Source organism: Triticum aestivum, chromosome 3D (assembly GCF_018294505.1).
Source record: "Triticum aestivum cultivar Chinese Spring chromosome 3D, IWGSC CS RefSeq v2.1, whole genome shotgun sequence".
Lineage (NCBI taxonomy): Eukaryota > Viridiplantae > Streptophyta > Magnoliopsida > Poales > Poaceae > Triticum > Triticum aestivum.
The window spans coordinates 143,081,214-143,153,302 of NC_057802.1; positions in this window are offsets into that span (position 1 = coordinate 143,081,214).

The following is a 72,089-nucleotide window of genomic DNA, read 5'->3' on the forward strand; positions in this document are numbered from 1 at the left end:
GCCGCCTCTAACCAATTTGTGATTAATTTAGGTCCCAGGAGCAGAAATCTTGACCAAGACATAATTGTAAAGCTGAAAGCTGTCTATACTCTTGTTGAACAGCAGTACACTTGAACTCAACATGCCCTGGCCAAAATTTCTCCAACTAAACAAGCTCCAAGCCTTTTGATAGATGTCTTAAAAAAGCTCTCTGCGCTGCCTGCCAGGATCGATGAGATGAAACGATCATCTGCAAGAGCCGGCGCCGTGACAGCTTTGAGTCGGGCTAAAGCATGGGTACTAGAATTAGAGCCGGCTGATGTAGCCACGGGATACCCAAGTTTAAAAGAGTATGGTACTCGTTTTGACCAAAATGACTTTGCAGCCTGTGTGAAGGAAATTCGTCGAATGGCCACCCAGATTACCAATGATTCAGATATTTCAAAGTACCATCCGGCTTATGACAAGCAAAATCAGAAGATGCCTACACTGTCTTACAGAGTGATGGATCTAATCCCTCCAATCCATAAGCATACTTTTGCCCCTGAAGTTGAACCGTCCGATCTTATATATGACGAAGCTAAATTTCAAGCTTTATCCGGCATCGATTGGTCATCACCAAATTTCAGCCAGCAGAACAGGACGAAGAACCGGCAAGGGATGACGCGGAAGCCTCCAGTCAGCAAGACCAGGAAGATTGAACCGCCCGGCGGATTAGATACTTGATATTTTTGAAAAACACTTGATGTCATTCGGCTCATGGAGCCATGTAATAGGGTAGTAAAAACTTGAATCTGCCGTGCCATCATGCATGTTCCTGCCTCTTGCTTTAATATTGATGATTCGCCAGTTTGGAAAACCATTATGGGTATGATAGTCTTTGATTTATGCAGATCTGAATGATATTTATCCCGCACACAAGAAAATACAATGCCCTGGCGGCTTACCGTCGGGCGGGTCATGATACCCAATTGAAGTTGTTGGGGACAAATAGTCCATAACCAGGGCCAGTCTGACCGTAATGTTTAACATAAAATATCATACCTGTGGCCGTATGCTTAGACTACTGGTTGAGCAACCTTATGCAGTGAGAGGCGGTAGAGCCATAATTGTAAACATAAAAGTATGATACTCTGGCGACTTATAGTCTGCTAGCCTGGCGGGTTATAGAGACCCGGAAGATGCTTCAAATATGAGCCATCAATGGGGCAGCTGGGCCCGATTTGTAAGAAAAAACCACAAGTCAAAGAAGAAATCTTCGAATGAAAAAATCAAAAGAAATTCGAGGCTTTTGTGGGCTGCCAAGCCAAAGTGTCTTCTTCAATGAAACTAGCCGGAGCCATGGATTGTTCGTGCGTTCCGTGAGCCTGACTCACAGTGTGCCCAATCGACATTTGAACCCTAGATAAAGTCTGGTCTTGCTCAAAGACTTATCAGGAGTACGCGGGGCTAGAGTAACAGCATACATCACGGGCCGATTTATCCAAGTTTCAAGGAAGGCGGCTTATGAAGCCTGGATCTATCCTGACTATCTGTAAACCGTGCTCTCGCATGACAAGCCGCCGTTTGAACCTTAACGAGCTCAGATCTTGGTCGAATACGCCATAAGATTGATCGTGTAAGAGTTCGACGGGTCAATCGGGATTACCCGATGGAGTTGAAGCAGCTGGCTACAGGTAGGATGACCCGGAAAGGTTATGTCCTCTTTGGTCGAATACGCCTATGTTTGGACAAACCTGGCCAAGAGGGTAGTAACGCTATGTTCTCTTTGGTCGAATACGCCTATGTTTGAACAAGAAGCCCCTAAATGACATACTGACAAGTGTGGCGTTGAGCCGATCAAAAGGGTACCGACAGATATGTTCTCTTTGGTGAATACACCTATGTTTGAACAGGAAGCCCCCAAGTGACCATATAAGTTTTGGCATTGCGCCGATCAAGACGGTACCGACAGCTATGCTCGATGAGCAGGAAGCCCCCAAGTTACCATATTAAAATACACCGTACTCGTCATAGACCTATGTTTGAGTTGTGCCATGCATCCAACCCTCTTTTGTCCCTGAAGTTGGGCATCAAACTTATTAAATGAATACGTAAGATGATGATAAAGACTCAACTTCGAGGAAGTGAAACGGCAGAGGCCCTGAATTATCAGGGACGCCGGCTTTATTATACTGCTTATAATATATACATCATCGAACTATGTACATCATGAGAACCGGTGGCTCAAGTATAGTAGGGCCAAAGATGAGCAATAATCCACGGCTGATGGGTCTCCTCCTCCAACTTACGTGAATCCTTGTGTTCTCGAACATCGGTAAGATAATATGACCCATTATGCAGATTCTTGCTGATCACAAAAGGTCATTCCAAACGCGGCGAAAGCTTATGCATGTCTGTTTGATCCTGGATGAGCCGGAGCACTAAGTCGCCTTCCTGAAAGGTTCTGGTTTTGACCCGGCGGCTGTGGTAACGACGTAGGTCTTGCTGATAAATTGCCGAATGAGCTGCCGCGAGATCACGCTCCTCATCCAACAAGTCAAGCGCATCTTGACGTGCCTTTTCATTGTCAGCTTCCACGTAAGCCGCCACCCGGGGTGAATCGTGACGGATGTCACTAGGGAGAACCGCCTCTGCTCCATAAACCATGAAAAAGGGGGTATAACCCGTAGATCTGTTGGGGTTCATGTTGATGCTCCATAACACTGAAGGCAACTCCTCCACCCAACAACCCGGCGTCCTTTGCAAAGGGACCATAAGCCGGGGCTTGATACCTCACAAAATCTCTTGATTTGCTCGTTCTGCCTGACCGTTGGACTGAGGGTGAGCCACAGATGAAACGTCAAGCCGGATATGCTCTCGTTGACAGAATTCTCTCATAGCACCTTTAGAAAGATTAGTGCCATTATCTGTTATAATGTTGTGTGGAAAGCCAAAATGGAAGATCACCTTCTTCATGAATTGAACCGTCGTTGCTGCATCACACTTACTAACCGGCTCTGCCTCCACCCACTTATTGAACTTGTCAACCGCCACCAAAAGGTGGGTCTTCTTATCCTTGGACCTTTTAAAAGGCCCAACCATGTCAAGCCCCCAAGTCGCAAACGGCCAAGTGATTGGAATCATCCTTAACTCCTGAGCCGGAACGTGAGCTCGTCGTGAAAACTTCTGACAACCGTCACATTTACTGACCAAGTCCTCGGCATCAGCATGAGCCGTCAACCAATAGAAACCGTGACGAAAACCCTTGGCTACAAAAGATTTAGAATCGGCGTGATGACCACAGTATCCTTCATGAATCTCCCGTAGAATCTCACGACCTTCTTCAGGAGAGACGCAACGCTGAAACGCCCCTGTGACACTGCAATGATGCAACTCCCCATTGACAATTGTCATTGACTTAGACCACCAGGTTATTTGTCTGGCCAAGATTTCATCCTCTAGCAACTCACCTCGGGTCATGTAAGCCAAATACGGAACTGTCCAATCTGGAATAGTGTGTAGAGCCGCCACCAACTGCGCTTCCGGGTCAGGGACTGCAAGATCTTCCTCTGTAGGCAATTTGACAGAAGGGTGAAGCAAAATATCCAGGAACGTGTTAGGTGGCACCGGCTTACGCTGAGACCCTAGCCGGCTTAAAGTATCAGCCACCTCGTTCTTCCTACGATCAATATGCTCAACTTGATAACCCTTGAAATGACCCGCAATAGCATCAACCTCGTGACGATAAGCCGCCATGAGCGGATCTTTAGAATCCCAAGTACCAGAAACTTGCTGAGCCACCAGATCTGAATCGCCAAAGCACCTCACCCGGCTTAAGTTCATCTCCTTAGCCATCTGAAGACCATGGAGCAAGGCCTCATACTCTGATGCGTTGTTAGTATAGGGGAACATTAACCGGAGAACATAAGAAAATTTGTCACCTCGTGGGGAAGTCAAAACAACTCCAGCCCCCGAGCCCTCAAAATGAATAGTCCAATATGTGTTATCTGGCTTCTCCTTAGGTGCCTGTAACTCTGTCCAATCATTGATGAAATCCACAAGTGCTTGGGACTTGATGGCCGTACGTGGCACATATTTTAAGCCGTGAGGTCCAAGCTCAATGGCCCATTTGGTATCTCGGCCTGTGGCTTCCCTGTTGGATGATGTCTCCTAAAGGAGCAGAACTAACCACGGTGATGGGATGACCTGAAAGTATTGCTTAAGCTTCCGGCTTGCCATGAAAACCCCATACACAAGGTTCTGCCTGTGTGGATACCTCTGTTTAGACTCGATAAGCACCTCATTGATGTAGTAAACCGGTCGTTGAACCGAGTGCTCCTTGCCTGCCTCTTTCCTTTCCACCATGATGGCTACACTGACAGCCCGGCTATTAGCAGCCACATATAACAACAGAGGCTCGTTATCAACAGGGCAGCAAGCACGGGCAGCTCAGCCAATTGTTTCTTCAGATCCTCAAACGCCTGGTTAGCAGCATTGCTCCAAACAAAGTGATCTTCCTTCTTCATCATTTGATAAAGAGGAATAGCCTTCTCACCTAGGCGGCTTATGAACCAGCTTAAAGCCGCAATACGACCCGCCAGACGCTGAACATCATTAACACACGCCGGCTTAGCCAACGAAGTGATGGCCTTGATCTTCTCCGGGTTAGCTTCAATCCCTCTGTCGGAAACCAGAAATCCCAAGAGCTTGCCTGCTGGCACACCAAAGACACACTTAGCCGGGTTAAGCATCATCTTGTAGACCCGAAGGTTGTCAAACGTCTCCTTTAAATCATCAATCAGGGTCTCCTTCTCTCTTGATTTCACCACAATGTCATTTACATAAGCATGAACATTGCGCCCAATCTGATTGTGAAGGCAATTTTGCACACACCGCTGATAAGTCGCCTGGGCACTCTTGAGCCCAAAAGGCATAGACACATAGCAAAAGGCTCCAAACGGAGTAATGAAAGCTGTCTTCTCCTAGTCCTTAACTGCCATCTTGATCTGATGATAACCAGAACACGCATCCAAAAAACTCAAATGCTCACAACCCGCCGTAGCATCAATGATTTGATCAATATGAGGGAGAGCGAACGGATCAGTCGGACAAGCTTTGTTCAAGTCCGTGTAATCCACACACATCCGCCATGTGCCATTCTTGTTGAGTACCAGCACCGGGTTAGCCAACCACTCAGGATGGAAAACTTCCACGATAAACCCGGACGCCAAAAGCCGGGCCACTTCCTCACCTATGGCTTTCCGCCTCTCCTCATTAAATCATCGAAGAAATTGCTTGACCGGCTTAAATTTCGGATCAATATTAAGAGTGTGCTCAACGAGTTCCCTCGGTACAGTCGGCCTGTCGGAAGGCTTCCATGCAAAGATGTCCCGGTTCTCACGGATGAACTCGATGAGCACGCTTTCCTATTTCAGATCCAGATTAGCGCTGATGCTGAACTGCTTAGATGAGTCGCCAGGGATGAAGTCAACCAATTTAGTCTCATCTGCCGACTTAAACTTTAACAATGGATCATGCTCTGTGGTTGGCTTTTTCAAGGATGTCATGCCTGCCGGGTCAACATTTTCCTTGTAAAATTGCAGCTCCTCCGTTGCACAAACTGATTCAGCATAAGCCGCATCACCTTCCTCGCATTCCAAGGCCACCTTGCGACTCCCATATACAGTGATGGTGCCCTTATAACCCGACATCTTAAGCTGCAAGTACACATAGCAAGGCCTCGCCATGAACTTAGCATAAGCCGGCCGCCCAAACAGAGCATGATAAGGGCTCTTGATCTTGACCACTTCAAAGGTTAAAGTTTCAGACCTGGAGTCATGCTCATCTCCAAAGGCAACTTCCAAAGATATCTTACCCACCGGGTAGACCGACTTACCCGGCACCACACCATGGAAGATAGTGTTTGACGGCTTAAGATTCTTATCTGTCAGTCCCATGCGATGGAAGGTCTCATAATAAAGGATGTTAATGCTGCTACCTCCATCCATGAGTACCTTAGTAAACTTATAGGCCCCAACCTGAGGTGCTACCACCAGAGCCAAGTGACCCGGATTATCAACCCGGGGCGGATGATCCTCACGACTCCATACAATAGGCTGCTCGGACCACCGCAAATAACACGGCACCGCCGGATCAACCGCATTCACTTCCCTCTTATGAAGCTTCTAATCCCGCTTACATAAACTAGTGGTGAAGACATGATACTACCCACTATTCAACTGCTTCGGGTTGCTCTGATAACCAGACTGCTGCTGCTGCTGTTGATTCCCCTGATTACTCTGCTGATTATAACCACCCTGGTTGTCATGGCCCTGAAACCAGGAATTTGAACCGCCGCCGCCATGACCCGGACCTTGAGAACCGGACCCTGATCCGCCGTTCAGGCCATGGTGGCATTGGATGGACTCCCGAAAGCTTCTCATTATGCTGCAATCTTTCCATGAATGAGTAGCCGGCTTCTGATCCGTCCCGTGTTTCGGACACGGCTGATTCAACATTGCCTCAAGGTCAAAGCCTATCCTTGGAGCCGACTGTCCCTTACGACGCTGGTTATAAGTGCGCGCACCGGTGTTAGCCACGAAATCATCAGCCTTGCGCTTACCATTTCCTCCCTGATTGGTAGGATTGTACTGCTGCCCCTTCATGCCGCTACTCTTCTTTCCCTTTCCCGATCTTTCATCCTCAGAGTCGGGGTCCTTTATACCATCAGAGTCGGCATACTTAACAAGAGTTGCCATTAGAGTACCCATGTCGTTGCAATGACGCTTGAGCCATCCAAACTTCTGCTTGAGCGGAATAAAACGGCAATTTTTTTCTCCAACATCAGAATCGCTGAACCGACGTTCATGTTATCTGAAGAGTGCATGATGGTCGAGACTCAGCGTACCCAACTGGTGGTTGACTCGCCCTCAGCTTGAACACAAGAAGCCAAATCCACAATCGACATGGGCTGCTTGCATGTATCTCTGAAATTTTGGATGAACCGGGCCTTTAGTTCTGCCCATGACCCGATGGAATTAGCCGGCAACCCCTTCAACCAGGTATGAGCCGTCCCCTCCAGCATCATGGTGAAGTATTTGGCATATGCAGGCTCACTAACATCCAGCATCTCCATAGCCATCTCATAACTCTCAACCCAGGCCTCAGGAAGATGATCTGTTGTATAATTGGGCACCTTACGAGGGCCTTTGAAATCCTTGGGAAAGCACTCGTTCCGTGGAGCCACCGTTAGAAACCGCACACCAAAAGTTTTAGAGACGTGCTCTGTCCTGGTTCACCAAATCCTGTGCACCGGCACCGTTGCACGCCGGGTCATGGCCATGAGGTTGATGACGACGTCGCTCAGTACTCGAAACTGCTGGCGAGTCAATATGCCGACTGTAGCTCCGGCTCGGACGAGGGGTTGAATGAATCCGGTCACGTCTATAGGAATAAGCCTGCTGCTGCACCCAAGCCGTTTGAAGAAGTTCCCTAGCTCTTCTGGTTTCAATCACCGCCGGGGTCTCGCCCTCGACCGGTAAAGCCGCCAATCGCGTAGCTGCAGCAATCATGTTATCTAGAGGGGTGGAATAATGACCCGACGGCATCACTACGCGCTGAGGTGGGGTATTGTCCATGTGTGGAGAACCGGCCACGCACGGCTGACCCAGTACTCCGCCCCCTGGCGCCTCAATCGTCTGGTTTATCACCGGCGGATTACTAGCCCTCGCTCCGGGTGTGTTGAAGAGGTCCCTGGACTCATGAACTGAGGGCAGACGACTCCGATGCTTCCTCCTCAAGACTTCGTTTGAAGCGTTCTGGTCCACCAAAAGCCGGCATGAATCTTCTTGAATCGGCTGTGCTTGGGAGTTCAAAACGGTCTGCTCCGCAACCATCCTGGAGTTTTCCGCTGCCAAATCCGCCTTAGCTTGCGCGATCCCATCATGCAATTTAGCCACTTCCGTCTTATGCTGCTCCTGGTTGTCTGGGGTCACATCAACCTCCATCAGAGTCACCAGAGCGTCTAGTAGATCCGCCAGAACTTGAGCCGACGGGCGTGTTGAACCGCCCGCTCCTGCCGCTGTCACCGCCGCTGCACTGGAAGTCGTGGCCGCGGCGGCTGTCGAACCAAGAACCGGCTGGGTGCCATCCATGAAGATCGCCACCCTGTTTGGCGGCTCATGGGGATCCGGAATACTGTCGCCATCGGAATAGCCCCCAAGCCGTCCGTCTTGCAACTGATACATTGAGTTGGTTTCGCCTGTGGACGACTCACCATCAGAGTAGATGGCCGTCTCACCGCCAGACATAGAGCCTTCCAACTCAGCCCCATGGATAAATCCAACAAAGGCATGCTTCACGGTGGGTTGAACCCTGGCGGGTCATGCACGCTGAGCCGTCTCGATGATGCCGGTGCAGATGTCCGGCTTAGGGCCCGATTCACCGATATTGCCGATGAAAACGTGGATTCCGCTGAAGGGGACCCGGTACCCGTACTCAATTGAGCTGGCCTCGGGGCCCCAGCCTACGTCGTTGATGTAGAGCTTGCCGCGACGACTCTTGGTCATCCGGCCCACGGCGTATGCCTTGATCCCTTCAAAGCTGCCCTTTAAGAACTCAAAACCACCATGTGCTGGCCCCACGGTGGGCGCCAACTATCGTGGAAATGTCACGGCAGATGTCCTCATGAAGGACTTAGTTGTGGAGCCATTGCGACGAGGTTAGCTTAAAGGGGTTAAACAGGACAAAGGGCATGAGGAGTTTATACTGGTTCGGCCCCTTGCGGTGAAGGTAAAAGCCTAATCCAGCTTGAGGTGGAATTGCTAGGGTTTCGATGACCAGGGAGCAAATACGCTTTGCCTGGCTCTCGATCTGATGTTTCTTGCCCTAAGCCACTGCCTGGTCGTCCCCTTATATACACGGGTTGACGCCCTGTGGCCTACAGAGTCCCGGCCGGCTCATACAATGTGTCCAGCCAGGTGACTGATCTTACATGCCTTACAATACAAGTTTACATATACATGGCGGTTTATACTTGCGGGCCTTAAGCCGTCTTCGGGTTTGGGCCCTCTAACAAGCCTGTGTATGAACCGCCACTTTAATATACTCTTGGGCTTCATTGAGATGAACCGCCATAGGTCTGACCCGGCCCCTCCTGGGCGGGTCATATCTAATAGTCATATCCCCAACACATAGAGATGTGATCGGCAAGTTAGCCTACCGATTGAAATTCTCGTCATCAATGATGGCCACAACAATGGCGTTGAATTGATATATGGGTCTTGTATCACCCAAAATCAATTATGAGAGATATTGATTAGAGTGGGAGCGCACTTTAGAATTAATTTTTTAATTATTACTGCAATTAATTATGAACCTAGTCTTAGTGTAAATTGCATTATAGTTGTAGAATATTGGTTCACGTTTCCACCTTCCCTGTTGAAATTGAATAGTTGTAAAGTATCTGGTTAAACATTTACGATTGGTAACATAATGAGAGGATTGTCCTCAGGAGTGCCGAGAAGGACTTTGTCCTATATATTTTATACTTTCGGTATTCTCCGGCTGATGCTTTGGATGTTGTGACTCTCGTCCTTCGATCCAAAAGCTAGAATTTTGTTACGGTCAAGTGCAATATGTTTGCTTCCATGAGACCCGAACTTTGAGAGTTTGGGATAGTTATATGATATTCATGGAAGTAAAAATTAGTTTCAGATAGAAACAAAGGATAAAAGATATGGGATATCCAAAGAAAATGTTTGTTTGCAAGTATTAGTGAAGTGTTTAGTATGCATTAGACTAATAAGATGGGATCCAAAAGAACGGCTGTCATGTGATGATGGTAAATAAAACAAGAACTTAAAGAAAAAGGACAAGTCCAAAGGGTGTTACTGAGACTTACATGCCTAGGAAACCCAGGGCTAACTCCACTCTTAAAAGTTGGGTGCTTCTTCCATGTGTAGAAGAAATACTGGAAGTAGAATTATTAGAAGTGTGAATGGAAAAAGAAATAAGACTGGAAGGTCCAGCTCAGGTATGAATGTCGTAAACGTTATAGATGAATAAGAGGCTGGTCAAAAAAAGTATTTCTTGGGAATTATGATTAAACTGTCAGTCATTGATTCTAGGGAATTATGAGTAAAGGTTAATCACAAGTACACCCATTCCATTGCATTTTGTTGCAACTCGATGCAAGAACTACTACAACTTAACAGACTAGCCAGTAATGAGGTTGAGATATGTGTTGGAACCTTGTAAAATTTACTACACTTTCCATTGGTGTATTACTTATTCAATTAGTTTCTAAAGTTCATTTTAGAGTTTCATACACTCTAGCCCATTGCATAAATGTTAATGCAAGAAAGTTGTTCATAAAAGAACAATAGTTGTTCAGTCTTATGAATAAAAATAAGGGCCATGCTTCCATCATGAATGTGATGTATGTTATGAATATTAGTGTTAATAGAAAACATCCATAACAATGATGCTAAATGTTGCAAGACTAAAGGAATACCACATATGTGTGGCACTGCATTTTGGACATATTGGAGAAACCCGCATGGAGAAATTCATAGTGATGCATTTTGAAGTCATTTGATTTTGGATCATCTGACACTAGCAAATTTCATCCAAAATTAATGAAAGCAAAATACAGTTCACATGCCATAAGGAACGAGCAACGAACTTACTGGTAATCATACATTTTGATGTGTGTAGTCCTATAAGTGTTGTTGCTAGCAGTGAATTTATCTATCTTCAGTAATACTCAAGTAGATATGTGAATATTTGCTTAATGAGACATAAGTATGGATCCTTTGAAATAGTTCAAAAGGTTTTCCGAACGAAGATGGAATTATTGTAACAAGAAAATTATGTTTCTATAGTTAGATTACAGAAAGGAATATCCAAGTTACAAAAGTTTAGATAATGTCTGATGAGTTGTGAGAAAGGTTTTAACTTACACCTCCTAGAACACCACTATGAGTGGAATGTCCGAGAAGATCTAATCAAACATATATGACATGGTAAGAGGAAAATGACATAAATCACTTTGCCATTATCCCTTTTAGAGTAATGGTTTAGAGACTGCGGCTTTTACATTGAAAAGAGTGCCATCAAATATGTTGAACTGACACGATGGTATGGTACACCCAACCATGTTTTGACTTTTCTTAACATTTGGAAAATAAGACATGTGTAAAACATTTACAAACCTATTCCAAATCAGACAAATACTACTTTTTAGGTTATCCAAATTGTTGAGTATTCTTTCATCACTATGCCGAGGCAAAAGGTTTTCCACATAGAGTAGAATGGTTTTTGAAGAAAATTTTCTTGCAACAGAGTGAGTGGGAGAGGGCAGTGCAACTCGATAAGAAACCTTGGAAGTAATTTCAGAGATTCCTACTCCGACTGATAAGGAAGCCTCTACATGAGATGTATGGACTTCGGTCAAACTTGCAGATGAACCACGTAGGCAAAACTCATGCAAACCTCTTAGGTACACAGACGAGATATTATTGTCAGACAATAGTATACCTACAAAACAAAAGGAAGCATTGATAGACCGTGACTCCGAAATTGGCTAAATGGCAAAATAATCCAAGATAGTATCCATATAACTGGTTCAAGATTACATCTTGATAAACCCCCTGGAGTAAAAACATCATATAGGAAATGTTCCAGAACATGTCCAAAATTATTTTAGGCGGTGCCAAAAATGTTCCGAACCTTCGGGAAATTGTCCAAATTAAACGGTCACAGAAAAATCTTGTCCCAGTTTGAGGGGACAAGATCCCACGAATCGTGGAGTGATGCAGGTAACACTATTGCCATGGTTGGTGGCTTTTTGGTAAGCCATCTTTTGATGCTTTGTCCCTAAAGTTGTGGAGCATGTTTTGGGGAGGTGGGGGCCCCATGAGGCAGCCCAAGCCGTCCATGGTGGGGGGCATCCAAGGGACTTGCTTTTTGGTGGGTTTTGGGAGAAAAATATCAAAGGTCTTTTCGGTCTTTTCCCCTTAGCCTCTACCCATTGCTTGCACTATAAATAGAGATGGAGAGAGCTCTCCATTTCATCCCAAGTTATCTCTCAACACATGCCATGCAATGATCTGGCTTTCTATCTCTCTACCCATGAAATAGTTTCGTACACCGAAAGGCTGTCTAGTCTTCGGTAGGGCCTAATTATGGACGGTGAAGCCCTGCTAGATAGTTGAGACTGGATCTGTGCAACCCAATAGAGAGGTCGTAGTTTCGATCTTAGTTGGAGAGACACGTCGAGGTTTTGTCCGAGTTTCTTTCCGAGAGCCTCTCGAAGGGCTGTCCGAGGGACCGCCCGAGGGGCTATCTGAGGGAGAACATCCTTGCGGTTGGGAGGTTGTTAAATCCTAGTTATAGGAATCTGCACTGATGATCTTCGCCAACTCTACCTTTGCACTATGAGTTGGTAACGATCAGATCAAACCTCGTATGCATCTTCATAATGGTCCTAGGCTGGTGTGTAGGTCGGAATTTTTTTTTCTGCTGCATTTACCTGCATGCTCAGGGTAGCAAGATGGCTTTGGACACAAGTTTGACGGTCATTGCGAACCTGGAGGATCCAGTGGAGGTGCTCAAGCTTCATGTTGCTAATTTTGAGGAGACCAACGAGCTTCTTTGCGCGATGATCACCTGCTCCTATGTGCCTGCACTTGTCAAGAATCCCTGTAGCAACAATAAGGTGGATGAATGAATCTCGTTGGCTTAGTGTAGGATCGAAAGTATGTCTAGAGGGGGGAGATTAGACTACTTGACCAAATAAAAATCTAGCCTTTTCCCAATTTTAAGTCTTAGCAGATTTTAGCAACCTTGAACAAGTCATGCAATCAACCTACACATGCAAGTCTATGAGTATAGCAGCGGAATGTAAAACATTGCACATGAAGGTAAAGGGAGGAGTATGGAGGGAGCAAACGCAATGTAGACACGGAGATTTTTGGCGTGGTTCCGATAGGTGGTGCTATCGTACATCCACGTTGATGGAGACTTCAACCCACGAAGGGTAACGGTTGCGCGAGTCCACAGAGGGCTCCACCCACGAAGGGTCCACGAAGACGCAACCTTGTCTGTCCCACCATGGCCATTGCCCATGAAGGACTTGCCTCACTAGGTAAGATCTTCATGAAGTAGGCGATCTCCTTGCCCGTACAAACTCCTTGGTTCGACTCCACAATCTTGACGGAGGCTCCCAAGTGACACCTAACCAATCTAGGAGACACCACTCTCCAAAAGGTAATAGATGGTGTGTTGATGATGAAATCCTTGCTCTCGTGCTTCAAATGATAGTCTACCCAAAACTCAACTCTCTCTCACAGATTTGGATTTGGTGGAAAGATGATTTGAGTGGAAAGCAACTTGGGGAAGGCTAGAGATCAAGATTCTTGTGGTTGGAATGGAATATCTTGGTCTCAACACATGAGTAGGTGGTTCTCTCTCAGAAAATGAATGCTAGAAGTGTAGGTACGTTCTAATGGCGCTCTCCACGAATGAAGAGGGGGTGGAGAGGTATATATAGCCTCCACACAAAATCTAACCGTTACACACAATTTACCAAACTTGGTGGGACCGAATCATGAAACTCGGTCAGACCGATTTAGTTCAAAATGTGAATGTTAGGAATTTCGGTGGGACCGACATGTCAACTTAGTAGGACCGATTTCATTAGGGTTAGGGCATAACATAATCTCGGTGAGACCGATCACATAAACTCGGTAGGAGCGATTTCTGTAATAGGCAAACAGAGAGTTGGTCAGGAAAACTCGGTGGGACCGAATAACTCATTTCGGTGGGACCGAAACATTATGAAAGGGAAACAAAGAGTTTGCATTGCAAACTCGGTGGGACCGATCTCTCATCTCGGTTAGACCGAAATGTTACGAAGGGAAACAGAGAGTTTGCAATCCCATCTCGGTGAGACCGAGATCCCTATCGGTGAGACCGAAAGGACTAGGGTTTCTGGCAGTGGCTATGTCAAGTGAACTCGGTGGCACCAGATAGATCAAATCGGTAGGTCCGAGTTTGACTTTTTGTTTGGGACATATGTGGATATGAGAAAGTGGTTGAGGGCTTTTGGAGCATATCACTAAGAATTTTGACCAAGCAAGCCATTAAGCAACACCTCACCCCCTTTTAATAGTATTGGCTTTTCCTATGGACTGAATGTGATCCTGGATCACTAAAATGAAAATGTAGAGTCTTGAGCTTGAGCCAATGTGTGTCATTAGCATTTTGAGGGGTCCACATTCCTAATCCATGCCATGCCAATCATTGAACTTTCTGAAATGACCATCTTGAAATGGCATTAGTTCAATGAGCTATATGTTGTTAGGAATTACCAAAAACACACAGGGATAGTTGCACTTTCAATCTCCCCCTTTTTGGTAATTGATGGCAACATATAGATCAAAGCTTTGACAAATGATAATAAGATTGAAATACATCGTCGCTTTGAGAAGTATGTGATAAGCAAGAGCTCCCCCCTAAATTTGTGCATTATTTAAAATTTGCTTTTGAATGCAAATGAACAATTGATTAGGATCATGGGTTACTCTTCCATGTCACATACATCTTGGTGGAGCGCTCAAAATGATTGAAAGTAAAAGCATGCACTCATCACCAAGTAAAGTGAATGATCATATATGAGATATAAAAGATAACATCATCCAAGCAAGCATTAAGGTAGAATATGATCAAACACATGATCATACAAGTATCTCACACACAGACATAAAGTATTAAGTAGGCACACAAAAGTATCAACCAAATAGCAAGAGAGACAAAAAGAAGCAAAAACACTCTCTCTCGAAGCCTATGATCTATACATTTCTCCCCCTTTGGCAACAAGTTACCAAAAATTTTGAAAATGCATAGTGTTATGCATCTCTCTAGGCTTGACCTTTGGGAGGTGGTGTTGAGAGGACTCCAAGGACGAAAGCATCTGTAGAAGTTGTTGGAGCTGGTGGAGTGGCAACTGGAGGTGGCACTGAAGCTGTAGCTGCTGGTGCTGATGTAGTTGCTCTAGTGTGTGCCATGGGCACTGTAGCAGATCCCCGACCTCTTGGCACTCTCTGAAAGGCATCTGTGGTAGCCTACCCTTTCCTCTCCTCAGCTTCTTCTAGGAGATCCTCAACAGTTGTCTGCATCTCAGTCACTTTCAAATCAAGATCATAGAACTTTGTCTCAATTATCCTCTCCAAGCTCTCCTGATTTTGAGTCAGGGTGGCCAAGCCCTTCTTAATCCTCAAAGTTGCTTGAATCAGATAAGCAAGCTGATCTTGTTTGCTCTTCAGAAACACTTGAGATGCCTCTTCAACACTTGGCATCTTTGCAGCCTTTTCAGCCTTTGCCTTCTTTATCTTTTCTTGTGCTTCCACAGATGTGGGATCTTCTTCATTCATCACAATAGTGTTGTCCTCAAAATCTGGTCTCAATGGTAGATGCTCCTTGTCCAAAAGATAAGTGCCTGTTCCCATCTTGGGGTTGATGAGCACCTGAATATGTGGAGCATACCCACAAGATCTCTTCTGATCTCCAGCTGTCCTCTTGATTGTTTCCACAATCAGGCTCATGACTTCAAACTTTTGGGGCACATCAAACAGTTGCCGCAAGTTGATAGAATGGCCTCTGATCATCTTGTGATCTCCAGATTTTGGCAATAAAGTATGCCTCAAAATAGTATTGATTGTGGCCAAACCAGACAACAAGTAATGAACAGACCCAAGCTTATGAGTTTCCAAAGCTTTGTCTGGAATCTCTTTGTACAAGTTGACCATAGAGTTGTGGTCTTTCTTCTTCTTGGCATAGACATCCAAGTTATCTTCATGCTCTTCAGGGGCATTGATCAATTTGGCCCACTCATCAACAGTTGATTGGTACGTTGTACCCTCAGACATCCACACAATTCTACCATCTGGATAAAAATGAGCTGTGGAGTAGAATTGCATGATGAGTTCATCATTCCACTTAGTCAGCTTCTGACCCAGAAACTTGTCAACACCACATGCTCTGAAGCTCTCATGTACACCTAGAAAATGGTCTTCATTCTCATCAATGTATTTCCAGTCAGCCCACTTCATATCATAGACTATGGGCTTCTTGTCAAGCAATATGGTTTCATAGAAATCTTGTTGCTCTTTGGTATGGAACCTGTAGTCCACAGCAGTCTTTCTCCTCACAGCACAAGGGTCACTTTGTCTCCAAACTCTGAGACCTGCATCCTTCCTGATGTTCATATCTTCTGCCACTGGATGGCTGTCATCATGATCTGGAATTTTTGTCTTAAGCTTCCTAAGAACTTGGGCTTCAGCATCTTCTTCTTCATCCATCTCAGGCACTGGGGCCTTGTTCTTTTCTGTGGCTGGAATGTTCCTTGTGCTCCTCTTGGGCTTGGGAGCTGGAGCAGAAGCTTTGGGGGCAGTCTTCGGCTTGGAAGGGGCGGCCCCAGACTTGATGGCATCCCCCATCAGCTTTCGAGACTTTGATGCTGGAGCAGCATCCTCTTCTTCTTCTTCTTCTTCAGCTGGATCTTAAACATAGAGGATCTCCCAATGACTTTGGCAATGGTCTTCTTGACCCTCTCTTTTCTCTTCTTGCCCTCACCAGCCTCCTTTGGTTCAAGTGTGAACTCCATGGTTTCCTGAGTGGAGGATCTGGCCTTTGACATAGGAACTCTCTTAGCAGGAGCCTTCTTGTGCATACCAGGTTTTGTTGCAGTAGCAGCTCCATATTCCTTCTTCAGCACTTTCTTTTTGGAGCAGACCTCTTCCTCAACAGCCACATAATCCTCATCCTCTGAGTCTGAGGTTCTCTTCTTCCATGACCTTGTAGCTACTTTGGGCAAATTGCTTGGAGTGCTCCTGCTGCCCTCATCATAGCTGCTAGAGGGACTAGTGCCTCACTCATGTGCACTTGCTCTTCTAACTTGTTCTGGCTATCACTCTGATCAGACATACTGGCAAAGAAAACTGACAGCAGACCCTGTGAATAGATATAGATGAGGTAGAGTGGCTGAGCATCACAAAGTGCAGAGGTTTTTGCAAAACAGATGAGTCAAAAACTTAGTTTTAGTTCTCCACAGAAAGCATTTTGGAGCTACCGATTTGTTAAACTCTGTGACACCGAAGCAACTTTTGGAGTCTAAACTAGTGAACTCGGTCAGACCGAGTCACAGTTCGGTGACTCCGATATTGCTAGGGTTTCACAGAGAGTTGAACTTGGTCGCACCGATTTGCAACTTTCGGTCAGACCGAAAAGTGCAAGTGCAATGGTCTAAGCCAAATTGGTGAGACCGATTTCCACAACTCGGTCGGTCCGAGATGAGTTCGGCGGAAACCTAACCCTAAATTTTCGAATCAAATCTAATCTATGGGATGTTCTGCTGGACAGGATGGTCTCAAATGTGGTAAGAAACATGGCATTGACCTTGTGCTCAGAATCGGAGGTAAAAATAATGCACAAGGGGTCGAACTGATACCCTAGTTCGGCGATGAGCTTGTTACGGCGGCTACGGCGGCGTTGAAATCCGCTGACGGTGACGGAAACCAGCGGCGGGAGGTAGCTGGCGACAAGAGGATGATCCGGAGACCCGAGGCGGCAGAGCAGGACACACGCGGGATGAAATGTTTTGGAGAAATTTCCAAAATTCAACCCGTCGGTATATTTATCCTGACACTGTCAGTGTGACCGAGTGGAATAACTCGGTGGCACCGAGATGCAGAATCGCAAGCGGTTACTGCAACTCGGTGTGACTGAAATGTTCTAGGTTGCACCGAGATTGGAAACCTAGATCAACTCAGCAAACTCGGTGTGACCGAAGTGGATGGATCGGTCAGACCGAAATGCACAGAGAGGTTTTGGAAGTTTAAGTCTATGACGAATTGGGACTCCGAGTGCTCCTCACACAGAGTGGTTCGAATCTGACTTGATCAAACTTTGTGATGTAGCATGAATAGAGTTTGAGACGAGAAAATCATAGATAGCTAGAGGAGGTTCTTAGGCATTCTTGTCCATCCATTTGGCAAAGGAAGAAAAGCCGAACAATCAAAGCAACAAATGGATGTCCTCGAATGAGTAAAATATGCAATCAACATGCTCACACAATAAAAATGGAAAATGAAATATGTGGTAAAGCATGCACAAACACTCTAGCATCTATCAAGCAATTGGCGATGGCTAGGTCATCTATATATGAGTATATTGACTTAGGAGTCGAAGGAGAACATTTGATCATTGGTCATACTCATCGTTTAAGCACAAGTGGGGTTACCACTTTTACATAAAGCATTGTTGTGTTCACACCATTAGAGTTGCTTTAGCTCAGTATTTTGAGTAAAGCTCTCCCTAGATGTGATATCCCCCCTTAAGAGGGATGAACTAACCTTTGGTTTTGTCGATGATGACTTCATGTAGATGTTGAAGATGTGGATGCTCAATGTTGATGTAGATCATTTGGAGCAATCCATTGGAGTGAGTTGCACTTCCAATACCTACACGGGTTAGTCCCACAAGAAACAAACAAGGATATACATAGACATAGAGTGATGTTCACACAAGATGATGTCCATGAAAGCATTAGGTTACCTTGTTCCTTGCCTTACCAACAAGAGGGTTTGTGACTCCTCGAACTAGTGCAAGATGTGCAAGTTGTTTGCACTTGTCTTTGCCAAAATGATATGAGTGAAGTATGTTGGGGGAGTCACCCTCAAGAACTCTCTAGTTCTTCTTCTTCGGGATCCACATCATCTTGATGGGAATCCTTGGAGTTGTAGTCGTACTTGATGAAGTAGAACTTGATGTAGTCTTGGGAACCCACTTGACCAAGGCCTTAGGAGCTTCTTCAAATACATCAATCTCCTCTTAAAGCTTGCCCTTGCCCTTTTGCTTATGATCTTGTGATGGAAGATCATCTTGAGCTTGTGTACCTTGGAAATAAGTAGGATCATACTTCTCTTGTTGAGGAATAAACTTTGTCTTGGGGTATTGATCTTCTTCCCACTCAACTCCATTGGCATTGAACTTTCGTTCAAAACCAACACCTTGATTCTTCCGGTGCCTTCCTTGCTTGCGTACAATTTCCTCAAATTGCTTACTTCCGGCAAGGCTCTTGTAAACACCTTTCTCTATAATTCCCTTCAATAAGCTATTTTGTTGCTCAAGTGTAAATTGGCTAAGAGAATCGTTAGTGGAATCAAGAGAACTACTAGAAGCAACAACATTGGATTTAACATGATTATTGTTACTACGAGAAGAAGAATCTTTCTTACTCTTGTTGCTAGAATTTACTTGTGGCATGTAAGTAGACAAGAGTAAATGATTGGCAATGTAAGAAGAACTTTCCTTGCGAAGATCATCATTGATTGCTTTTAAGAACCCATGCTCTTGCTCAAGGTTGAGCTTTTCAAAGCATAGCTTCTCATGAGTCTTTAAAAGTTCTCGATGATCTTCCAAGGTAGTTTCATGAGCTAACTTAAGAGTGTTTAGTTCTTTAGTTAGACACTCAATCTCCTTCTTATCATTATCATTCGTTTTATCTTGATTAGCATGATTAATAGCAAGTTCATCATAGTTTCCATCACTACAGTTGTCAACAAGTAAATCAGCATCACCTAGCAAGTCATCTTCATCACTATTGAAATCAACATACTCGGGGTGTGATACCTTTGGGCCATTAGCCATGAAGCATCTTCCAATTCCTTCATTTGGTGAGTCAAATATGTCATAGGAGTTGGTTGACACAAGTGCTACACCGGCAACACCGTCATCTTGAGTATATTCACAGTCGGAGTGATAACTTCTTTCGGAGTGATGGTCGGAGTCAGAGCCGGATACCCATTCACCAACATGAGCTTGATGTCTTCGTTTTGTGTAGCTCTTTGATGATTTGTCCTTCCTTTCCGAATCCTTGCTTCTCTGAGAGGTTCTTCGTTCATAACGATCATCTCTACTCCTTCTCTCTCTTGGGGGTGATTCTTCTCTTCTACTTCTCCTTTTGGGTGAACCTTCTCTTCTTTTGTAGGGAATCGTACACTCATTGGAGTAGTGTCCGGGTCTTCCACAATTGTAACAATTACGCTCATGACTCGAAGATCTTTTGTCGTTGTAGGACCTTGACTTGGAACTTCTTTCTTTGCTTCTACTCTTGTAGAACTTGTTGGATTTTTTTACCATTAGGCTCAATTCCTCATTGAAGGTTTGTTTCTCACTTGATGATGTAGGAGCATCACATGAGGCTTTGTAAGCACCACTTGACTTGTTGTGAAGCTCTTCCTTATCCTTGAGTGACATCTCATGAGCAACAATTCTTCCAATGACTTCCGTTGGCTTGAGATCTTTGTAGTTGGGCATCATTTGGATCAATGTGCACACGGTATCATATTTTCCATCCAAGGCTCTTAGGCTCTTCTTGATGATGAATCTATCGGTCATCTCTACACTTCCTAAGCCGGCAATCTTATTTGTGATGAGAGCAAGCCTAGAGTACATTTCAGCGACACCTTCACCATCCTTCATTTTGAACTTGTCAAGTTGACTTTGAAGCACATCCAATTTGGATTTCTTGACGGAGTTGGTACCCTCATGCATATCAATCAAAGTATCCCAAATTTCCTTTGCATTCTCAAGACGGCTGATTTTGTTGAATTCTTCGGGGCACAATCCATTGAAGAAGATATCGCAAGCTTGAGCGTTGTATTGCAGCATCTTCAACTCTTTCACGGTAGCTTCACGGTTCGGTTCTCTCCCATAAAAGAATTCACCTTGCAAGCCAATACACATAGTAGCCCAAACGGTGGGGTTATGTCCAAGAATATGCATTTTCATCTTATGCTTCCAACTAGCAAAATTAGTACCATCAAAGTAAGGACCTCTACGGTGGTAATTTCCCTTGCTAGACGCCATACTCTCCTAGGTTGTGAAACCAAGGCTATGATCACCAAAAGCTATGGAAATCAAGGCAAATGGAGACCAAAGCTCTGATACCACTTGTAGGATCGAAAGTATGTCTAGAGGGGGGTGATTAGACTACTTGACCAAATAAAAATCTAGCTTTTTCCCAATTTTAAGTCTTGGCAGATTTTAGCAACCTTGAACAAGTCAAGCAATCAACCTACAGATGCAAGTCTAAGAGTATAGCAGCGGAATGTAAAACATTGCACATGAAGGTAAAGGGAGGAGTTTGGAGGGAGCAAACGCAATGTAGACACGGAGATTTTTGGCGTGGTTCCGATAGGTGGTGCTATCGTACATCCACGTTGATGGAGACTTCAACCCATGAAGGGTAACGGTTGCGCGAGTCCACGGAGGGCTCTACCCATGAAGGGTCCACGAAGAAGCAACCTTGTCTATCCCACCATGGCCATCGCCCACGAAGGACTTGCCTCACTAGGGTAGATCTTCACAAGGTAGGCGATCTCCTTGCCCGTACAAACTCTTTGGTTCAACTCCACAATCTTGACGAAGGCTCCCAAGTGATACCTAACCAATCTAGGAGACACCACTCTCCAAAAGGTAATAGATATGGTGTGTTGATGATGAACTCCTTGCTCTTGTGCTTCAAATGATAGTCTCCCCAATACTCAACTCTCTCTCACAGATTTGGATTTGGTGAAAAGATGATTTGAGTGGAAAGCAACTTGGGGAAGGCTAGAGATCAAGATTCTTGTGATTGGAATGGAATTTCTTGGTCTCAACACATGAGTAGGTGGTTCTCTCTCAGAAAATGTATGCTGAAAGTGTAGGCACGTTCTGATGGCTCTTTCCATGAATGAAGAGTGGGTGGAGGGGTATATATAACCTCCACACAAAATCTAACCGTTACACACAATTTACCAAAGTTGGTGGGACCGAATCATCAAACCAGTCAGACCGATTTAGTTCAAAATGTGAACGTTAGGAATTTCGGTGGGTCCGACATGTCAACTCGGTAGGACCAATTTCATTAGGGTTAGGGCATAACGTAATCTCGGTGAGACTGATCACATAAACTCGGTAGGACCGATTTCTATAGTAGGCAAACAGAGAGTTGGTCAGGCAAACTCGGTGGGACCGAGACATTACGAAAGGGAAATAGAGAGTTTGCATTGCGAACTCGGTGGGATCGATCGCTCATCTTGGTTAGACTGAAACGTTACGAAGGGAAACAGAGAGTTTGCAGTTCCATCTCGGTGAGACCGAGATCCCTATCGGTGAGACCGAAAGGACTAGGGTTTCTAGCAGTGGCTATGTCAAGTGAACTTGGTGGCGCCGGATAGATCAAATCGGTAGGTCCGAGTTTGACTTTTGGTTTGGGACATATGTGGATATGAGAAAGTGGTTGAGGGCTTTTGGAGCATATCACTAAGCATTTTGAGCAAGCAAGCCATTAAGCAACAGCTCATCCCCTTTTAATAGTATTGACTTTTCCTATGGGCTCAATGTGATCTTGGATCGTACTAAAATGAAAATGTAGAGTCTTGAGCTTGAGCCAATGTGTGTCCTTAGCATTTTGAGGGGTCCACATTCCTAATCCATGCCATGTCAATTATTGAACTTTCTGAAATGATCATCTTGAAATAGCATTAGTTCAATGAGCTATATGTTGTTAGGAATTACCAAAACCACCCAGAGATAGTTGCACTTTCACTTAGAATGTTAATCTTTGGGAGATTTTCAAGCCCTCTGTTTTTATCTGCTTTGCATGGTGATTTCTAGCTAAAGTTTAGTTTGCCTTTTTAAAATAAAGTGGACCATCTAACTCATTTGATCGAGGGAAGACCCTTTTATCCAATGAGTAACAGAGAGTAATAATGAGTAATTTCATTGCATCATTCTGAAAAGTATATTAGATGTATGCTTAGATATGTGTGTCAAACTATTTTCACATCTTGATGATTATAAAATCTCTGGTGTCGATCGGATAGGGAAGGTGAACAACTATATGGGATATATTACTTTTATTTCAATTGTTCTCTTTAAAAGGTTTTGAAAAGAAATTAAAAAGAAGAGTGTGTGACATTAGTCCAATAGTTAAATTAAATAAGAGCAAGTAAAAGTAAGTTGAAACTCCCTAAATAAAATAAGCCTTTTCAAAAATCCCAATCTCACAATAAGTAAGTGTGATTAGCTTGCATGAAATGTGACATGGGCGTGTAAGCATGCCCTTCAGAGAGAAAGGACGAGAACAAAAACTTGGTGGTACGAGAAAGAAAATAAAACAGAGCATGTTGCTACTTGCTCGATTGTAAGATGTGTGACTTATTGCATGGAGTTGTAGTACATTTGCTAAATGATCGAGTAGTAGAGGTGTGGAAGCCTTCATGATCATCTTGACAGTGAGGATTTATTGATACCAGTTGTCACCATGTATCTCATGTGGATTTTGAATTGTGCAATGAAATCATTCACTTACTTTTGTCCGCACCTCATGAACAAGACAATCTTGTTCTTAAAACTCACGCCATTTACTCGAGGAGGAGCAAACATTTTGGCTCGGTGGAGTTGACGAGTCCAAATTTTTCGTCAATTTACACCTCTTATTTCGTTTTGTAGTGTTATGATTCTTTGGATTTACTGCGTACACGCACCTTTTATATCGGTTTTCACCAGGTTGCCACTTGCAGAAGCATATGGACATTTAAGGAAAGAATGCCAAGATATGATGGTAAAATCAAGTCAATTAATGTGATAGAATATTACCATAAAAGGGGAAAACACATGGGAGAAGAGAGAGGTCTCGCAGAAGAGTCTAGAGCGCCTAAGGCGCACGGTATAACTATAAGCATGCATGCTCGTACTGCACGCTGCCGCCACCGCATGGTCCAGTATTTCACCCCGTGCAATCAGACCATGCATGGATGAGACCCCCTCTTGAGGAATACTTTAATATTATATTATTATGAGTGTTCTGTGAATATCTTCCTTGTCTCTTGAGCATACATGTAGTTTGAGAGATAATCATCGATGAACTGCTTTATAAAGGACTGAAAATAAAGATATGCATAAATATGTTTTCTAAATATTAAAAAGAATAAAAAAAACTCAAACAATCGTGACACTTTTTTAAGGAAAACATGACTTAGCGTAATACTCGCGTGAAAAGTTTCACGAAGGAATGACTTCCTTTTTTTTCTTTTGCGGCAAGAAGGAATGACTTCCTTGGTATTCTAGACAAAAAAGCAAAATCGATATTATATAAAAATTACTGTTCACATTTTGGAACTTACAATTTTTTTGCCCAGAACACTAGGAGAGTCATTCTTCGATGAAAATTTTCATACGAGTATTATATTAGGTCGTGTTTATCCAAAAATGTTTCAATTTTTTTACTCCCTTTTATTCTTTTTAAATTATTTTTCCAATTGAGTGCACTGGCCCCATGTTTCAAACATCCGTGTTCATTATCATGTGAACTACTCCCTCCGTTTCTAAATATTTATCTTTCTAGACATTTCAAATGACTACCACATGCGGATGTATGTAGACATATTTTAGAGTGTAGATTCACTCATTTTGCTCCGTATGTAGTCACTTGTTGAAATGTCTAGAAAGACAAATATTTAGGAACGGAGGGAGTAATATATAGTGATTTTCGATCAATCATCAGGCTACCGACCGTGTTATAGCATTATTGTTGACATGCTCATCCGATCGAGCTTCGGCGCTTCGCCTACATGAACACTACGTACGCCTCTGCTACATTTCTGGCGTCTTTCTTAGGACATACGAAAGTTCAATGTCTTTGTGCACCCCAACTCATATGAGTAGTAAATTCGAAAGAAATACTAAAATATTAAAAAACTGAAATTTGCATACATTTAGAAGACATGAGCATCTTCGATGCCTAATTGTAGTAGATTTTGTAGATTTTTTTTAATTTACTGTTCATGCGGGTCGGGTACATATGACCTCAGTTGGAGAAACGTCCAGCAGAGAAGGAACAGTCTTCGGTTAAAAGCGGCCCCGGGCAAGAATAATAATGCAGACCTAAAGTTCCTCTCGTTACCTATAGCCCTTGCTTATGTGAAAGGCGGCGACGGTGAATCTATAGATTCTAGTGCGTGCATGCATATATAAATATCAATTCCTGCGCCACGATCATGAAGCTCTTTTACAAAAGCCTGTTGCATATTGGCGCCGGCATATGGCACGGTACGTACGTCTGCTGCATGGGATTGCAGCTCGGTAGCCGCGGCACTGACACTGCACGTGACGATCGAGCGCACGCCAGCGCTCACTCGGGGTACATTGGCACATGCATGCTTGCACCCTATGCTCTGCACGCACCTAGCTACCAGTACACCTCGCTGCCGATGATTGAGAGTTAAAACTCAAAAGGAACAATAATACACGACTTTTACGGCCAGCTTTGCCACGATCATGTAGCTCTTTTGCAGAAGCCCTGTAGCATATTCCGTACTGCACCCCAGTCATCGAAACAGAGAACTTTCCATGCAAAAAAAACAGAGAACTTAGTTTGCACCAGTCATCATGGTGCACCCCTATCACTCTCGCGCCGACAAAATATAAGGTTGACAAAGTCATCACGAGTGTCTTGTAGTCAATAGAAACATCATTTTTCACTGAAGGAATATCGCAAAAATGTTTAAATAAGCCAAGTCCAGATATATGTAAGGAACACAACTCACCAAGGTCCTTGTTCTAAAACCATGTCCAGCGACATATGATAAATATGATCCCTCAAACGCCCACGGACGTGCCTGGGTGCGTACGCGAGCAGTGACCGGTCACACCACAAATTTACACAACTGCATCCGGACACCTCATACTGAAATTCTTAAATCCATGCAAAAGCATGCAAAAAAACCTATGTACTGCGTAGATCACCTAGGCTACTCCTCGTCGTTGATGTCGATTATCTCCGTGCCCGGCTCCGGGTACATGAGCGGCAGCTGCAGCTCCCGCTCCTCCGGCTGCTCCGCTCCGGCCTCCTCCTCTATCTCCCCGTCGAGTACGGCGAAGAGCGCGTCGGTCGCCACCCGGTCCTGTCGGAGGAACTGCCGTTTGGCCTCCACATAGGCGTCATCCTAGATGGACTCCAGGATGGCATGCTGCTTCGCCATCTCCGTGGCTTGGGCGATGGCGAACTCCGCCTCCTCATCCTCCATGTTGAACCTCGGAGCAGGCTGCTCCGCCTCGTCCTCCTTCGGATCCGCCGCCTCCATCGGCTCTCGCAGCTGCTTTTGTTGGGGAACGTAGTATTTCAAAAAATTTCCTACGATCACGCAAGATCTATCTAGGAGAAGCATACCAACGAGCGGGAAGAGTGTGTCCACGTACCCTCGTAGACCGAAAGCAGAAACGTTTAGTAACGCGGTTGATGTAGTCGAACGTCTTCGCGATCCAACCGATCAAGTACCGAACGCACGGCACCTCCGCGATCTGCACACGTTCAGCTCGGTGACGTCCCTTGAACTCTAGATCCAGCTGAGGCCGAGGGAGAGTTTCGCCAGCACGACGGCGTGGTGACGGTGATGATGAAGTTACTGACGCAGGGCTTCGCCTAAGCACTACGACAATATGATCGAGGTGGAAAACTGTGGAGGGAGGCACCGCACATGGCTAAGAGATCAACTTGTGTGTCTATGGGGTGCCCCCCTCCCCCGTATATAAAGGAGGGGAAGAGGAGGCCGGCCGGCCACAAGGGGCGCGCCAAGGGGGGAGGAATCCTACTCCTAGTAGGAGTAGGTTTCCCCCTTTCCTAGTCCAAGTAGGAGAAGGGGGAAGGAGGAGGAGGAGAGAAGGAAGGAGGGGGCGCCGCCCCCTCCCCTTGTCCAATTCGGATTGGGGCAAGGGGGGGGGGCGCCACCTCCTGGCCAGCCCTCTCTCTTCTCCACTAAGGCCCATGATGCCCACTAGCTTCCGGGGGGGATTCCGGTAATCCCAGTACTCCGTAACTTATCCGATACGACCCGAACCATTCCGGTGTCTGAATATAACCTTCCAATATATGAATCTTTATGTCTCGACCAATTTGAGACTCCTCGTCATGTCCGCGATCTCATCCGGGACTCCGAACAACCTTCGGTACATCAAATCACATAAACTCATAATACCAATCGTCATCGAACGTTAAGCGTGCGGACCCTACAGGTTTGAGAACTATGTAGACATGACCGGGACACATCTCCGGTCAATAACCTATAGCGGAACCTGGATGCTCATATTGTCTCCTACATATTCTCCGAAGATCTTTATCGGCCAAACCGCACAACAACATACGTTGTTCCCTTTGTCATCGGTATGTTACTTGCCCGGGATTCGATCGTCGGTATCATCATACCTAGTTCAATCTCATTACCGGCAAGTCTCTTTACTCGTTCCTTAATGCATCATCCCGCAACTAACTCATTAGTCACATTGCTTGCAAGGCTTATAGTGATGTGCATTACCGAGAGGGCCCAGAGATACCTCTCCGACAATCAGAGTGACAAATCCTAATCTCGATCTATGCCAACTCAACAAACACCATCGGAGACACCTGTAGAGCATCTTTACAATCATCCGGTTACGTTGTGACGTTTGATAGCACACTAAGTGTTCTTCCGGTATTCGGGAGTTGCATAATCTCATAGTCATAGGAACATGTATAAGTCATGAAGAAAGCAATAGCAATAAACTAAACGATCATAGTGCTTAGCTAACGGATGGGTCTTGCCCATCACATCATTCTCTAATGATGTGATCCCGTTCATCAAATGACAACACATGTCTATGGCTTGGAAACTTAATCATCTTTGATTAACGAGCTAATCTAGTAGAAGCATACTAGGGACACTCTGTTTGTCTATGTATTCACACATGTACTAAGTTTCCGGTTAATACAATTCTAGCATGAATAATAAACATTTATCATGATATAAGGAAATATAAATAACAACTTTATTATTGCCTCGAGGGCATATTTCCTTCAGCTTTCCCTCCTCCTCTGCGTCCTCCTCCAGCTCCGACGAGTCGGAGGCAACCCGGCAGCGATGCGGGCAGCACGCCTGTAACATCCCAAAATTCTAAATTTTGGATTGTTATATTAAATAAATAGTTTTGATTGTTTGTTGATTGTTGTGTGATTGATTGACTCAAAGTGAGTGAAATTTGAAAGTTAAATGAGAGGGAATAAAATGACTTTCCCAAAACTTTCACCTTGCATTTATGATCTCCATGAATTCAAATTATTTTCAAATACAAAACCCTAGAGAGAAGATGATATGACTTCTTCCATTTAATTAAATGAAAAGGGTTTTTGAAAATATTTGAATTTCATTTGGAAATATTTCAAGCTCAGAAACTTTATGCAACTCAATGATTTTAATGAGAGAAGATAAAATGACTTCTTTAAAACATATGAAATATGAGTTGGGAGTTTCGGAGAATCAAATTGAAAATCCCATTTGAAATTATTTTCAATTTGGAGTTATTTGGCTTTTATTCAAATTATTTTTCTCCAAAAATAAAATATATGGAAAATAGGGTAAAATGATTCCCAACATTAGAAAATTGGAGAAAAATGGGTTTGAAATTAGTTTCGTATTTTTAAAATGATTTTTATTGAGTTCTATTGAACCAGTAGCACTCTTTGCTTTATTTTTTGTGGATTTTATTTGATGCTAGAAAAATGTTCATGTTTTAGAAAATATTTTTCTGAAAATTTTGATATATTATATGTAATAATTTTATTTATTTTGTTTTTATTATTTTTGTTTGTCTGGAAAAATGTTTTAAAAAAAAGAGTTAGGACCGACCGGACCGGGCCGGCCCAGTCGCCAGGCCACGGCCCAGCCGGCCCAGCGCTGCGCCCCGCTCGTCCCCGAGCTCGAGACTTCATCCCGAGCCAGCACGCCGTCGCCGTCCGAAACCGGACTTCGCCGCCGCCTCTGCTTGCCCCTTGCCCACGCCTCGCGCCGCCTTTTCTCCCCTTAAATAGCGCGCCCGGCCCCGCCTCTCTCTCCCCTCACAGAAGCCGTCGCCGCCCTCGCATCTCCCGCCGCCACCGCCGCACTTCGCCGCCCCGCGCCACCCCGCAAGCCGCCGGAGCCGCCACCGCCGCCCCGCCGCCTTCGGAGCCCGACCCAATCCGCCAGATCTGATCCGCTCCGCGAACCGCCGGTTTTCTTCGAACCGTCTTGAACCGGTATAAACCGCAATCCGCCCCGGTTTTCTTTATTTAGTTCGGTTTTATTCTTTTTAGATCGGTTTATTTATTAGGTTTAGTTATTTAGTGAACCTTCATTAGATTAGCTTCTCTAGCGAACGGTTTTCGTCGGTATAGGTTCTGTAGCGAACGTTCGTTCGTTAGGTTTCTTTTTAATTTAGCTTTCGGCCAGGGACCCATCCATGAATATTTTATTTACAGATTAGTCCCTGATCTTCAAACCCTCACAACTTTTTACTCGCCAGTCCAAATCCAACGAAACCAACGCCCACTTCTTCGTTACGATCCCCTCTATCCAGTAAAACAACTTAAACATATTTTTGAAAAGTTCAAAATTTTGTTTCATACAGATTTGAATTTCAATTTCTTTTGTTCATAACTCGAGTTTTATAACTCCGATTTAATTGATTCTTTTTGCTAATTGAAGCTCTTGATCTAAACTTTCTGATAAGGCCAAATTCACCCAATTTTGGTACTGTTAGAAAGTGTTTTTTGTTTGCAAGAGTTATTTGCCTGTTTTCTAAGTTTCCGAGATCTTTTCTTCGATTCTTTTGCATGATTGCTTATGTGTGGTTACTATTGCTTGCGTACGACAGATTGACCGGAGTGTGACGAGTAGAACTATCAGGAGTTATGAGTGCGAATCATCTTCATCAACAGTACAAGGCAAGTTCACACTTTGATCATATCCCTTTCATACCCAGTTTTTATGCATTAGTTTCACCCTCAAACATTGCATGGTTAGGAATTGATAACATGTGGGTATTGGGAAGTAGTTGATGAGGTAGGAACCTATTGTCCTGCATTCAAACCTTGGGAGTTACTTCTACGTTATGCTCATACTGCTCTGCTATGCTCGTAGCCGTGGATTGGTTGAGTGTATTCATGACAGATGTTAGAGTTATCATTAATGGTTAACTTAAGGTGGCTACTTTAATACACATCTGGGTGGATTGGTTGGGGCACCCTGGGGATATACCAGTGGCTTGCCCGGACACCTAGGGATATACCAGTGTTGTCCTAGGAGATCCCCGGATACCTGTGTGATCATCCTATGGAATGCCACCCAGGCTCAAAGGGATCATAAGATTATTCATGCTAGAAACTTCTGTGTGCAGCCACAAGCTATTATGGGCTCTAGCATAGTTGAGTATGTTGCATGACCTCTTCCATTGGTAGGATAGCAGATGTAGGGGATGTAGGTTGGTACTGTCTACCCGGGGTTAGAGTTAATGCTTCTGAAAGACTGTGTCTCGGTCATCCGTTTCTCAAACACCATGAAGTGTGAGAAATCCAACGGAGGAGAACGAGTCTTGTGGGGAAAAGTGCGCAAACCTCTGCAGAGTGTATAAACTAATCATGGTTAGCCGTGTCCCCGGTTATGGACATCTTGAGTATCTGGTTCTTGGATTATCATGCTGATCTCATCACTCTATATAATTAATTTGTCGGGTTGTTAATTTTTAATTGGGATTGAGAGGGGGATTTACCTTCTCAATGTTTTCAACAAACTTTGTAGTTAAATAAAACATATTTCTTTGCAGTAGGGAAAAATTGGCTTTTCGCAAAAACTTTATAACCATAGAGCCTCCACCAGCCAAATATGCATGTAGTGATAGCCATTATTCAGCATTGCTCTATGGTGTGAATTTGCCAGTACATTCAATGTACTGACCTACATGGCTGCAACGTCTCATGTTGCAGGATTCTTACGATGAGTAAGCGATACGTTAGGGTTATGATTTCTACACTCAAATTTGCCGTTGTTGTTGATGGGAATCCACAACCTTGTTGTTACTTCCGCTATTTGGATTGAGGTAATAGTATTTACGTTATTTATACATGTGATTTACCTCTGTTATAAATCATCGAGTACTGTGTGTGTCAGCATACCGATCCAGGGATGACACTTAAGCATAGAGACTTGACCGTCTGAGGTCGGGTCGCTACAACGCCTCGCCCGGACTCCTCCACGATCTGGTACAAGAGCTCCGGTGTGACCATAGCAAACATGGTGATCTTCTGTCGCACCAAGGTGATGTCGGATAGTGTGGGGAGAGCGGGGGAGAGGAGGCGGATGGGCTCGGGTTGCGGCGCAGAGAGGGGAGATAGATGGGCTAGGGTTGGGGAACACCGGCAGGCTTAAATAGCTGGATTTGGCCTCGGGCAGTGAGCTGGTGTTGGGAAACGTATTAGAAAACAAAAAAATTGTGCCTATGATTACTCCCTGGTCACTATGAAGATGCATAACAGGTTGGGTCACAATCGTTACCGTCACCGAGTTGCAGCGAAAGAAGAACGTGTCGGTGTAGAGCGTACTTGGAGTCCCTTGAACCGTCGATGAACGATCTCTCGTACTGCCCATGAATATCCCTCGAACCGAAGACTGAAAGCACGACCTCTGTACTTGCTCGCAAGCATGCAGCCCTCACGATCCGGCAGCGCTTTGCCGTCCAGAGCTAATCGTCGCTGGAGAATTAGAGGGATGAGATTAGAACAACACTGGGCTTCTATTATGAGGACAAGACGATTACCCTAGCTCTAATTAATCAACTAGCACCAACTAGAACTAGAACTAGAAGAACTAGATGAGGCTCCAAAATTTGTGTGCCCAAAGGGTGGAGAATCCTCTAGTATATATAGGTTGGAGGGGAGAGGAGGGGCGCCACAAGGGGAGGTAAAGTCCCTCCCCTTTGGCCGGCCAAGGGAGGAGAAGTTGGACGCCTCCCCCACTCCAATTCGTCCCCCTTTCTTCGGCCTTTTTGGCCCAAGTTGCCTTTCACCTCTTGGCCTTTTGAGGCCCTTTGATATTTAAATTGAATATAAAATGTTCTAAATACTTCTAGATCATTACATATATTTTTTAACATCTCCGTAAACTTTTCCACATATATAGAATTTATTGGTAATACCCGGTATTACCTGATACGCACCGAAACTCTTCCGATGACCTCGAAACGCTTCCGGATCCTCTCAGAACTATTCCCAATATTCATGAACTAATTCCACAAATATATTCTCATGAATCCCGTCCTGCTAACACTTAGCACATCGTGATTGCATTAACCTTGTGACCCCGTAGGTTCGATAAATCACAGACATGGATGAAACTATTCGTTCAATGACCGACAACGGGACTATGGACGTCCGTATTGGTCCGTGTGAGTACATGAATGATATTCAAGTGAATCGCTGGTTATCATGTGATGTTACCTTTACTTCACGATACTTCCCAAAACTCAGGATGCATCGGTATCCTCCTGAGTCATCACCATGCTTACTATACCGAAATCCTCTTTACTGGTTTTGTTCTTCTTTCTCGTTATTGTGTTCCAGCATCCCCGTGACGAAGTCACGTGTGTCTGGACAGACGATTATTGATACCATCACACTGAGAGGGCCCTAAGAACATCTCTCCATCATCGGAGGAGAAAATCCCACTCTTGAGCTGTCCTATCACTTGTCAAACTTTCCGATGAATCTGTAAGTTGTCGTTATGATCACTGTGTTACATGTAACGTTTGAGCAACCCCAAAGCCCATCATATGGTAAGAAGTGACCACGATAATGTCATGGTCTAAGGACCAAAATCACACATTAACACTCTGTGTTATTAGAATTGATTACATACGATATTATCTCAATTCATAATAACAAACAAGTTTGGGTCGATTCAGTATGATCGTTCTTCCAACGTCATAATCTGAATGTTGTTGTAGGATTATCGTTACACTTAACGATATCTTAGGATCTGGAAAACGTGATCACCAACAACACTTGAGCTAGTCTTAGAGGCAAGACTAGGAACATTTATTTTATCTGTTTATCATTTCACACGTGCATATGAGTTTTCCACTGAATCGCATATTCCAGGAGCATAGCAGATATAACATGAAATATAAACATTTAATTATGAATATGAAAATATAACAATACAATATTATTGCCTCTAGGGCATATTTCCAACAGCCGGAGCGGTGCAACGCAGTGTTCACACCGCGGCGACGCAACACTTGAGCTAGTCTTAGAGGCAAGACTAGGAACCATTATTTTATTTGTTTATCATTTCACATGTGCATATGAGTATTCCACTAAATCGCATATTCCAGGATCATATCAGTTATAGCATGAAATATAAACATTTAATTACGAATATGAAAATATAATAATACAATATTATTGCCTCTAGGGAATATTTTCAATAGTCGGAGTGGTGCCACATAGTGTTCACACCGGGCGACGGAGGGGACGTCCGTCGGACCGCCGTGTTTCCGGATGATTTTGCGTGGGACCCCATCATCAGTCCTACATGGTGGACACGCCCGGACGCCCCCATATCCACCCCATATTTGGGCTGGATATGTGTGGTGCCTATCAGCCCAGGCATTTGAGGCCAGTTTGAGACGCTCGTATGGGTCACAATTTCGTGATCGGTCAGTGACCGGGTGGGTCGCCCGGGCGTTTGAGGCCGGTTTAGGGCGCTTGGCTGTAGATGCTCTAGTGATTCTAAAATTGAATCCAATTGGCTGATTTCATCACAAGGAATCTACTCATCTGAGTTGTGCTCAGTTCGCGCCAGAAACACTCAATTGATATGTAAGAAGTTCTGAAATTTAATATGACTTGCATGGACACAAGTATCATCTACACAAACCTGGAATTACATATACAATATTGTTTTGAACCTTGAAGACAATGGGAGCGGCTCGTACTAACATATATTAGCTCACCGGAAGTTAAAAGAGTAATTACATTGCTAAAGCTAGTAACGAGGGGTGGGGGTTACGGATGTCCTAAAAAACATATGGAAGGAGTGTTAGAGCATCTACAACCGGACTTGGCAAGTCCGACCCCGTATATGCCTGCGGGCGCGTTTGGGCACGTCCGCGGACAGCGCCCGCCGGCCCCTCATATGTGGCACCGCACATCCACATACCTCAAATGTCGATCCTCAAATCCGTGCAATCCATGCACGTCGATCATACTATACAAATTGTCCGAATTCAACAGCTTGAAACAAAGCAAAGCAAATCATAGTTCAATACCGGACATGTCAAAATGAAAACAATGTCTAGGCGTGACGGATGGCTTCAGACCAATGGCCGGGCACCTGCTTCGAGCAAAATGCATCCTGCTCCATGCAAAATGCGTCCCGCTCATCCTGCTCCGCCTGCACCCGGGCTGCCTCCTACGCCTGCATCCGACCGCATGATCCGCTACTGCTGCCGCCCTCGCCGCCTCATACTCCCTATAGTCTTTGATCTTCTTCTTCTTGTCCGCAAGCCAATTCCTTGCATTCTCATCCAAGAGGGTTTCCTCCGCCAACATGATCTTCGCATCCTCCGTGTCTCGTGCGAGTTGCAACCTCTCCTTCTCAATCTCTATCTCGCCAAATGTCTTGGCCTTCTCGAGTTCCCATTTGATCACCCCCTCTTAGTTCTCCAAGTCAATCTTCTCCCTCTGAATTTCTAGCTTCTTCTCCGCGCTCTTCTGGTCCCACTCCATCATCTCCTTTTGTGCATCTAACATGAGCTTGTACCTCTCCTCCTTCTTGTTTTCCCTTACCAAAAAATGCCCGTCCATGTGGAATACATTTTTGTAGCCGCGGTGTCACACAAGGCACGTGCCTTCTCAGACTTGTTTCCCATGACTTGGAGGTTATCCTTTGGCGCGGTGGCTCTTCCATTCATGACGACAACATGATCATCGCGGAACCCAATTGATTGGTGGTAGCTTGAGCCATCATTCCTCTTCTTGACGGACTTGAGATCGGCCACAAGTTGGCTCCACTTGGGCTTGCCATTCAATATGATCCAACAATGGCTAAAAGCAGGCAACTTCTTCTCCACCTCACGATACAAAGTGGCCACCACCACTGTCTAGCAAACAACATATGTATGAGAACGAGAATGCAAAAACAAGAAGCATATGCAAATGATGACAAGATGAAGCAATTGAGCTTATGTGAGTTGCCACTCCCATCCCACTTTGAGGGCTTTTGCTCACTTGTGAGTAGTAGCCGATGTACTTGCTCACTTCTCCTTGAAGGATCCCCCACCGATGTTCGAGAGATGCCACATTGTGGGTGGTCACGATAGGATGCGGCTCCACATACTCCTTTTGTTCGTGATACTCCTTCCAATTTTTCTCCCAATACTTGTTCCCCTTTTGCTTGGTGCCACATATTGGACCCCCCACCAAGCTTTGACCAACAAGATGTCCTCAAATCTTGAGAATGTCGGACCTCTTGCCTTCGCCATCTTGGTCTTCTTCTTCTTCTTGCTCAAATTGGGATTAGATGTTGTCCCAACTTCAAATGCGGTGGTGCCCTCCAATTCATACTCCATTTTGGTCGGATCTTCACTGTCATTGATCATGTTCAACAAGAACGCCTCCTACATGACAATGATTTGCAAGCATTCATCATGTGTGAAAGGAACTAGTGGTCTATGCAAAAATTTGATCGGACAGGAGCAAACAAAACATACCAACTCTTGTTCTATCATTCCGTCGAACATGTCGAGGGTAGCCCGGGAACCGCTGGTGCCCGTGCTCATCCTCACCCGAACGAGCTGCGGCGAGTCACATATGTCGACCACCGGCATCTGCGTTGGCGGAAAGCTCTCCAGAATGGCCCAGCCGACCGTCGAATCCTCCTTTGTGCCAATGGGGTCATACTACGTAATCCGTGTCAATGCTCCGATGGAAGGGGTGCGGGGTTCTGGGTGCGACGGGGGAGACAACTGCTTGACCATGTCCGAACCACCCTGCGACGCTGCCGCCACCTCCCTCTCTCGCTGCCGGTATTGCCGCAACTTATGGGCGGCGTTCTCTGCCTTGCAAGACGGAGCTGACTAATGGACGTTGACGGACGAGGCAAACTTCGCCTCCATCGCGGCGTTCGGGGACAGGCTGGATGACATCTTTGGTGGTGGATCGGGACCGGTGGTGAGGATGGAGAGCAAGCACTACAAAAAAATACACTTCCGTGATGATACGTGTTTGTCACAGTAGGTCACATTTTCTGTCATGCACGTACATCCATGACGATTTTATGACAGAATCAAGATAGTCATACCTGTGTTGTCGCAGAAGTGTTCCATGACATTACCAAAATTATCATCACAGAAGTGTCCACTTCTATGACGATAAATGGCGCGTCATGAAAGTGCTTTCGTTAAGGGTGACCGACACGTGGCATCCACCGTAACGGGTCGCCATTAAGCTATCGGGTCAAGTTTTGGATCCGATAACCCGTTAACAGCCCGGACCAATGAGGATTTTCCACGTGTAAAATTCTCATTGGCCGGAGGAAACACGTGTTGGCTCACCGTTGGGACAGATGTCATCCACTCATTAGACAGGAGGCGCCTATGATAGGTCGACACGTGACACGGCCCAATAGTGGCCCATTCCGGTGAAAAAGGCCGGCCGAGTAAAAATTAGCAGGCCGGCCAATATAAGGCCTACTTGTGTCAGGTCCATTTAAGCCCACAGCCCATACGAGATGTGCCAATTCGGCCTGTGAATGTCCCGTTAAGGATTTCACACCATTGCAGCCCATCGTCAGTTCGAGCCCGTTAACAGCCCGCTATATATTTGGGCTCAATATCGGCCCAATGTGATTTCGTCCTGTTAACGGCCCATTCAAGGGATGTGCCAATTTTTAGGATGTACATCTTTTGGCCTTTTAGCGGCCCATTTAAGTGTTGGGCCAATTTCCGGCCCGGTGTGTCTTTCAGCCTGTTGACGGCCCATAAATGAGTTGGGCCATTTGTAGTCGGACCTTAGTTTTGGCCTTTTAGCGACCCATTTAAGTGTTGGGCCAATTCCCGGCCCGGTGTGTCTTTCAGCCTGTTGACGGCCCATAAATGAGTTGGGCCATTTGTAGTCGGACCTGAGTTTTGGCCTTTTAACGGCCCATGCTCTTCATGGTCCAATACCAGCCCGGTTTCTCTTTCGGCCTGCTAAAGGCCCACAACATAGTTGGGCCATTTACAGTACAACCTGACTTTCGGCCTCTTAGCGGCCCATGCTCTTCATGGTCCAGTATGAGCCCGCTGTCTCTTTCAGCCTGCTAAAGGCCCACAGTATAGTTGGGCCATATGTAGCCCGACCTTAGTAACGGCCTGTTAACGGCCCGTGAAATCAAATGGGCCCACCTGTTGCCCGCTTCGATGTCGGCCTGTTAACGACCCGGGCGGTAAGAGGGCCGACCATTAACTTTCGGCTTGGTAACGGCCCATTAACTTAATGGGCCCACTAAAGTTCGTACATGTCTTTAGGCCCAATTAGATAATTTGAGCCCATTACGACGAGCAATTATGCACAGGACCAAAACCGTTCAAGCAAAGGTACGACATACAGGGAAAAACGTTGCACATCCAGCATATATTACAGGAAACTACATCCACTCGGCAATCAAAGATTGATGCCAGTGCAAATAAATGAACAGAACCTAACGATCTACAACGTCACAATCTGCAACCTCAACGCGGATGACGTCCATAAGCATGTGGGCGAGTTCTTGCTACTTTGCTACACTGGCTCTAAAAACATTGACCAGTTGTTGTTGCGCACGAATGTGCAGCTCTGATTCCTCCACCATTTCCATCATTGCTTCAGCCATTAATTGGTTCACAAACATACATTTTTTCCGTTGCATCCGAGACAGAGGAAACTGAACAGATTCAGATGGCGATTCTGGGAGGCTTGTATTATTGATAGTGGAGAGTGTCTCGACCACTGCATCATAACATAAATTAGGAGGGGAACCGAACAAATTAATCATGAGTTATTGCCATATTACCTGGCCTAGATTTATTGGAAAGAAACAATGGGGTTGCCTTGCTGATTTCAGAGTTTGTCTTCTTATCTTCAACAGCCTGCACCAAATTAACACACTAGCATTGCTATCATTGGCAGGTCAGATAATAGGAAAGCAACATTGACACAACGAACATTTGGGCAACCAGACCACACCAGCCTACACCAAATTAACACAATATGGCACATCTATCATCAGCCAGGAAAGGTAATACGAAAGCAACATTGACACAATGAATGAATGGGCAACCAGAGCAGCACTACAATTCAGTAATGTGCATGATATGAGATAGTACACTCATGCAACTCAGTATGCAAAACTACCAGGCAGTTTTCCTTACAAAAATCAACATTGTCGCCTTCAACATTTTGCTACAACTGAATTTAGATCAAATAAAGGTTGGATTCACACCGATTAACAAAATACATGCTAATGTAAAAATATAGTGATATACAACAGGTACTTACATCAGCATTGGAGCAGAGAGAATTCCCCCAAGATACTTTCCTCGAATACGATCCCAATGGAGGGATCTTCTATCGTTTAACCTTATTTTCTAAAAGAGAGATGGGTAAGAAACATGTAGAAAATATTATCAGAATGCTATAAAATTTCATGATGCGAGGATACGCACACGCTTCTTAGAATGGAGTTGACATATTTTTGCTGGACTGGAGAGGACTAGTTCTTTGGCCACTGGAATCTGCTTATTATCAGTGGGAGTTGGGTTTCTCTGTGCTGGAGAAGTATCTACGAAAACTGGAGTTGCTTTATTATCTCCTGGCGTTTGGATCTTTTGCAAAGACCTGGTTTGTAACCCTTCAGATTCTAACATAGCCGTCTTCCCCTTGCATGCCTTATATAGAAGAATGGTGCTTCAATTATAAAACATGCTACAGCAAAGATGGAATAGGTACTGAAGAATAGAAAGGCATGACATATTGACATGTATTCCCTCCATCCGGAAATCAATGGATGGGTCTAGGCGTATTTCAGTTCTAGATACATCCAGTTTTATCCATTTCTGCGACATGTAATCCGGACGGAGGGAGTATGATGTAAGAGCTAGGGATACGACAGGACAATAGTGTAAAAAAAACACTACTTGAATGTAAAACTGTATGCTAGCGGAATACATTACAGAAAAACACTAAGGCAACATATGCGTGTATGATTGGGAAACTAAGATGGCATTGCAAGAGACCACTAGAACAACACTTCAATGTAAAAAAAGAACATGGTATGGTAGACAGATGAAGTACATACTGATGAATAACAATGCATAAGATATTGAGAAGCATGATGTCCAAACTAAGCAGATGGCATTGCGATAGAGTAGAATGACAGTACTTGAATTTGAAAACATGTTATCATTAATGGAATAGGTACTGAAAAACAGGAAGGCATGCCATATTTACATGCATGATCAGCAGGTGAAGCACAAGGCATTGCACTAGAGTAGATGCACTCCAGGACATTATATGCATGTTGTACCCATATCAAGGGCCAAGTTAGAGCAAGGACCTTATGGGGTGAATAGGATTCATCATCTTTCTGCAATTCTTGTGAAGAACTGCCTTTACATGTTCCATCATATTGGGTATCATTGACGTCAAGTTTGTTCGCCGTTACATTGCTCCGTGAGGTTCTTGTGGATAAATCAGTGTGTGCAATTATATCTGACATGCATGGAAGACAACTAGTAGTTAGATTTATGTAATGAGTGCCTGTAGGAGACGACATAAATAGTAGGACTAGGGTTAACTAGCAGCAACAGGTCTCAAAAACTAAAGGGAGTGAAAGTGCGTTATATCGACTAGAGGGGGGTGAATAGGCGATTTTTATGAATTCTTCACTGAGGAATTTCAGGGTGAGGAAATTCCTAAGCGAAGAACTACTTGCAGCGGAATAAGTACTCAGATGTAAACATAACAGAACACAAGCATAGTCCTCAAGATGAAATGAAGACAAGCACAGAGTACAGAAAGCATAAACACATGATAACACAGGATGAAGACAAACAGGCTGAAGAAATTGAACAGTGGAAATTGAGAAAGTCTTCAGTCAAAGTCTTCAAATAGATATGAACAAGCACACAACAACTGTAATGAGGAAATGAATGAGTTGAGGAAATAGAACCAGTAGGCTTGGTGAAGACAATGATTTGGTAGACCAATTCCAACTGTTGTGACAGTTGTACGTCTGGTTGGAGCGGCTAGGTATTTAAACCTGAGGACAAACAGTCCTCACCGTATTCTCCTTGAGCTAAGGTCACACAGACCTCGCCCAATCACTCGTGGTAAGTGTTCAGGTGACTTCCAAACCTTCACAAACTCGGTCACTCGGCGATCCACGATTTCCTCTTGGATGCTCTAGACCATGACGCCTAACCGTCTGGAAGATGCATAGTCTTCAAAGGTAACAAGCGTAGGATCCACACAGGATCAATCTCTTCAGTGATGCTCAATCACTTTGGGTGTGTAGGTGTTTGGGTTTGGGTTTCCTCACTTGATGATTTTCGCTCAAAGTCCTCGGAGGATGGGATGCTCTCAAATGACAAGTGTCAGTTTCTCTCGGAGCAGCCAACCAGCTAGTGGTTGTAGGGGGCGGCTATTTATAGCCTAGGGAGCAGCCCGACATGATAAGACATAAATGCCCTCCAATGATATGATCGTTAGGTGGGTAGATATTTTGGTACAGCTGGCGCGTAGCACAGCAACGATCGGATATTTGAGGCTCAAATTCTTCAGGGCTATCATGTTCCTCACTGTGTAGGCAATCCGCACTGACGAATTCCTAACTCCTCAGTCAGAACAAATTCCTCAGCGACCAGAAGAACTTCGTCTCTGTCACTGAAGAAATTGATTGAGCTGTATGAGATTTCCAATGGCTTCACTCGAAGGGATTGGTAGGTGTAGGATTTTGAGTTGAGCATCACATGGAAATTTTTCCTTAGTATTTCCTCGACCCCCTTTAACAGTACGGTGTTTCCTATGACTCAAGAAAGAGAAAATGAAACTACGAAAACAAAAGTCTTCTCACTTCATGTTCCTCGAATGAATGCCATGTCTTCAAGGTCACACCAATTTCTTCACTTTCAAAGTCTTCAGATCTTCAGAAATCCAGAATCTAGAGTCGAAGATATTCATTTTTAGGGGTCGACTTTCTTTGTAAATATCAAACTCCTCATAGACTAATAGACCTGTGTACACTCATAAACGCATCAGTCTCTTAACCTATAAGTCTTCAATACACCAAAATCACTAAGGGGCACTAGTTGCACTTACAATCTCCCCCTTTTGGTGATTGATGACAATATAGGTTAAGTTTTCAATGGGGATAAACATATGAAGTGTAATAACTGATATTGAGGAATTTGATTTCAAGATATAGAAGAACTCCCCCTGAAGATATGCATAGTGAGGAATTTGCTTTTGAAGCAATGCACACTTGAAGAGTAGAATCATGGAGATCTCCCCCTATATCTTGTAATTCATACACGCATTTGACATATAATATGAAGAATTTGAAATGCATGATGAAATATGGTGACTGATGTAATTCAGCATGCGTGCATTAACATTAACGAGGAATAAGCATGCAGAAGAACACATCAAAAGTATCAGACCACCATAGAGTTTAAGTTTACAACTCGATCGAATAAAGTCTCAGAAGAACGAGAGTTGTAACTTAGCAAAAAATGCCCATATATGTAGACCCGCTTGAAGACTAACTCAAATTTCTCCCCCTTTGTCATCGAATGACCAAAAGGGTTGAAAATGAGGATTAATGCTCCTGAAGAATATCAAGTTGATGGAGGAGCGCCAGCGTTAATGGGGTCGTTTGTTGTTGTAGGGCCTGCCGCAGTGTCGTCCAAGTCTTCATGTTCATCGGTTTCACGTGAGGAAGAATATGAGCTGGCCACCAAGGAAGGAACCTTGACCTTCTTGAATTTCTTCGGTGGAGGAGCAGACCAGTCAAAATCTTCCTTGAGACCCATTTGCTTCAGATCTTCTTCACCATATAGATGTGACAGAATAGCCCAGGTGCGACGGAATACTTCGTGGAGGTAGAAATGGTTTTTCTTCACTGCATTGTGTGTAGCAGTCATGTTGTGAAGAATAGAACCAAACTGACGCTTAACCCATTTGTGGTTTTGATCCATCTTCTGGTGAAGACTAAGAAGCAGCTCACGGTCAGTCATCACTCTTGGAGCTGTGGCTTGAGGATTTTGCTTGGATGCATTGGCAGCAGAATCATGAGTGGCAGAGTCATCATTGGTGGAATAAGATGCAGCTTTGCAAAACTGACCATCCAATGGACAAATGCCTTCATCTATAATAGCACCGGCCTTCCCCTTTTCATCAGCTGAGGAAAACGTCCGCTTGAGGACTTCAATAGGGTGCAAGTAGCTGAGGTGATTCTGAAAATCAGCCTTGTAGTTGAGTGAAGACCTCATTCTGAGGAATCTTATAATCCAAGGTGCGTAAGGCTTCAACTCAAACGGAGAGAGTGCAACATTTGCCAGAGTCCTCATGAAGAAATCGTGATAATTGACAGGAATGCCATGTATGATGTTGAATAGCAGATTCTTCATGATGCCAACAATTTCCTCATCAGATGAGTTGTGGCCTTTGATTGGACTCATAGTCTTCGTCAGAATGCGATAGACTGTTCTTCGCACATATAGCAATTCCTTCACGAGGAATTTGGTCCTTGGGGCTTGACCGGGCTTCAGAGGCTTCATAAGCACTTGCATGTAATGAGCAGTGAGTTCAGGCTCCTGGTACAGGCAGCGAGCTCCTTCAAGGGGTGGACTGATGGGCAGGGCGTGAAGTAATTCAGAGGCCAGTGCCTTATAATGAGTGTTTTCGATCATCCAGTCCAATACCCAAGAGTTGACATCGTCAGCATCGCCTGTGATATGCAGAGTTGCATAGAATTGAAGAATGAGTTCTTCATTCCAATCGCAGATATCCGTGCAAAAGTTGAGCAGTCCTGCATCATGAAGCACACTGAGGACCGGGGTAAAGCAAGGCAGTGATTCCATGTCCACATGAGGAATATGCTCGTGGTCGAAGACTTTGTCATTGTTGAAGAGCAGTGAAGAATAAAAAATTTCTTGGCTGGCAGTCCAGAAACGCTTCCTTCTAAGACGAGCAGAGTCATATGGGTTGAAGTCAGTGAAGAACACATGCTCGCTGAAGAAGTCATCAGCCTTGAATTTCTGCTTCTTCGAGAAGGGATCCTTTGGCTTGGGATGAGGAGCATCGGTCAATTGCATCACTACCTCAGGAATCGCAATCTCGGGATCCACAGGCTGAGGAATTTCAGGTTCCTCTTCAGTGACAGCCTGGGTCTTCAATTCTTCATTAACATTTTCTTCAACACTAGTGGCTTGAATTTCTTCATGGACAGACGGGGTTGCACGAGGTTCTTCAGATCCCATTTGTACTTCAGTATTGACAGGGGACTGAGGAATTTGTTGCAGAGGTGTGAACAGAGGAGAGTTGGGGTCCTGACTTTCCCAAAAGTCATCATTCAGCATAGGAGTTGTACACCCAATGTCCACATCTTCATCTTCACTCTTTTCCTCAACGCCGGCCTCTTCAGCAGTGAACTGAGGCATGGGCGATGAGATTATTGGGGTTGAAGGGATTGCATCCGCTTCAATTTCTTCATCCAACTGCTCTGAAGAAGCAGCAAAAGGAATGTCATCATCAGATTCATTTGGAATCACATATTCTTCATCAAAAGGAACAAGGTCCTTTGATGGCATGGATGAGACCGGAATAGCATCAATTGGATTTGCAAAGAGCTGGTCAATGGCTTCATCTTCTTCGGAGCTGAAGAATCTGATGAAGTTGATGCTTTCCTTTTCTTCACTGCTGCACGCTCTGCAGCCTTGGTCTTCTTTACATCTAATGCAGTGGAAGGATCATAGTTGGTGTATGTGCGGGAGGGGCAGAGGAATTTGGTTCAATTTCTTCAGGCACAACTGATGCAGTTGCCCTGACTTCTTCAGTTTCTTCAGGCGCAACACTAGTGGTTGCCCTGGCAATTTCTTCAGCGGCTGGAATGCAGTCATCAGCCCTGGTACTCCGAGTTTCTTCAGCAGCCTGAAAGTCATCAGCGGTGCTGGCATTTTCTTCAGTCGGCTGAGCAGATGCCTCAGTCTGAGGACTTTCTTGTTGCGTTGGGGCTGCAACATTGGAAGTAAACCTTTCAGTTAGATTCACAAACCTGACTTTGGCTCCAAGCCAGTCAGCGCGGTATATGTCAAATTCATCACTGAGTTTCTTGATCTCAGATTGAATAGTGACAAGTTCTTCAGTTGTCATAGAGAATACATTTTTCTTCAGGAAGCACTCCTTCTTGTACTGCGCTTTCTTGATCTGCCTGGCCTTTTCAAATTTCCATTTTTCTTCTTGAATGAAGGCAGTCAGCATATGACTTTGGCTAGGAGTCAGCTTGAAATCAGGCATAGGAGTGTTGGGTTCCTTGTGCCAGAGATCAATGTAATCAAGGATCAACTTTGGATCCAAAAGTAGAGGCACATTTGTGCCTTTGGCTCTAGCGGCCTTGAGCTGCCTGTCTCTGATGATTTCGGCAAGTTCCTCATCATCAGCTTCGTCTTCATCAGACGGCACTTGAAAGGCGACCTGCTTCTTGTGAGGACTTGGGCGAGAACCTCGTCCAGCAGTGGCCTTTTTTTCAGCAGAGAGGGGCCAGTTGATGAATTTGGTGCAGCTGAGGAACTAGCGGAAGCTCCTGAGGCAATATAGATGCCTGTTGTCCTTTGGCACGTGGCGAGATGCACAGGTGCTGAGGATTTTGTCGGAGGAGCTGAGGACTTTGGCGGAGGAGCTGAGGACTTTGGACGAGCTGGAGCAGCTTGAGGAGTTGGTCGTGAGGGCTTTGAAGAATCTGGCCGTGAGGGCATTGCTGAGGAACTTGGCCGTGAGGGCATTGAGGGTGAAGCACTTGGCTTATGAGCAGGCTTCTTAGCCATGGCCTTCTTTGACTTGCTTGCAGAGGCCTCAGCAGTGGTAGCAACAGCAGAGTCTTCATTAAATTTCCTCACTGCTTCCTTAGCCATCTTGGCTAGCTTGGCCTGGCGCTTGGCCCATTCATCAAGATAGTCCTCACCACGCTTGAGGCTGGTGGGATCAGCTTCTTGGCCAGGTGCCAATGGAGGTCTTGGGCATGGAGGATTTAGAGCGAATTTCTTCATGTACTTGGGAGTAACATATCTGTACTCCCTCCATTCTCATGCCCATCTCCTCTCTATCCTTTGTATGCGCACCTTGCGCTGATTTTTGTCCTCCTTGCCAAACTTGGCCTCATCAGGAGTGCAATAATCCTTGTACATGTCATCAGGGATCTCGAAAGCAGTATTGATTTCAGGCCTCTTTCCTCCTTTCTGTGGCTTCTTACCGTCAGCCATTTTCTTCAGCTGAGGAATATGAACAACTGAATTTTCTGAAGATGTGTGCAACTTTTCTTCGAGGAACGCTGCAAATGAGTTAAGTTGATGAGAACCTAGTGATTCAGCAGTGGACATGTGTACCTGTGAACAGAGTATAGTTGCGAGGAATTTGGAGAGGTCATATGCGTTCTCAGAGGTTTTTCAAAAAGAACAAGTTTGAGGAATTTGACCAGATGAGTGTTGAAGAATTTCACTAAGCGTTCTTTGTCATAGGTTCCAGAGTTGTACAGATCGAAAATCCACACAATTGAGGAATCTTGAAGAAAAATGATGCTTAGAGAAACGGATTGCTATCTTTAGTTAGAACCGCGGCAACAATTTGATGTAATATGACTCTGCAGCACTTTTAGTATCATGCATGTTATTTTCCTGTTCGATTTTCCTTTGTATGTCCACCCTACGTTAACTGGGTAGGTTTGCCGGCGCGTAAACCCAGGGCGGCGTCTTGGGGACGGATCCCCATTGGCCTGTCGGGTGTGCTTGCTGCTGGGCGAACCACCTTACCGCCCTTAGCGCGGCCGCCCGAACTGTCGAGCTTGACTCGAGTCAGAATCGAGAGCATTGCCAAGTGCGGAAGGCTACCCCGCCACTCTCGGCGTGGCCGCTTGAGCTGTTGAGCGGACTCGAAACAGAACAAGGGCGTTGCCAATCGCGGGAGGGCCCCTTTGCGTGCAGGTTTTTCATACATAGGCAAGATCTCCGAGGATGATACCTTATATAAAAAAGGAAATAACTCAAAGCTCTGAATGACTTAGCTTTTCTGTTGCCACGCTGGCGTCCTTCGCGTTCGCAGGCGGCACCGTTCTTCTCCTGACCGTCTCTACATCACGGAGGGCTTCTACATCAACACCATAGCCCCTCCGATGAAGTGTGAGTAGTTTACCTCAGACCTTCGGGTCCATAGTTATTAGCTAGATGGCTTTCTCTCTTTTTGGATCTCAATACAATGTTCTCCCCCTCTCTCATGGAGATCTATTCGATGTAATCTTCTCTTGCGGTGTGTTTGTTGAGACCGATGAATTGTGGGTTTATGATCAAGTTTATCTATGAACAATATTTGAATCTTCTGAATTCTTTTATGTATGATTGGTTATCTTTGTAAGTCTCTTTGAATTATCAGTTTGGTTTGGCCTACTAGATTGATCTTTCTTGCAATGGGAGAAGTGCTTAGCTTTGGGTTCAATATTGCGGTGTCCTTTCCGAGTGACAGTAGCTAGGGGCCGCAAGGCACATATAGTATTGTTGCCGTCGAGGATAACAAGATGGGGTTTTTTTTTATCATATTGCATGAATTTATCCCTCTACATCATGCCATCTTGCTTAAGGTGTTACTCTGTTCTTATGAACTTAATACTCTAGATGCATGCTGGATAGCGGTCGATGTGTGGAGTAATAGTAGTAGATGCAGGCAGGAGTCGGTCTACTTGTCTTGGACGTGATGCCTATATACATGATCATACCTAGATATTCTGATAACTATGCTCAATTCTGTCAATTGCTCAACAGTAATTTGTTCACCCACCGTAAAATACTTATGCTCTTGAGAGAAGCCACTAGTGAAACCTATGGCCCCCGGGTATATCTTCATCATATTAATCTTCCAACACTTAGTTATTTCCTTTGTTTTTATTTTACTTTGCATCTTTATCATAAAAATACCAAAAAATTTATCCTATCATATCTATCAGATCTCACTCTCGTAAGTGACCGTGTAGGGATTGACAACCCCTTATCGCGTTGGTTGTGAGGATTTGTTTGTTTTGTGTAGGTACGAGGGACTTGCGCGTAGCCTCCTACTGGATTGATACCTTGGTTCTCAAAAACTGAGGGAAATACTTACGCTACTTTGCTGCATCACCCTTTCCTCTTCAAGGGAAAACCAACGCAGTGCTCAAGAGGTAGCACAGCACAGAGGTGCCTCCCGAGCCCTGGCCCAACGTGGTTGATGGTGTTGGGGACGTGGGCTCAAGGGTGGCTCGCTCTGTCGGTGTTTTGGGCGTGCTGCCCCAGTAAGGGTCTTGCCGGGGCTGCTGAGGCCGTCCCCGGCAAGGGTCTTGCCGGGGGAAACTGCTCCGCCCCTCTGCTTCTTTGCGGTCTTGGCCTTGGCGTTGCTCTGGCTGCCTCGGTCTTTGATTTTACCTTGGTTCACCTCCCGTGCTCTGCTTGGTGTGGCCGTGGGCGCGGCTCCGACTGCCCGTGCACAGGTAAAGGGGTACAAAGGTGCACCCCTTCGTTTGTACACCAACACAGTGGGTGAAAATAAGTAAACTAGAGGCCCATCTGACACGCGGTGAAGTAAATAAAGTGAAACCACTCGGGGTAGCACCCCGCACGCTAGTAAATTGAGGGCGCATTGAGGACACACTTCTTCCACGTGAAGGACGCACTCGCACACAATTCACCACTGCGTGGCGGCATGCATAGAAGGACGAACTCGCGCACACCCAGTAGGCCGGCACACAACACAGACCAGCACACGTGTACACAGGCGTCGCCGCCGGTTGAGATGGACGGTGAGGCAGCCAACAAGCGGAGGCGGCTCGAGCCAAAACCGCATCCGGCGAGCCTGGACTTCATCAGCAGCCTCCCCGACGACATGCTGCTCGTCATCATCGGCTTCCTCCCACCAAATCTTCCGTGCAGACCGCCCTGCTCTCCCGGCGGTGGCGCCCCCTCTGGCGCCGCGTCCCCCTCAACCTCACCGTCGACAGCTGCCTCTGCGACGGCGATTGCAAACGCATGGCTGCAATCTCCAAGATCCTTTCATCGCACCCTGGGCCAGCCAGACGCCTTGACATCCGCATGTTCAGTACCAACTGCAAGGTCCATGCCAAGTTCGACGAGTGATTCTTATCCCCCACCCTAGATCAGCTCGAGGAGCTCAGCTTTGAAGCTGGACGATGTCGCTCTCTGCCGCCGTCCGCGCTCCACCTCACGCCAACGCTGCGCCGCGCCAGCTTCAGCTCCTGCTATCTTCCCCAGATTAATGCCGCGCCCGCCCTTCTTCTCCCTCAACTTAAGCAGCTCGACCTCTTCGACGTTGGCATCTTGAAGCAGGCTATGGAGAACCTGCTCCCCAGCTGTACTGCGCTCGAGTACCTTCGTCTTGAGCAGATCCACAGGTTCATTAGCCTCCACATCGCCTCGACGAATCTCCGATGGATTTTTGTGTCTTGCTGGCCCCGCAACAAGACATCAATTGGGAAAAGATCACTCCAGCTGTTCCACGTTATGGTCATTGAGAATGCGCCTTTCCTTGAGAGATTGCTTGTATTTGACCTAGAAGGTCCAACAAAAATCAGGGTCATTGACGCGCCGAAATTGACAGCGTTGGTGTACTCGTCTGCCAAATTCTCCGAACTCTTTATTGGATCCGTAATAGTTCAGGTACATCACTCATCTTCTTCTCCGTCTTCTTGAAATTCACATTTTTAAATTTCTTCTTGATGTATTTACGACCGTCTTCCAGAAAATGATTCCCACAAGCTTGACACAGCCTATGCGCATAGTGTGAATATCTTAGCAATAAAATCTATCGGCCCCAATCTGGATCAAGTTGTTGGATTCATTACATGCTTTCAGTGCACGGAGAAGCTACTCATCGAGGTGAAACTTCTTTCCTATTAGTAAACGGTAATCACAACTTAGCTCAATTTTTTCGTAATTTTCCCAAATTACGATGACAAGTGTAGTGTTCAAAATTGCATCTACGCACTACAACAAAAGAAATGTTTTTAGTATTTTTTGTCACGTGATCACCTGCATCATTTTGTTGTTGTACTACTATAGTAGCCTAGGCTAGTCATAGTGGAAAGTAACTTAGACTAGTAACTCTATGGTTACCCTAAGAGGAAGTACTACCTCCGTCCTGGCTTACTCTTCCTATTTTGTAGTATCAAAATTTGACCATAGATTTAACTGACAAAATGTTAATGCATGTCACTAAAAATTATATCGTTGGATTCGTATTTGAACATAATTTGAAATGGTATAATTTTTGGTGACATGCATTGGCATTTTCTTAGGTAAATCTATGGTCAAAATTTTACACTAAATACGAGGTAGTACAAAAGTGGGCTATAACGGCCATCCACTATGTGGGCCAAAACACGTGCCAAATTCACTTGTGATGCATTTGGCATCGATGCCCCTCCATTGCTCACCTGGTGCCCCAATCTGGATCACCTACTTTGCTCCGGTGCCAAATTAACTCACGCAATGAAAAAACACTTGCGCGGGAGAGAGAGAGAGAGAGGACTGAGGCAATAAAAAAACACTTGTTTGGGAGAGTGAGAGGTTGGTGTAGTTGGTTTGATTGATTTGTTTATACATGTGGGTCTGTGTGCACAGCGGTGCCAACTCTCTTACATCGCGAGAGCGGTGCCAAAATCTTTTGATTTGACATCGATGCGTATTATGTGGCATACTTTTGAGAAATATGGCATCGGCCATATAGTGGAAGGCAACAAATTCCCAAGCTCTTCACGTGCTCCTAGGTAAATGAGAGGAAAGAGAAAGAGAGAGAGAGAGAGTGAAAAAATATCACTAGCCAGCCAACCCTATCGTATGAGCGAATGATATTGGTACCTCTTGATGACACTACAATCTTATATAGCCAGCTGCTCTAATATGTTATCTTCTTTTGCAGATAATAAAGACCCGAAAGTGAAAAATGTGTTGCACTATAACAATCTCATCGAATGCCTTGATCTCCATCTTACAGAAATTGATTTGATTGACTACCGAGGCAGCACATCTAAGACTAAATTGGTCAGGTTCTTTGTTCTGGAGGCAAGTGTGCTCAAGGTAATGAGGTTTGGCGTTCTCTGGCGCAACAATGGATGGCGTGCTGATCACCGCAAGCGTCTAAGCCTAAATGACAAAGTCTCTGCAGAAGCTGACTTTGTTTTTGACACATCAAGTGGCCAGAGACTCGAAAATTTATTTGCCCATTAGTGACTTGTCAGGGCGGTGGATTTTAGTTTGTATGATAATGCTGCATCCACCTAAAGTAACAAAAGTTCTTACGTAAACTTCCTAGTAATTCCCTCTTCGTAGGTGCAGCATTACTCCTAACATTTGTAATATCAGTTTGAAACTTGTAATATTGTCGTGTCCTATTCCTGCATTTTCAAAATCCTGTGAATCAAAGAGGTCCTGAGTTGGTGATGATGTTGTGCCTGCCATCTTTCACCAATAGCCGTAGGATCTAGATCTGACGCATACAAACCAAACTTCTCCGGTTTTGCAAAAAGATGCCCGCACTTGTTCCCTATTTACAAACAACTCCTAGAAGGCCATGGAAAAATCTGGCGCGATGGCCGCTACCGGCGCCGTCCACCCCCAATCTTGGTGTTCCGTGCAATGCACGGGCATCTACGCACGGGAAATTATGTCGAACACGGCTAGTTGTAAGCAGGCTAGCTCTACAGCCATGATGATAGTGACTGCAGACGGTGAGGCTGACTATGGTATGCCGAACACGGCACCTATACTCAGGTGTCATCTCCGGCGCAGGGTCTTGTCACTTCACTGTGAGGAGCAGCACGTAATAATTTGACCAACGGGTAGTACAGTGCTACTAGTACATTGGTAGTACTACTAGTACTAGCACCACCGCCTGGATTTAGTAGTACTATCATGTCCATCTGGATTTAGCATTTGACTAGCAATATCTAGTAATGCAGGTCACAAAAAATGTACTACTCCCTCTGTAAATAAATACATGGTGTATTGTTTTATTCCTATCGGCGAGAGAACTTAATGTCTTTTTGCTAATTAATAGGATTACATGCAATGAACTAACCACTGCATCTCATGTTTGGTAGTCTCAAGTCATTGAAAGCATGCACGGCCCACATCTCTCATTGGTTGATATGTCACGAAATAAGAAATGAGGAGGGAGTTAATGTACCGTGCCTAAGCGTTTTGGGATTACACAACATTTTTGGTTACATGCATTAACATTTTATTAGTTAAATCAAAGGTCAAAACTTGGCGCAAAATGCAAAGGGGACCAATAAACCAGTAGACATCAAAGTTCTCTCGTTTGGACCCAACTAGAGGTCCGGTGAGATGACGATACTGCACCGGCACGGAGGGGGACGCAGCTACATTGACTTACTGCACCTGCCTTTGGTTGTATGACACGTGGGCCCAACAGGTGGCTGGCCCACCTGTCATACAACCAAAGGCAGGTGCAGTAGAGGGCCGAGGAGTAGATGGCCAACATGCACGTGAATTCAACGCAGTCTGCACTTCTCATATAAAGGCTCCCTGCCAGTCCAATCTATGAATCCTACGCACCTACGCACCCTAACGAAGGGCAAGAGTGATCACTCCAATCACAAGATCAGTTGACTAAACGCTAGACCCATGGAGGTGATGAGCGTGAGCATCAGCCAGCTGTGCCAGATGGTCCACGATGCCGGCCTGCGGCCCGGCACCGAGGAATGTCTGCAGGTCATGCTTGAGGCCGCCAGGGTGAGAGGCCGCTTGGACGAGAGCTTCGTCTCCTTGTTCGACAAGGTCCTCGTCAGCTTCCTCAACAAGTTCACCGTCGTCAAGAAGCTCGCGGACGACCTTGACGTATGCCTCCAGCCCACGCGCCCAGGCTCTGCGATGCCCGCCACCCTCAATGGCATCTATGGTAACAACCTCTTCGATGCACTGGTGGCCCTGCGACTGCCCACCGTCGCGCCGGAGAATGTCCACCTCGAGGTCGCGCTCGCCGCGCAGCGCCTGGCGCAGCAAGACACCGTCGACATAATCACCCACGTCTACGCGCAAATCGTCCACAAGGGCTACTACGTGCCAGAGGAGGACGATAGGTCGCTGGCCTTCTTGACCCGCAGGGCAACCTTGGACGACGTTGTTCAGAAGCACGTTGAGCTCGCCGCTACTCCTCACACGTCGGTTGGTGACCCGACGCACTAGGGCGTGAGGATGTCGTTGATGGATCCGTATGTTCTTTATCTTTCCATCAAATCCATGTAGTAGTATATGGTACTACTAGTAATTATCTTACCTTTCACATCAACTTCATAATTTTTGTACGTACACCATGCATGAACCGCGCCAGAGCCAAACTTCTCATTACTCTACGGAAAATTGTTATTTCTATCTATCGGTCGCGCCATGGAGCAGAACCAAATTTTACAAGTTACATGTTCAAAAGGAAAATCTTGCCGTGTTCGCGTCGCACCCCCACACGGTTGGTCCGGCACGCCGCTCAAGGGGGAATGTGTGCTGTGTTGCATTTTCACTTACAAGTGGGACCGTAGTTGAGCAAACCGACTATTGGCAAACCCCCACCCCGCCCACCGCGTGATGGCTAAGAAAACAGGAGGGAGAAGAGATGGTTGTAGCACGGACTCCAAGAAAATTGGTGTCAGATGGGACTCGTGTGGGTGGCGTGTGCCGTACTGCTAGACGTGAATGCTAGTTATGGCCCATGCCACCCCACTATATCGAGCCTATGGCCCTGTTTGGATCCCTAAGTTAGAGTTAGTTTTAGTTAGTTGGGGCTCAAATAACCCAAAAGTATCCAATCATGATGGGTTAGTTTTGGTTAGTTGGATCTAACCCACCCCAAAAAACTAGCCCACACTAGAGGAGCTTATTTGGGTTAGTTCTCCTGGGCCCACTAGAAAAAAATAGTAAAAAAATAGTTACCCCTCCCATCCAAACAGAGTCCAAAGTAGTCAAATGATTGAGAATGAATATCTATTGTCAATCTAACCCTACCATCCAAACAACTCTTTGGTTAGAGTTAGTTCAGGGTTAGAATCTAACTCTAACTTTTAACTGAGTTAGAGTATCCAAACAGGGCCTATATCGAGGTGCTGGTTACGTAGAACAAATTTCCTGGAGTCCGTGCTCATCCCTCCTCTATCTCTCTTCTTAGCCAGCTAGCAGACGCGCGGATCCCATCGTCTGTTTGCTCACATGCGGTCCCACATGTTAGTGAAAACGCAATAGGACCCACTGAACCTGCACATCTTTCACCTCGACGTGCTGGTGATGAAAACCAAATCCAATAAAGATCTTCGGTGGCCGCTTTTGGAGTTACTCAAGAGTAGTAAGATTCTATTTACAGTTTAACCCAAGATGCACATAACGTGGCTTCAACTAGCACTCCATTTTCTTGCATGGCACGACCTGGATGCTGGATGTCCCACGTGTCGGCAAAAGGAGGCAGACCGAAGGAGTAGGAAACAAGGCAAGCCCTGAGCGTACATCATACAACGTACAAGCCCACCTCACGCAGTCATGCTATCAGCATATTTCTCGGCCTCCGTGCGACACCTAACCATTGGTTGGCTCGATGTGATGTGGCAACTTCATACTACTACGGATGCTGGCTATACTACTATGACACTAACACTCCAAGAAGTGAGTCGAAAACCATTTATAAATTGAGTTTATGACATGCATATGCTAATGTACCATTCATTACATACAACAAGTCATCAACACACAATGACAACGAGGATACATGTTGGATTATAGATTAGTTCCAAGAAAACATTCTAGTAAATACTAAAGTTTTCATCACACAACAAATAAAAAGCAATGAAATAAACTTCAGCTCAACCACTCCTCGGCGTTGGAAACGCTTGCTTTGAACCAGAAGAGTTTGTCTCGGAAGGGCCAGCTACTGTCAATCTCGAGACCAACGCAGGACTGATCATCCAGGCTAAAGCGGGCTATTTCATGACCCATATTGTGATAGCCACGGTAGGGAAGCATAGCAATGTCCGAGGTATAGATACAATTGCTTCTCATAAATGGTAGTAATGTTGTGTCAACAACAGCTGGATCGCCTTTCAGCATGATTGGATAGTTTTGTCCAAGGAAGAGCGAGTTTCCTCCAAGAGTATCAATACTAAACCAGGGAGAAGGTGTTGGCGCTAGCACAGTAGTATCCATCCCGAATACCCTGCAACGGATGTTGGAATAGGTCCGGAGAGTGCGACCATGGGAGACAACACCTGCTTCCTTAGTCACATCAGTGGTGCCCTGTATACAGACAAGAAGAGGTGATCCATCAGAATAAGTTGCCAGGCGCCACTGAGTATATGGGTCCTCATGCTCGTGATCATCATCATTGTCATCTCCCCCTTGGTTATAAAAATTTTCAAGTATAGGTGGTGGAATGTTCACAGGACCTTAGAAACACAAGAAGGTTAATTAGTAAAGGGAAACTAGCTAACCCGCATGCATGTGGATGAAACAATTATAATTACAGTAGAAGACAAACGTACCAAATGCATAAGGATTCCATGCAAAAACAGTGCCACGAGTGGTGGCAGCAAACACAAGACCCTCGTATTGAATTGCATCACAGTACTCATCCTTGTATAGAAACTGATTTTTGAGCAATATCCATCCAGTCGAACTATGAAGGAAGGCAACAAGCTTGTCGAAGATAGCAACAACTACATATTCCATTAAATCCCAAGAGCGGTCGGGAACTTAACAAATTTCTATCTTCTGTAGACGACAGTCACCATTACCGTAGTTGAAAGTATGGTCATAACCGGTGTGCTCAACCTCTGGGCAGTCTGAGATTTTTGGAAGTGGAACCCGGTGACGAGTGTACACATTCACAAGTTCCCACTCGCATTTGGACCCAATATAAACAACCCAATCTCCATTTGCGCCTGCCCAAGCCTTACCCTCAAGCGATGGCATCTTAACATCACACGTATGATTATCAAGCGGCACCAACTTGCACAAGGCAAGGCCTCCGTCGTCCACACGCCAGTGAGCAGGGTCACAGTGAAGAAGATAGGGGAGATCAAACTGCTCCTGGACCCTCGGGTTCGTTGTAATGATGTTATTAGTTGAGTCGAGAATGGTCTTGAACGAACCTGCCATGCTAGCCGAGGTGATGATGTCACACCGATCAATGAGTTCCTCCACCACGTCATCATTCAGATCGGGGCAAGAATAACGGGGTCGTTTTTCGGTCTATTCCCTCCATGGAGAAGACGATCGAACAATGGCAGAAGGAAGGGTGAAGGCAAATGGAGGAGGGAGGAAGAGCGTGCGACAACAGTTCCAAATCGAGAGGGAAAGGCGAAGAGTCGGTGGACGGTTGCCAGGGTACACGAAGAGGCGCCCCGGCCTACATAGACATCCGTTCGGAAATTGTACAAAAGGACTAGCCGTCGTCTCACTGACATGTGGGAACGGGACCACATGTCAATGAAGCGGCTAGTGGGGAGCGGACGGTTGCCACAGAGGTCGCACACTGACGACAAGGCCGTCCTGTCAGACCTAGCGCCCGCGCGGGATGGCTTCCGTCCCCCACACGAGCGAAGCCACTTGGCACCCCCACACGGTTGGTCCGCCACGCCGCTAGGCCAACTCCAGCATGTGAACCTCGGACGCGCGCTCGCTCAGCCCCCTTTCCCTTGACGCCCCGGAGCTACCCAACCACGGCTATGTGTTTTGCGCACCCGGCGGCCGGATTTGGAGCAGATCCGGTCGGGCTTGATCTCGCCCGGTTGTGGGAGGCCACGCCACGCCATGGACTGGCCGGGCACCGGGCCGGAAGGCCCCGACAAGGCCGCAAGGCCGCATGCAGGTATTGACTCATCCTCTAGCCGCTCGGATCTACACCATCGGCGGTCCGCCGGCAGATACATGAATGGCGGTCGGCCGGGCTCGGTGCTGGCCCAAAAGCTCGTCGGCGCACCGTTGCCACTCATTACGTGCGACGACTGCCCAAAGAAGGTCTTGCGCCGCGTGTCTACAACGCCGGAACCTCCCGGATGGGTGTTCATCAAGTGCTCAACCGATGGGGTATGTGCTACTTTAACTTCGGTTGTGCTCTCGGATTAGACTTGTTGTGCTAACTTAAAATTTTATTGCGTAGAATGGATGCAAGTTTTGGTATTGGGAAGAAGAGTACATCGATATATTGTTAGAGCTCAATTTAGTAGATGTTGTAGCCCTTTTAGCTAGCATAGAGGCTAGAGATGGGACTAGTGCACTTGTTGATAGAATCGAGGCTAGACATGAGACTAGATGCGAGGAAGCAACGTCTACTTCTTTACACTCGAAGAAGAAAGAAGCACGCAAGATCGAGCCTCCGCAGATCAACAATGAATGCATCGAGAAGGCACTAATCCAACTTACAGGAGCACTTATGGAAGTTGGATGTCTTCAAAAATGTATTCTTGTGGTTCTTGTTTTCTTTGGTCTTGCTTTTCTAGTCAAATTTTGGTGATGTATTCCCATGTACCAAAAATCAATGATAAAAAAAAGATATGTGTTTGCAAAGAAAAATGTACGCGGCCGGGATGCGTCCGCGCGTTGGGCGCACGGCCACCGCATCCGAGAAATGGCCCGGACACGACCCCATTGCCCTACCCAAACGGACAGAATCCGGGCAAAACGGAGGTCCGTTAGGGGTCGTGCGTTGGAGTTGGCCTTACAAGTGGGACCGCAGCTGAGGAAACCGACTAGTATCGGCAAGCCCCCACCTCGCCCGCCGCGTGATGGCTGAGTTAGAGAAATGACGAGGTTGAAGATATAGCTGTAGCACGAACTCCAAGAAATATGGTGTCAGATGGAAGTCGTGCTAGTGGCATGCGCTCTACTCCTGGACGTGAATGCTTGATCTAGCCCATGCCACCCTACTATATATCGAGGATTCGAGGTGCTGCTACGTACAGCGAACACATTAACATATGGCCCACCTCACACTGTGGACAAATTTCCTGGAGTCTGTGCTAGGTTAAAAAGTGTTCTTTGTGAGGGTGGGTGGCTGGTCTCCAGTTTAAAAACTTGTTGTATTACGTATACGTAGACGTACAAATAGTGCAGCAGTTTTGAAAGTTTGAACCCAGACATCGGAATGCAATTTCTACTGGACTCATCCGAGGACCTAGGATGATGGGATTCGCTACTACAATAAAAACACCCGCCCGACGTGCGAAGCCTGTGAAGCTTGTACAAATAGTGGTAGTACTATTATTGATTGGACTCATCCGATAACCTGTTGCAATGCACATACAATTATGTATTCGGAAAATATATTTTTGCCTCGTCGCAGCACCCACTCAGAGAAGCGACTCGAAGGCCATTCATAAATTTAGTAAGTTTATCACAGGCATATCATTTTATTACATACAATAGGTCATGAACCCACAACGACAATGATGATACAGTCTAGTAAATACTAAAGTTTTCATCACACAACAAATAACAAGCAATGAAATGAACTTCAGCTCAACCAATCCTCGGCGTTGGAAACGCTTGCTTTGAACCAAAAGTGATTCTCTGGGAAGGGGCAGCTACTGTCAATCTCGAGACTAGCGCAGGACTGATCATCCAGGCTGAAGCGGCCTATGTCAGGACGCATATTGTGATAGGCACGGTAGGGAACCATAGCAATGTCCGAGGTATAGATACAGTTGCTTCTCATAAATGGTAGTAACGTTGTGTCAACAGCAGTTGGATCACCTTTCACCATGATTGGATAGTTTTGTCCAAGGAAGAGCGAGTTTCCTCCAAGAGTATCAATACTAAACCAGGGAGAAGGTGTTGGCGCTAGCACAGTAGTATCCATCCCGAGTACCCTGCAACGGATGTTGGAATAGGTCCGGAGAGTGCCACCATGGGAGACAACACCTGCTTCCTTAGTAACATCAGCAGTGCCCTTTATACAGACAAGAAGAGGTGATCCATCGGAATAAGTTGCCAGGTGCCACTGAGTATATGGGTCCCCATGCACATGATCATCATCATTGTCATCTCCCCCTTGGTTATAAATTTTTTCAAATATAGGTGGTGGAATGTTCACCGGACCTTGGAAAGACAAGAAGGTTAATTAGTAAAGGGAAACTAGCTAACCCGCATGCATCTGGATGAAACAATTATAATTACGGTGGAAGACAAACGTACCGAAAGCATAAGGATTCCATGCAAAAACCGTGCCACGAGTGGTGGCAGCAATAACAAGACCCTCGTATTGAATTGCATCACAGTACTCATCCGTGTATAGAAACTGATTTTTGAGCAATATCCATCGAGTCGAACCATGAAGGACGACAACAAGCTTGTCGAAGATAGAGACAACACAAGCATTCCTATAACCCCAAGAGTGGTCGGGGACTCGACAAATAGCTATCTTTTGTAGACGACGGTCACCATGATTGTAGTTGAACGTACGTAGAATACCGGTGTGCTCAACCTCTAGGCAGTCTGAGATTTTTGGAAGTGGCACCCGGTGACGAGTATACACATTCACAAGTTCCCACTCGCAGTTGTACCCAATATAAACAACCCAATCTCCATTTGCGCCTGCCCAAGCCTTACCCTCAAGCAATGGCATCTTAACATCACATGTATCATTATCAAGCGGCATCAACTTGCACAAGGCGAGGCATGCGTCGTCCGCGCGCTAGTGACCAGGTTCACAGTGAAGAAGATAGGGGAGATCAATCCGCTCCTGGACCCTTGGGTTCCTTGTAATAATGTTATTAGTTGAGTCGAGAATGGTCTTGAACGAACATGCCATGCTAGCCGAGGTGATGACGCCGCACCGATCAATGAGTTCCTCCACTATGTCATCTTTCAGACCGGGGTAAGAATAACGGGGTCGTTTCCGGCCTGTCCCCTCCATGGAGAAGACGATCAAACAATGGCAGAAGGAAGGGTGAAGGCAAATGGAGGAGGGAGGAAGAGCGTGCGACAGCAGTTCCAAATCGAGAGGGAAAGGCAAAGAGTCGATGGACGGTTGCCACGGTGCACAAAGAGGCGCCCCGGCCTACATAGACGTCCGTTCGGAAATTGTACAAAAGGACTTGCCGTCGTCTCACTGACATGTGGGAACGGGACCACATGCCAACGAAACATGGTGTGTATTCTCGTGCAAAATGCGATCTGGCCACGTTGGCCCGAGGTACCGCATTAGTTATCGTCCTCTTTTTTTTAACGGCGTGCCATTTAGTTTTGAAGCATGACTAACTGGTACTGTATGCAGAGAAAATATAAGCTACTCTACCACTACTCCACCTCTAGTACTAGTCGTATTAAAAGATATATAGGATGGAGCTTTAGCGCTTTCTTGCTAAGGGTTGCCCACTTGCTTCTCACACTATCACCCTCTCTCCAGATCTAAAAAAGACGGCCTCTCTCTCCCTCCTCACCGGTGGTCACAGATCCGCCGGGGAAGGAAAGGACATGCAGCGTTGACGCACTCATCGTCGGCGAGCGAGGTCACGCACTGACGACAAGGTCGTCCTCTCAGACCTAGCGCCCGCGTGGGATGGCCTCCTTCCCCAAGCTCGCTACCGTAGTGTGTGCAGATGACGACGACCATGAGCGAAGCCACTTCCCGCCGACCCTCAGGTATGCTATCTCTTTTCGAACCATACCCTTGTTCTATTGCCCCATCTGCCACGTCGCTCCATGTGGATCTTTTTCCACTCCACCATCTTCCCAATTTGCTATCCTCTGCTCTGCTGGTCATGCAGACGAAAACCTTAAATTGCACTATTAAAGGAAACCCTACTTCATGCAGACTAATCCATGTCTGGGTTGAATAAGGAAAGGAAGGGAGACTGTACTGTCCAAGAGACTAGGCATCGAACCCGCATCTAGGTTGAAAAGGGGAAAATCAGTAGCTAAAGAGAACAAAAATGGGACGTAATCCACATATGCTGCCTGGATATTTGTTGCTATGGGCAACCATACCTCCCTCACCACTCTATGTGTCCGTGGACGTACATCGTACTGGTGCGCCCACTGTCCGATTGGGCCTCCCATGCTCTTATTGCCAACTTTTCGCTGTTAGTATAAGGCCAACGGTCAAGTCAAGCAATGCTACTGCTAAAGTGATGCCACATTTAACTAATGCCGCACTCAGTCTAATGCCACCGATAAATTTAAGCAGTGCCATTTATTGTCAGGGGATTATTTCAGGGTTAGCTATTGATTGTGGAGGTATTAAAGATTTTTCAGCTAAGGCATTCTAATGCTGTTGCACAGCCAGTATACCAACGATGAATCTTATTACTACCTTCAGATTTTTGCACTGTTAATGCTTATAGATTACATACCTCGAGTTAGTTAATAATATTTACCTTGAAGGTACATGGTTTGCAATTTTTTTATACTGTCATTAGTTAATAATGCTAGTTACCTTCAGACTTTTGTATTTGGTTTAATGCTCTTGCACAGCTACTATACCAATGCTGAAACTTGTTACCTTTACATTTTGTATTGTTAATTCTTATAGAAATCTTCCAGTGCTAGAGCTTATGGAAATCTGTTCAGTAAAACCATTGTACAGTACCCTGTAATAAAATAACTACTATATTGTTACACTAGCCACTAGATTAGTCTATATTTGTACTATTCGAATGGTGTTGCATTAGCGCATATATAAAGTCTGGCAAGCTTTCCCAGATATGTGCTCAAGAAAACTACTACCTGTTTTTCTAAATACTAGACGTTTGGGTACTTTAAATTGAACTGGGAAAACGTCTTATATTAAGGAACAGAGGGTGTAGAGTTCACTCAAATTATCCCGGTAAACCTAGTCACACCTTTGTTAAAATTAATGTTCATTATGTTATTGGAGGAGGTCTGTATGTTTGGCTCTAATGCCTGTCGACTACGTACCTGACATCATGATATAATGTTAAGTCATTTCCTTTTGTACAGTGTAACTCAATTGTTAAGGCGGTGATGGCATTTTAATTTAGTAGAACTGCACAAAATATGCTTAAAAGAAGAGGAAAGGTCAGCAATGGCTCAATTTTTCAGAAAAACTATGTATGCCTTCCTCACATCAGCCGTTGTTGCCTTATTTATTCCTTCAAACAGGTGGTTAGAAACAGTCTTGCTACCTTTTCCCATTAAGAAATTGGAATGCTTATATTTGTGAGTTTATGCTTCAACTAGTGCCACTTCTATAGTAATCACACTTTCAATATCTATGCAAACAGGGATGCTCAATTTTAGTGGAACTGCACAAAATGTCCAAATGGTTCAACATTAGGAGCATGTTTTCTTCCAAACCTTTATATCCAATTGGTGGCACTATGAGCTGTTCATTACGAAGGTACATGGTTTGCTACTATCTTGCTACTCTTTTTGTACTGTCATTAGATAATAATACTATTATTGCATGCAGTGCCATTTGAAAATAGACACAGAAAGATTGGATAGTCACTTCATGGACTGCAGAAAAGTAGTATTGTACTATTTATTGGCCAACACTAGGTGCTTCATTGCTTTGTTCTGATTATACAATGGGCATCATTTTGCCTAAGTTAAAGTTTGTATTCTGAAAATAGTCTTGCCGTGTGATCGAGAGAAGACCAAATCATATTGAAGTGGATGTTCCTCCATCATGTGTGGTTCATTTTCATGGTTCCAGCTATTGGTGAAAGCACTTACGTTTGCAAGAGGAATTGTAGACTTCACAAACAAATTTGTCTTTCACTCTATACTGAATGTTGGCCAAGAGAAGCATCCATGTTAGTAGGAAGAACAGATGTTTTTTCTAGATCTTTGCTTGTGGAGCTACATATTTGTATATGGTCTGTGAATCATTGAGATGCATTCACATGTTGATCTTATGTATGGGAATCGTACTAGTTGGTTTTGAATTTGGGCTACTAATGTGAACATATTACAATGCGAAGCCTGTGAGTCTCGTGTGAACAATTCGAACGGATCGGCTCTTACTGCTGTGCACAGCATGATCCTTATTTCTGTGTTCTTGGTGTTTACAAGTTACTAACAGTTCCTTATTTCTGTTCGCTCAGTGTTTACAAGTTACGGATCGATCACTAGCTAGCCTACTAATGCGCTCCTGGCAGTTTTAGTTGCGACGCAAGATCCAAAGTGGCAGTTTTTTGAATAAAAATGCCTACCTCTGAAGAAACTGACAAGCTACTCTGAAGAAAATGCCATGCGAATCTGAAGAAACTGCCAGCAAAAATGTTCGCAAATGCCTTATCTCCTAGCGAACGTTCATCAGCTAATGCGATCGTACACGTGCACCATCCGACCTACTCGATCCTACACGTACACTATCCGACCTACGCGATCCTACACGGATAAATAGCGGATCACACACGTACTAACTCCTTTCCGGTTTGCAGGGCTCAATTCAAAAAATGACCTACTCGATCCTACACGAATACATAGCGGATCACGCACGTACTACCTCCTTTCCGGTTTGCAGGGCTTAATTCAAAAATCTAACCAACCAAGGTACTCATTTTTGACAAGGAGGGAGTACCTCATTTGGATGATTCGAGTGCACTCATTTGACCGTTATGTCGGCGTGCGACCCAGCACGGATGGGATGCACCACTAACGGGACGGGACATGCATTGAATTCGATGACCGCGATGACCGTCGCGTTTCCCGCGACCCACTAGTTCGCCTACCTTCCACCTATAATTACTGTTTCCCGGCCTTCTCCGGTGGCACCATCACCCAACTCGCCCTATCCTCATAAGCCCCCACCGGCCCGACGACGCTCGCCACTTATCCTTGCTCTCGCCACGTCTGCCATGCCCCCGCCCGTCCGTGATAGGCGACGCCGGAGGCGGTCACCGCCGGAACTAGTGTTCGGTTTTTCACCGGAAGGAAGACGGAGGGAGGAGGCATTCTATCGGTCTTTAGATGGCAATGCGGAGGTCGAGGACTTGTTGGAGCGCGACCGCCTGGCGGAGGAGCAACGTATCACCGATTTGCACCGCCAGCGGGGCATGGAGCAGCAGCGTACCGCCGCTTTGAGTCGCGAGCAGAGCGCCCACGACTAGGCCGACTACGTGGAGGCCGGTGCCCGGCAAATAGCCCTAGAGGCTGTCAGGCATGCACGCGTGCACGACACCGAATTTTACTACCAGCTCGTCAAGTGGGTTTCCCGCTTAGAAGCCTAAGCTTCGGTGGACCACGCCGGCATGGAACGGGCCAACGCGCGTGAGCAACATGCCCTATCGCACCTCCGGCGAGTCTGAGGCGAGGAGGAGGACGTCGGTGCCGGCATTTAGTGTGTACTGTAGATGGCGGCCAACATGGTCTAGTTAGCTAAGAGTAAGTTAGTACTTGTACACTACTAGAGTATTCGTGGGAGTAGATAGTTAACTTGGCTATGATGGTTGTCAACGTGGAAGTTCAGTACTCTATATCTGGACCAGACCTGTTACTTTGATCTGAATGTTGAACTTTCCATTTGAACGTATGGAATGGGCTGTTATTTTTTTAAATGGGTTGTATTTGTCCGCCACGGGTTTAGAGGCTGACTTGTGGGCCTACCAGGTTGACGCGTACACAATCAGGAGATGATTGTACATGAAGAGGATGACAGCAGGGACCCACCAAGGTCATGGCAGTATGCAAGCAAGTGCCTCCTTATTTCAAGCCAATAAAAATGGCTCCTCCTAATGGATTTCTGACATCTGGGTCCCATGCCACTGTCAACGTAGTCAATAAACGAGAGAATTGCACGACGAGCGGCTGACACTAGGGACCCAGCAGCTCGCCCAGTTATTTTTGTTTTGGGTTAATTTGATAAATTCCATTCCAAATCTGGTGATTCCGAGAAATGCCACTGCAATTTCCAAACTTTGAAAAATGCCATTTCATGTCATTTCCAGTGGCATTTTCGAAGTCTGGAGTGGCGTTTTTCAAAATTTGCAAATTGCAGTGGCGTTTTTCAAACTTTGAAAATTGTAGTGGCATTTTTATGAATCGCCATAATTGGAGTGGCATTTATCTAATTTGTTTTTGAGACGGAAGCAGGGTGTCAACTGGGCTGTGCGGGGCACTCTGGCTTGTCTAGACAGCCTTTTCTTTTATGTTTACCACAGACCAGCCCAGTAGTTTTTTTGTTCTTTCTGAAAATGGCTAGCCCAGTTTTTTTGTGATTTGTCAAGTAAGTCGCTTTGTCAGGCCTGTTGGGCTGCAAACTTTCAAGACGAGGAGAGTTTCATTCGGCTAGCCGAGAAAATGGCCTATCAGTAATGAGAAATGGGTTGTACATTTTTAAAACATATCAAACCGGCAATTAGTTTCAAATTTTTTTTTTTTCATTTTGAGATTTTAAATTGCATTGATTTTTATGCGTGGACAATTTGTTGGATTTTATATTGATATACATTTATTTTTAAAATCAGTTTGAATGTGACTTGAAATTTCGGGATTAAAAATAGTTCGGACCGCACCAAAATATGCAAAATTTCATATAATTTTTTAACCGTGGCCACAATACGGGTTGTAATGCTAACAAAAAGAATATGGGCTCCAAAAAAACCTTAAGAATTAGCAAATGGGCTGTAAATTATTAGAAATAATGGCAGATGGGATGTATGCTGTTTCCCACAGATTTGAGGCTTTCCTAAAAAAAGGTTGACGCACAAGCAGTGACTGTTGGATGTCCATCCAACGGCCGTCATGCTTCTTCAATCTCTGCTGTTCCTGCTCCAGCCGCTCAAACAAGCACCGGCGGGACTGCCTGCTCCCTCCTCCCGCGGCCGGCTGTGCTGCCGCGCAGGCCTCACTGCCCCACCGTACTCCCATCGCTGGCCTAGCCATCCCTCTACTCACCCACACCTGCTGTTATTCTCCGGCGACGGCAGCCGAACCAGTCAACCCTCATACTCCCCACCGCGTGGGCAGCCACTGCCGTGTCTTCCCCGGATCCATGTCGTTCCTTTCGTAGGCCTCGCGTTGTCCACCGCCCTGGTGCTCTCAGCGTGGCGCGGTCAACGTGGTCAACGAACGACATCCATCGGAAGTGGACTGTACGTGGAGACGCTGACAGTTGGGTCCACGGCCGCACACAGGGAAATGCCTCCTTATTACGCGCAAAACAATGATTCCTCCACCTGACATCTGGGACCCACCGAAAGGGCCTCTGTATTTCGCGAAAAATACGTTCCCCCCGCTGACAGCTCGGACCCACCAGCTATATCTTCGCACACAAGGAAGTGGCTCCTTATTGCGCACAAAAAAATGAATACTCCCCCTGCTAGCTGGAACCCAACATAGTGGGAGGCTGACTTGTGGGCCTACTAAGTTGACGGGGAAGGAGGGCTTTGTCAACTTAGTCAACATGAACGATTCTACCTCCAGTGACCGTATGATGTCCATCCAACGGCCGCAGTGCTTCTTCAACCTCTGGTCTTCTTGCTCTAGCCGCCCAGAGCAGCGCCGGTCGTGCCGCCTGCTCCTACCTCCCGTGGCCGGCTGTGCTGCCGCGGAGGCCTCACTGCCCCCTACTACTCCCACCGCTGGCCAGGCCCTGCGGCGACGGCAGCCTCACACCGCAGCCGAACCAATGAACCCTCATACTCCTCTCCGCGTGGGCTTCCACTGCCGCGTCTTCCCCGGCTCCGCGTCGTCCCCTCCCTAGGCCTCGCCATCGTCCACCGCCCTAGTGCTCTCGGCGCGGCGTGGTCAACATGGTCAAGGAATGACTTTCATCGGAAGAGTATTGTACGTGGAGAGGCTGACAGCTGGGTCCACGGCCGCAGCAAGGACGTGCCTACTTATTACGCGCAAAATAATGATTTCCACCTGACAGCAGGGCCCCACCGCACGGGCCATGGTATTTCGCAAAAAAAACGTTTCCCCCCTGACTGCTGGGACCCACCAGCTACATCTTCGCACGCAAGGAAGTGTCTGACAGTCAGGACCCACCTGGTCGAAGCGTACGTAGCATTGTCATTCTGGTCGCGAACGTGTACGTACATACGTCGGTCTGTCTGCAGGCTGCAGCGATGAACCATGGCCGTGCAAGGAAGGGCACGTGCCGTAGTAGAGGCGCGCACGCGTCATAGTAGAGGCGCGCACGTAGCATGTACATGTACGTACAACAGCCAGGGTGCAAGAAAGAAAATACGGCCACGTACGTACAGCGGCCAGGGTGCAAGAAGAAAATACGGCCACGTACATACATGCGGGCGGAGTCTCGAACGCCTACTCGCGCATACGTACGGCCAGGGCTCGTGTACATGGCTGGGTCGGAACGGAGAAACTGCGTCGTCCTCGTGTTCATGGGGAGGCAACGGAATGCGTCGTGCTCATCGGGAGGCAACATAACGCGTGCTGTTCATCGGGAGCCAACCGGCTTGGACAGAACAGCCAATGGAATCGAGGCCCGGCGTACCACAGAACGGAGGAAACGGCCTTGTGTTCGACCGGCCACGGTCGAAATGGGATCCTGTTCATCGGGAGGGGTCTGGCGTACCGCAAAACGGAGGAAACGGACTTCTGTTGGACCTCCTACGGTGGAAACGGGGTCCTATTGATCGGGAGGGGTGTGGCATACCGCAAAACGGTGGAAACAGACTTGTGTTGGAGCGCTACGGTCGAAACGGGGGTCCTGTTCATCGGGAGGGGTGTGGCGTACCGCAAAACGGGACTCCACGGGATACTGTTCATCTCCACCGTCGACCTCCTCCAGCCTCCACGGGTTACTGTTCATCCACCGTCGACCTCCTCCAGCCTCCACCTGCGACTGTTCATCCATGGGCTCCTGTTCATCCAGCCTCCACCGCGCGCTCCTCCACCGGCTACTGTTCAACCAGCCCTCTCCACGGGGTCCTGTTCAACCACCCCTCCACGGGCTACTGTTCATCCAGCCCTCCACCGGTTATTGTTCAACCAGCCCTCCATGGGGTCGTCCTGTTCATCCAGGCCTCCACGGGGTCCTGTTCATCCACCCCTCCACCGGCTCGATCGATCGGGGTCCTGTGCAAACAGCGGCAACGGCCTCTACTACCACGGGGTCCTGTTCATCCAACCCCCCACCGGGAACTGTTCATCCAAACCCCCCAACAACACTCACTATTCATCAAGGGAAGGAGGCAGCAGTGTTCGATCGGCTTCAGTTAGCAGCAGTAGCGAAGGGATCGATCGATCGCTCGGGTTCAGTAAGGCGTAGCCTGCAGTGCAATCGCTCGGGTTCAGTTAGAGCCCAACGCCTCGCTCGGGTTCAGTTAGAGCGCAATGCCTCGCACACACGCGCGTACGTACGAGAGAAACGCGCATCGCTCGGCCCCCGACCAGCCACCGTAACCGGGGACTCCCCAATTTTTTCCTCGCCCTCGCTTCTACCACGGTTTTTTCCGCATGGACGGCCCAAAGAATGTCATGCAGCTGCGTCTCCGGCCCGCCCAGGACGAAAAGCCCATTTTCTGTCATGAATTTTTGTCATAGAAGTAGGAGCCCACCACATCTATGATGATACCGGGTTTTGTCACAATTATCGTCATAGAAGTGTCATAAGTATGACAGAAAAAAAATTCGTTCGACCCTAAATGTCACGGATGTGTCATTTTTTTGTAGTAAAGGGTGGAGGACAGTGAGGGCTCGGGCGTGAGAAAGATTGGAGGGTGGCAGGAGGAGGAAGAAGGGTTTGGTTGATTTGTTGCAATTTGTCGTGGGGTCGGATTGTCGGGTCCGACGTGGCGGGCGTGCCCAGGCGCCCCCATATCCGCCCCATATTTGGGCTGGATATCAGGGGTGCCGGTCAGCCCAGGCATTTGAAGCCCGTTTAAGGAGCCCGTCTAGGTTTAAATTTCATGACCGGTCAGTGACTGGGCGGCAAGGCGGGTTTGAGGTGCCCGGCAGATGCTCTTAGACAGTAGTAGATTAAAAGTTGAAAAACCAAGCACCACCAAAAATAATTGTAAAGAATTAACAAAGGAGGCAAGCTAGGAGGTATGAGAAGGCAATAGTACGCTAAAAATACACCCTCTAGGAGAATTCGGACAGCATAACGGCTGTAAATGCTCGGAAAAAGATTTGAGACATTCGCAACAGTTTGCAAAACCACTCAACAACATCATATCAAGGTTCTGGTTCAACCGACAACATACTAAAGGTAGTAGAAACTGAATTGAAGCATGGAACCAACAATCCTATAAGTTACTATGGATTAGTAACACGTGAACCTGATAGAGAGAAGAGAGCCTAGTCCTTAACCCACGTAGAATGAGAAGAGAATGACTCAGATCAGAGGCATAAGGTAAAGGAGTAAAAGCGCCTTACGTTCCCTCCCACAATCAATCCCCCTACATATAACTAAAGCATTTCTAGACTCGACATCGACCAGTTTGTCTTAACGCACCTACAGGCAGTCTGGCTCTGATGCCAACGCTGTCAGGACCCCGATTCTAAGTCACACCGATCTAGCCTGTAACACCTCATATCACTTTGCGGCCTCACGCACGGTACTCCCACGGGAGTCGCCTTACCATGGCCCGGGACCGTTTGCGCCTTTTGGGTCACGTATATGACAATGTCGCTAGCATCCATATGACAGAGAACCCGGGCCGACATGGCTAGTCGTGAACCCAAAGCGGCACTAACGTATGGGGACAGGCATACATGAATCAACCTCGAACGTGTCGGTCAGCAGCGTGTGAATCCGGGCTGTAGCACTGGGCTAACAGGACTCCGGGAACCCGGGCTGTAGCAGGCTAGGCAGGACTCCGGATGTCACCGCGTGACATTTCCCCGAAGGGACAGACACAGGAACGATATGAAACACATGCCGGCCAGTCAAGTGTCCAGAGCAGTAGTGCTGGGCTAGCAGGACTCCGGTGAACCGGGCTGTAGCGGACTACTATGGCTCAAGGAGGCACTAGACTACATTTCCCCATAAGAGAGGCTGCCAAGGATAAACAACTAGATTGTCGGATCCCACACATACCAAGCATTTCAATCATACACACAATATGCTCGATATGTGTAAATACAACATGGCATCACAACAAAACTCTACAACTCAAGTACTTTATTTAAAGGGCTCCGGAGAGCCTTACATAACATGTTCATACAGATAGGGGTCACATGACCCGACACTCAAGTCATACAATCATACAAGCACATGCGGAAGCAACTTGTCTGGGTACAGACACTAGAAAGAAAGAAGGCTTGACGAAGCCTGTCTATCTACGTAGGCCCTTCACAAGCTTAGATCACCACCTGGGTGGCAAGTCACTCGTCGTCGTCGAGTTCTACATAGAACCCATCGGAAGGGGCGGTGTTGTCGTCTGAAAACAGTAATTGAAGCAACATGAGTACAAAGGTACTCAGCAAGTCTTACAACAGATCCTACTATACATGTTCATTCTCAAGAAGGTAGTGGAGTTATTGCAGCAAGCCAGCTTTGACTCTTGGCTAAGCTATCCTACGAGACACCACTTGTAAAATAGTTTTCGCACACGAGTCCACTAATCACCATCTCAATACTCCACCGTGGATCCTCCCTCGTCATCCCACGAGAGAGCCATCCGCGGTACTCACACTTATCTTGAGGCTTTTAGTAGTATCCATTTACTTGTCTATGAACTGCATAAGCGACCAAGTAGTCCTTTACCGCGGACGCGGCTATTCGAATAGTTTTATACCCTGCAGGGGTGTACTTCGTCACACACGCTCTCACCACTTACCGTCGTTACACGACGTGTACTCGGCAACCTTCAAGCGGAAGCCCAACGTGGGTGTCGGCCACAGCCTACCTAAACACTCGAGTCTCTAGTCCAGGTTTATCGCCTATTCAGGTTCCATCCGCAGGGAGTCCGGCCGAGGTTTCCACATACGGCCCCGAACGATGTGTGCAGGGTTCCCGGACACCAAACGGGCGACTCGGTACACCGGGCCACGAGCCTACCGCATCACAGCCCACCCCTTGGTCAGCGCTGTCCACGGCCTCCAGCTTACTACAAACACCAGAAACTACGTGCAACTCCTGGACAGAGGACAAGGGTGATTAAGAAGCCGAGGGGGTCCATTGGTTTCGGGCCCAATGCGTGGTAGTAGCTGAATCTTAAATCACGCATACAGATCTCAGTTCTTAGGGACGGTCTCAATGAAACAACCCACCATGTACTCCTACATGGCCTCTCATCGATACCTTTACCAAAACGTATTCAACACCTCACTCTCATTACCGACACACGCTTTCACTCTAGTTCATCACCCTGATGAGCCAGACCTGACACGACTCTAAGCGTAGCAAGCATAGCATTGTAGGAACACAACATGGCTCAATCAACTCCTACACATGCTAGTGGGTTTCATCTAGTTACTGTGGCAATGACAGGTCATGCAAAGGAAAGTGGGTTCAACTACCGCAACACACAGCAGTTTGAATCGCGTTGTCTTAATGCAGTAAATGAGAGCAGAAGCGAGAAGATGGGTTTGTATCGAAATGATCAATGGGTTGCTTGCCTGACGGAGTGGTGGTGGGATACTGCCCTTCAGTTGGATACTCGTGAATATCCTCGGAGGCAGAACCTACCACGAAGAACACATCGAAGCACAATCAACACCAAGCAAAGTGCAACAATATGATGCATGCATGAGACATGGCAAAATGGATGTATTGGGCTAATGCAACTAAGACCAGATGGGTTTGGACTATTTTGAATCAAAGATTCAAATTCCAAGTTCATAAATGGCCCATGTTAGTGCTTTATCTTGTTCTGCATTAAACAGCAGGTTAATTTGCTTAAACATGCATGAAACCAGTACAGATGGATAGAATGGATTTTTCTGATCATTTTTCATATATAAATCTTTTCATTCTGAGCTATAGATTATTTTCTATGATTTTTTGAAGTTTGTGATATTTTCTGGAATTTCCTGTATAGAAATAATTCCAGTAATTAAATTACTTATTGCGTCAGCAGTGTGTCATGATGCCGTCAGCAAGTCAACTGGGCGGTCCAGGTCAAACCTGAACGGTGGGACCCGTCTGTCAGTGTCACAGGGCTAATCCTATTTTAGTTAACCTAAACTAGGAAATTAACAGGGGCTGGCCCCACATGTCAACGACCCAGGGGAGTCAAACCCGTCGTCAACAGGCCTAACACGCCGGCGGTTAGCCGCCGGCGAGGTCAGCGGCGCTCCTGTGCCTCGGGTTTGCTCTACGGGGCACCGTTCGAGGCGCCGTTGGGCTCTACGGGTAGCTGACGCAACGGCGCGTCCGTTGGTGGCCGTGGTTGGGCCTGGGGTGGCCGGAGTCGACGGCGGCGAGCTCTTTTGCGGCCGCCGGAGTTCGGGTGCCGACGAAAACGACGACACGGTGCACGGGAGGATCAATGGTTAGTCTCTACGGGTGCTGCAAGTGCTCACGAAGATGACAGACATATGCACTGGACCATTTGGTCACCGGAGCCTCGTCGGCGACGAGCTCGTGCGGCGGCGTGTGCGGTGCTGCTGGTTACGGTCGAAGCAAAGGGCGGCAGCAAGAATGAGAGGATGGGGAAGGGGCAGAAGCTCACGGCAAAGGCGATGAGCTAGGCGGCGCTGTCGGGGACGAACTGCTGCGGTGGTGACGGCGAAGGGGATCTCCGGCGGTGGGCGGTGAAGGCGAGGTCGGAGCAGTGGCTTCGGGGCAAGCGGGCGCTCGGGGCTCGACTTGCTCGAAGGAGAAGGCGACGGCGGAGCTGCTGGACACGGTCAGGTGACGCGGAGACGGCGGTGGCTACGGCTACGTCGGCGAGGTGGCAGCGGCTGCGTCGGCCATGGTGGAGGAAGGCGAGGGAGAGGTGCAGGGGGCGAATGGAGGTGTCCAGGGGCTCGGGGGCGCGACGTGGAGGTCGTCCAGCTCGTCCACGGGCGAAGGCGGCAAGCAGGTG